Here is a 71,401-nt window from a genome sequence, read left to right on the forward strand (position 1 = left end):
CAATTTCAGAGGGGATGTGAGCTGGACTTAATATATTGTGGTAATAACCCTGTTTTAACAAAGAAAGATGAGATGGAAGATCTTTTTATGCTGTGACCTTTTACTTTTTTGAATATTATTAGTTTCCTGACTGGACTATCAGGAAGTAGGGAGTGACACCTATCCATCTCTGTCTCATTACAACTCCCACTCAAGGGCGCTCAGCACTGTCATCTTGGGAATGACATGAAGCCGAGGTACACCATACCCAGAATGTTTGGTACTCTTAATCATAGGTGGGATGCCCTTCTCTACAGTGGCTGATACAAGTCAGCATCCCAAAATACATGCTGAAAATTATTTCCTTATATTGTGATAAAATGCACAAATTTATCATTTTAGCCATTTTTAAGTATAGAAACCAATGACATGAACTATGCTGACAGTATATACAACCATCACCACTGTCTCCTGGACATTTTCATGATTCCAAACTGAAATCCTGCACTTACCAAATAATAAATTCTATTACATTCACCTTATCTGCCCCCTAATGATTCAATTTCCTTGAATTTGATCATTGTAAGATGCCTCATAGAAGTGGAATCATGTGGGTCTCAGGACGGGGCATCTCATGCCTGGATCCCGGACGGCCGCCATGGGCACATGGTGAGCCGTGTTCGGCCTGCGGGGTTCCAGAGGCTGCTTCCTGCTTCCTTTGGGGTGAGTAGACCCGAGGGGGTAGGCCTCTGGGACTGGGCAGGTCCGGCACCCACCCGCCGCCCTCATTGGGCGGTGAAGGGGATTTGGGAGGGGCGCGACCTTGGGCCGGGGAATTTAAACCTCCAGCAGCCTCCCGGCAGCTGGTGGGTCTCAGGACGGGGCGTCTCATGCCTGGATCCCAGACGGCCGCCATGGGCACATGGTGAGCCGTGTCCGGGCGGCCAGTGCGCCATTGGTGCCAGGCTACACCTGCTGGCCGCCCGGCTGGGGAGCTCTGGGGATTTGGTTTTTTGAGTCGCTGCTTAATTAGCTCCAGGTTGAACCCATTGTGATTCTCGGACCTGAAACAGGCAGTAACTCTTGCTTTGTAAAATTTGTAATCACTGGGCCCGGCGCGGTGGCGCAAGTGGTTAAAGGTCCTCGCCTAGCACGCCCAGGATCCCATATGGGCGCCGGTTCTAATCCCAGTGGCCCCGCTTCCCTTCCAGCTCCCTGCCTGTGGCCTGGGAAAGCAGTCGAGGACAGCCCAAAGCTTTGGGAACCTGCACCCTGTGGGAGACCCCGAAGAGGCTCCTGGCTTCGGATCGGCATAGTATCGGCCCGTTGCACTCACTTGGGGAGTGAATCATCGGATGGAAGATCTTCCTCTCTGTCTCTCCTCTCTGTATATCCGCCTTTCCAATGAAAAAATAATAAAAATAAATCTTTAAAAAAAAAAATTTGTAATCACTAATAATGCTGGGCACCAAATACCAGTCCATGCAGAAGCCTGGGCTTGGGGCTTGTCCTGCAAAAGTAGCTCCAACGGCTGGCTAATGTGTCAACTGGTAGGGAACAGAGTAGATCTGGTACGAATGAGCAAACCTTAGCCCACAAGTAAAACTAGAAACCAGGAGGGAGCAAAGGTCGTGCCAAGCTAGGCTCTTGTACCTAGCCAGGGACACGAAGCCACAGTGTCTAAGGCAGAGGTTGGGACAGGTGAGGAGCTGTGCCAAGCTGAGTCAGAGCAACCACTGGCATGCGAGTGAGCTATGGCTGGGAACAGACCTGGTTGGGGAGCAAAGGGGACAACCCTAGCTGGGCTGAGGTTCCCACAAAGAGGCGCGTGGCCTGGAAGGGGGGCTGCGTTCTGATCTGGATACAGTTGTAGTCTCCCTTGGCACAAGTGTGGACTGGGATTGGATGCACCCAACCAGGCTGGACCCCGACTCCCCCTGGTGTTCTGGAGGACCAGGGCAGATGTGTGATAGACTAGGCAAGGTCTCAAACCCCTACTGAGCCATGTGTGAGCCATACGTAGGTATGGACAAACCATGGCTGGGCTGGAACATCCAACAGCAAGAACCAGATTGGGTGGAAGGCCAGTCAGGAAAAGCCACAGTTCCTGCTATGACAGGAGGTGGACTGAGTAGGGTTGGCTCATGGACCCACTGGTAAGCGTGTAACCTGGCATTGGGAGAGGTTCTGATGGAGGAGCCTGGGCAACTCCTCTGGCAGGACACAGACCCGGCAGGTCAGCGCAAGAAACATGATAAGAAACAGCCCAGAAAAGGCCATGGAAAGCTACCCACTGGCATACACTTGGCAGACGTGGGGGCAAGACCAGGCTGAATCTGTCCACGTCATCCACTGGCAAATCCAGGCACCAGTGTGGGTCGACCCAGGTTTGGTCGCAACAAAGACTAGTGCACAATATGGAATGCCGAGGTGAGGTTGCCTGTACCGGAGGGGACCGCAGCGTCCAACCAGCCTGAGAACAAGAAAGGAAGTAGGCAGAGCCAGCAGGTGAATAAGGGAGGGTTCCTTTGCAGGATAGCTATTTCCGCAGGAGAGCATGGGCTGGGATGGGGGCAGACCAGACTAGGCAGAGCTACCACACCTGTGCGCCTCATGTGGACTAGATCAGGGAAAAGCTGGGCTGGGCGGATTATTCCTACTGGTGCAAACAGAATTAAAGTAGGCGAGGTTTGTTTGGGCAGCATCAACTGGAATCTGGGAGTGGGAGAGGCCTGGGAGGGTAATAGTGGGCTCATCCCTCTTGGGTTACCACTTCCACGGGAGGACATAAAACTAAACAGTGGCTGGGGTGGAATGGGGTGTGGGACAGACTGGATTACTGCTACACTTACTGGCAAACCAGGGTAGGGGCGGTCCTGGTGGGGGTTATTGTGGGTCGCTCCAACTAGGCTGCAGCTCCCACTGGTTTAGGTGAGGGCCAAGTATGTGCGGGGCAGAACCAGGCTGGACTGCAACACCCATTGGTTCCAGTGGAAGTCGGGAGGGAAAACAGAACCAACCCAGCAATTACAACCACCAGCTGATTGGAGCGATGGACGGTGCCAGGCCCTGTACTTGTTAGCACATACAAGAAGTTTCTTTGGAGATCTTCCTAATCTAAATGCTGGACTCAGAACCCTACCGAAGAAAAGAGAGAAGACAGAACGGGTCAACCAACCATCTCAGCTATGATGGACTATGTCAATCAGTGGATTTTTCAAAGACCTCATAGTGCTTGGAGTGGCAAGATTGACAGCGATTCATAACTGTTGCAATATCAAAACCACTTGAGCAAGAACCTCAGAGCATGCCCTACACCCGGGACTTGGGGAGGGTGGGAAATTGGGTGGGCCTTCTCCCTTAATACCCCCCTTTTAAACATGAAGGTAACAATATGGAAAACATACTAGTATTATCCAAAAAAAAAAAAAAAAAAAAAGAAGTGGAATCATATTTTTCCTTTGTGTATCACTTATTTTGGCATATAAAGTTCTTTCATCTTGTACATGGATGTGTAACAGGTGTCAGAATTTTATTCCTTGGGGACAACATTATGGTGCACCAAGCTACCATTTGCAATGACAGCATACCATATAGACGCAGGTTTTATATTTTAAAAAATCTGGCTGTTTAACCCAGTTCCCTGCTAATGTGCTTTAGAAGGCAGAAGATGACTAAAGTACTTGGGCCCTTGCCACCCATGCGGGAGACCCAGCTGGAGCTCTAGGCTACTGATTATTCTGGTTATTGGACAAGTGACCCAGAAGATTAAAAATTTCTTTTTATTTCTTTCAGGGCATGACACTCTGAAAAAGTACATTCCCACAACTTTTTCTAAATGCTGCTGCTCTTTCTGAAATGCTTTGATTTGATATACAATAACATTCCATATTTAATGTTTTTTATCATCTGTGCCATGCTTCTATGCTGTTCTAGATATTTGGCAATCCATTCAGAATGCACTCATGAATGGACCCAAAATTGAATAGAACAACACTGGAGATCAGAGAGTAATATCACTGCACATCTTATCCTATCAGACACATAGTTACTTTAAAAGCAGTGAAAACCTTTGCTGGATTCTTCTGGAATGAAGCTTCTGTTCATTAAATCTGAAATATTTGGAATACAGGACTTCAAAAATATAATTAATGATCATGAAAGGTGACCACCCAAGTGGACTATCAATGCAAATGCCCAGTTTATTGTTAATGTACTTCTCCATAAGTCCAATTTTATTTTCTCCTTTACCACTTTTAAAAATTGGAAATACAAATTTTGCAGACTTTTAGAGTCCTGTTTTATACATTTTTTGACAAATTTGTCAGATTGCTTTCTTATACCAACTTTCTGTGTAAGCACTGCGTACACAAAAATAATCTCAGTAAATATATGTTCTTTTTGTGCATCTGAATTTGAGCAAGAAAAAAAAAATTCTCAAGTTCTCAGCTCATTGAGCAGCTGCATATGCATTGTTTTATTTGTGGAAACAGAGGGCACAAACAGCCCTCTACACAGATACATCCCAAGCTGTATAATTACTTCAGTCAATGTTTGTTTCCCATCATAGCATTTGATCTTACCAAAACACTTAGTTATCACAGTTATGGCTCCTGGTTTTGGATCGGTTCAGCTCTGGCCATTACTGCCACTTGGGGAGTGAATCCGTGGACGAAGATCTTTTTCTCTGTATATCTGACTTTCCAATAAAAATAAATAAATAATTTGAGGTAGCAAACATATTCCCATCCTTGGATCTACTCCCCAAATATACATCAGTGGCTGGCGTGGGGTCAGCTTGGGTTGGAATTCAATCCAGGTCTCCTATGTAGGTGGCAACACCACTACTTGAGCTATCATTGCAGTCTCCCAGGGTCCACATTAGTGTCTTAACCACTAGGCAAAATACTTAATTCCTTTTGCAAGTTTTGAACATATCCAAATTACAAAACCTCCTTCTTACCTGATCAAAGAGGGTAAATACACATAAATTCCAACTCAACAAACATTTGCTGAGTGGTAAGGAGTGATGCGGAGTTGAGCGCTGAAATTTGGTAGAACTAGATTAGAATCCTAACTTTCCCAGATCATTTGACTTTTGGTAACTTCCCTAAATTATCTGTTGTTGGTGTTCTTTAAAACTGGGATTATAACTGACTCACTAAGTTACCTGAGAATTAAATATTCAACTATAGGTAGTCAATAAGTGTTATTATTATCTTGAATACACTGTATGTTGGGCAATATGCTAATGGAGATAAAAGATGTTTGCTAAAACATCTGCCACCAAGGTGCTAACAATCCAGACAGAAAAGTATAAATATCAAAGAATCTTCGTAATGCAACAGAATACTATTTTGGAATTAAACGTAATGCTATGATGTGCTCAGACATGAAAATCTACCAGGTCGTGTGTCTTCTGTGTAGGTAACTGGAAGGAATGAACCCTGGGATTAATATGGCAGCTAAAAGGCTCTATGTAGCAGTGTGGAATGGAGTCTTGTGCCTGGTGCCACAAGCTCCAGAAAGTAGCTTTCTGCCATGGCTTGAGAAAGAATATACCTATATTATCCTTCATTTTTATCTCAGTCATTAAAGAATTGTAAAGAACTCTTTTGACTCTTTAGAATGGTTTTATAAAGGAAACAAGGTCAAAGCAAGGTTGTCATTGCAATTTACAAGAGGCACTACTCATTTTGTGGTAAGATGGCAATCTCTGGAACACAGGAAATATAAATGACTGCTCCTGAACTGCAGACCAAAGCAGATTGGTGGAGAGGTTATACAAACACTATGGTAGTTAGTGGAACTGACCTCCAACTGAAAACCTGTGCTGTCCCCAACCATATCATACCATCTCTTACTGTGATACTTTACAGGTATGTGGCAGACTGTGAACTAAACATTGAATTAAAACAACAAGTAGGGGCCAGTTTATGTCCTGCTGCTCCACTTCTGATCCAGTTCCCTGCTTGTGGCCTGGGAAAGCAGCAGACGACAGCCCAAAGCCTTGGGACCCTGCACCCACATGGGATACCTGGAGAAAGCTCCTGGCTTCTGGCTTCAGATCAGCTCAGCTCTGGCAGTTGCAGCTGTTTGGGGAGTGAACCAGCACAGAGAGGACCTTCTCTTATCTCTTCTGTCTCTGTAAAATCTGCCTTCCAAATAAAAAAATACATATATTAAAAAAATAATAAATCTTACAAAATAACAAACACTTCCCGGTAAGGGGTTTGTTAAAAGAACCTGGTAGGTTTATTAAAATGCATTTGACTCCTATAAGCACTAGCAAACAACAAATAAGGTGCTTGATGCATTTTAAAATTCTACTTAATGGAAAAATAAAGATAAAAAAAATACAAGGGACCAACTGTCTACACTGGGCTTCTCCCCACCACTCAGACTAAACACAAAAATGAAGACCATGAAACAATTTTCTGCAGACATATCTTAAATTATCCCAAAGTAAAACTTTGATTTCGTCAGAAAACTTTTCTATACTTGTAGACTTGGCAAGACAAAACAAAAAGCACTCTTTCTTCCAAACCAAGAAATAACATAATGCTACTAAAACTCAGAGATTTGGCAACTACTTCTTATAAATAAAAAAAAGTTTTTTAAAATTCTTACTTATGTCAATAATATTACAGTTTACACAAGTTTCATGCATTCTCTTACTCTAAGCCTACTCAGAAGGCAGGAATACTTCTTTGGGTTGAGGATTCATGAGGATGTCAATATGCTTTATCCAGGAAAGCGGATGGTAACAAAACTGGTTCACTGTACGATTGAGACCAGCAAGCCTGTGTCATTATGAAATGAAAGGAATACCCACCAGAGAGCCTCTGGATGAGTAGCTACACAATGTAATCCAAAGAGAAAAAGCAACACCACCTACTCTGTTAATTTTATGAATACTGTCAGAAAGACATCTCTGACAGATGACAGAAATCTCTGAGAATTTTCAGAAACTGACTTACAGGATTGCAAAAGCAGAGGAAGCTTCAGATTTAGAGACACCTCTGTTGTGTTTCCTAGGTGACCTCTGGCAAAGCCACATAATGCCAGAGTCTGGAGTCTGGAGTGAACCAAAGGTCTCGACTTCCCAGCCTGTGTTTTTTTTTCCTTCACTATGTTGCCAATCTCTATCCATCTAACTACCTGAAGTGGTCCACTAACCCTCACTGCCCCTGTTTGTCTTCTGACACGAAACAACAGATTTCTGCACTATATGGATTATGTACCTCTATTGATTTATTAATGGAAGAAAAAAATACAAAAGAAGGATATTCTACAGACAATAAGAGAAGCATAAGAGGAAATATTTTCCTCTTGTACTGTGATTTTATTACTATTATTTTATTTTGTCAGGTCCATATATTGTATAAAACACAACAGGAAAAATAACAACTTTATAAGATAAACTGAGGTGTTCAGATGAAGAAACAAGCATCTGTGTTAATATCTACAACATGTTACTGGTCTTGCACTTTAGGTATCACATAAAAATATCTACCTTGAAACAAAGGTTAATATGCTGTAAGGTTAAGCTGTAGTTGGATGGTGGGCCAGGAAATAACAGATTTTCTAAATCTTATCCTTAAATATTAGCTCTAACAAATGCTGAAAGAGTAAAATGCAAGCTTTTATCAGACAGCCAGAGGGAAACTTGGAGTGAATGAATGCAACTTACCCCCAAGTCTTCTGAAAGGAGGTGAAAAATAAATACCATGTTTCATCAGTGCTCCCCCCAAAGCATTATTCAGAGCATGCAGGAGGGTGTCAGGAGCAGCTACAATACCAAGATCCAACTCAGAGGTAGGTTCAAGGCCACAAGCAGGAGGGTGACTCAAGAATTCCTCCTGGGGCCAGTACCATTTCTTAAGAATGCCCATGTGGTGTGTGTGGGGGGAGGAATGAGTCTATGGCCTATTTTCTCCTGATTTCAAGGACATCCCCAACCCCAACTTTACTGAAAAGAGGCATTTTTACACCTGCTGTTAAAAACAGCTAGGATAATAAGGCTGGTATGAAATTACGTAGGAAGCACATGCTACAGATTCCAGTTTGAAAACTACCAAACTGTAAAATCAGGGGGGAAATACAAGTTCAAGATGGAGCTGTTGTTTCTCAAGCTGAGGGAACAAAATCTTACCATAAAGTCATTAGGTACTCCACATTACGTGGAGAACACCCTCTCAAGCTAGATCAAGGATAGGAACAGCACTGCAAAAAAGGCTTACTAAGCCACTTAATGATTAAAGGAGAGGGAAAAGATGTTTAGGAAGAAAGCTAGTGAATGAACTTTTTCTGACTAGGTAAGTATATCTAAGCCAATCATACCAAAAATATGCTACTAGTTACCCTAACATGAAGCTGGTGGCAAAAAAATCTCCAGACATTTTAAACCCAAAGAATAAAAGATGACAGTTAACCAAACAAGTTAAAAACAAAGCTCCCACATCTCTTCAGATTTTAAATTCAAGGTACTTTTCATTAATTCTGTGATTAGGGGGAAAAAATTGGGGAACGAATGCAAAGATTTGTTTTATTTCTACTGCGGGAAGAAGGTGAATAAACAGAACTGTTTTCCAATTTGGTCTCCAATGAATACAAACATACCCACACACATACATTCACATATATAACCAAAAATACCCCAACACCACCAAAAAAATAAACTGGGGAATGGGGGAAAAGGGCAAAAAATCCCCACAAGTCAAAACCCAAAATACCCTCAAACTGTACCAGTACTTCATATTTTGACCAAAATAATAGATCCTGGGAGTGCAAAATGCAAAATCAAATGACCAAACAATGCTGAACAAACAGCATTATTCATATACAAAATATTTATATTACTGAACTAGTAACAAGTGATCTTCTCTGTTGGTAAAACTTTGGAACCACATAGCGATTTGTTAAATCTAGTCCATGCTAGCTTCCAAACTCCAAAAATTAATTCAGTTAGCTTCATTCTTAGATGCTTCATCAAAATTTTCTACAAGATCTGAAAAAGAAAAAAGCAAATTAGTCAGACTTGAAAAAGAGGAAAAACAATTAAATGGAATTCCCAACTTTAAACCTCAATAAAAATAAAACTTGCAATTGGAGTTAGCCTGGAAGCATAAAGTACAATAAGCAGAAATTTCACTAACAATGATTCACTTACCTGCTTAAAACACTAATCCTGAGAAAACTGGCATTTTTTTTGGTCTGCAAATTAAGGTGAATAACATTCTCATATGTCAGTTATAGTTCCTACGGAAATGTTGTAAAACCATGAGAATTTATAATCACTGTGATTGCAATTTAACAAATGCAAATAGCAGAGCTTTGTGTGACAATTTCTGATTCTAAGTTCTAGATGGCATGACATTATTTTTCATTAGATCCTATCTGTATCACTGTGAATAAACTTAAATTCATGAACCAGCTTACAACAAAAACCTGAAAATTATTTGCGCAATAAGTTAAATGAGAAAAATAGAATGCTAAAAATCTTACAGTGATGTCACTTACCTGGAACATCATCATCTTCCTCATCAATGTCTTCTGCTTTTGGTGTTTTGCTATCCAACACTATAAAAAGTTTATTTTAATATTAAACACTCAGAAGATCCTTACACTAAATAGCATATAGTCACTCAGATAAGTCTAAATATTGTCAAATCTTCAATACCATATATTTATTTTTGCTTACATTAAAATTAGTTAAAACTTCACACAGTAAATAAACTTTAAACATAATTGGCAACTTCTCTGCAGCAAAGGCTAAACTTTACATGCAAAATGAAATAACTGAGCTTGAATATGTCACTAAACCTAAAGTAACCTATTTTCCAAATAAAACATTAATATTCAAGTTTTAGTTGTTCTCATTTCCTTTGGTGTAGGACAGTCTATAACTATGGTAGTGTGGACAGTGGAAATAACTAAGGTTGTATGAGTGAGAGGCAATGATGCACATTTGAAACAGGACTATCCCAGAGACTCAGAATTTAAGATTGGCATATATACAGTGCAATCAATATTTACAAAAGTACAGATTTGTGATAAACTGTCTTCACTTACCACAAGAGTATCAAATTAACTGTTTCAAAATGTGGCTTGCAGACCTTGGCAATTTTTTAAAAATATAATTACTATTCAACTTACTGTATCACTACAAAAATGTATGAGTATTTGATACATAAACTTAAAAATTTTATGAACTAAAGAAAAAAGTTAATGAACCGCCAAAAACAAAAACAACAAAACCAAATCAAAACAAAAATACCACTGCATACAAACCCTCCAATTTCAAATGGAATATCTTTTAAATCATGTTTCTTTAACAAGGGTGGGAAGAATAAGGGATGCTCTACTGAAATGCTTACCTTGCCGTGGGAACTGTTCAGCTAATTTCCTAAGGCTTGTTAGGCTGTCGGCACCAAGCTGACTTAATATTCCAGGAAGCATTTCTGTGATTGGCTTGGCTTCTGCATGACCAGTAATTGCAAAGGTGTTAGCTGAGAGGGAAGCTTGGACTTTGGGATTGTTGAAATGAATAACGGTCCCATCATCTTTTATCATGTTCACCTGTAAGATCACAGAAGAAAAGTGTACTTCATATGGAAGGAATGACTGAAACAGCATTTTAGCAATTTCAAAAATGCAATTTAGTCAATTGTTTCTTATTTGTAGGTATGCAATCCCAATATAGCTAAGTAGTGGACATGGGTGGAAAAGACCCTAGCAATAAACAACATGTAGTAGATACCACAAATTACTAGGATGGTCAAGAAATAGTCACCTATTCTTATAATCTAGATATCTAATTCAGACTATTACAGGAAGAAACTTCACATTCCCCTCTGTTTTAAGAAAAAAAAAATTATTGGCCAGAAAAAGTCTTTTCATGAATTTACTGATTTTCTTACTCAATTTACACTATCAAAGCCTTTGTCTGTTTCCTTAATTCCACCTGCCGGGACACCTGAATGTGCTTTATCAATGACTAGGAAACCCTTAAAATCATCCACACATTCTTCCTATGGCTCCCCACAGTCAGATCTGATGTGAAATATATCCTAGGGCCTGGGACTTAGTAACATGGAAGATCGAATGTAGGTTGCTTAAATTGACATTTTTCCTCTCAGTCATGTTCTTTTTGTTTTCATTAGAGTTGAATCTGCATAACTTTAATGTATAAATAATGTGATTCTACTACGTAATTAATTTTTCTAGGTAAGTTACCTTGTTGGTAACATGCTTATTATATAAAAAGTTGGGAGAGTTAATTCTTGGCTACTTTAGAAGCATTTCATGATCCATCCAAAAACTGCCCTTGTCACAACCAAGCGAGATGCTGAGTGTTCTCCATGGTCAGTGGGAAGTGGGCTTTTCTTCTCAGAGGTGATCACCACCACTGACAGCACCAGAAGGGAAGGGGAAGGAAGGGGCTTCTAAATTTCAGGCAAGACCTGGAACACAGAGAAAATAAAGGCAAATCCCTGGAAAATTATCACTAAACCACACAAATAATTGCCCCAGCTTTTTTTTTTTTTTCTGATAAAAGTCCTTATTTAAACTCTGTATTTTTTCCTTCTTAGTACTCTCCTTAAGATTCTATGAGTATATCACACACAGTAAGTATTCATCAGTTCAGGTGTTCTAAACCAAGAGCATTGTGAGATAATTCATATCAGCTTCAAAAATAAACTATATAGTTCTGAACATACTCAGAACTTTGGTAAAAATGTTAAATGTTAAAGTAGCCAAAGATATAGAAGAGGGAGGGACTCAAGAAGGAAGTGAATACAGTGCTACTACATGGAATACTGCTCTGCATCCGAAAAAATCACATCATCTAGTAAGAGAAATAAAAAAAAAAAAACATGGCTAGACTATGTTTTTTTTTTTTTTTCATTTTACTTTATTTTTTGTATAATCTTACTTAGTTGATTAGGGTACAAAGGGTCAAGGGCTACAGGAAAGTGGGTAATACCACTGTTTTCACACTAACATCATCATTTTTTTCCCTGTGTCTGGGGTCAGGGAAGAAATAAAGGGAGAAGACCCACCCAGCCTCCCACCCATCCCAGGTCCCCAATGTGGGGCATGCTCTGAGGGTCTTGCTCAAGCACTTTTGATAGTTCAACAGTTACGAATTGCTGCCAATCTTGTCATTCCACGCAAGATGAAATCTCTTCAGATTCTACTGACTGACACAGTCTCTTCATGGTTGGGGTTCTGAGATCAGCAGTTCAGTTGGACGGATCCCCAAAGAAACTTCATCTGAGATGATCCCAGATCTGATTCTTGTGTGTGCTTGACAGTATAGGATCAGGTACAGTCCACCACCCCAATCAGCTTATGCACATGTTGGTCACTGCAATTGCTGAGTCAGTTCTGTTTCCAGCCCGGTCTTTCACTGGAACCAATGGGTGTTGCAGTCCAGCCTGATCTGCCCACTTCATACTTGGCCCTCACGCAAACCAGTGGGAGCTGCAGCATAGATGGGGTGACTCAACATAACCCTCACCAGGCCTGCCCCTTTTCTGGTTCCCATGCATGCCAGTATGTACCGCAGACTTGTTCAGTCTGTCCCACATCCCATTCAGCTCTTATACATGTCAATGGGCCTTGAAGTCTAGTTCAACCCAGCCAACCCTACTATCCAGCCCACATACATACTGGCAGGTGCCTTTCTGTCTAGCCACCCCTGTCCCTGTCCCTGTCCTGGTTTTCATGCCCTCCAGTGGGAATGGTAACACAAGAGGGAGGTGCCCACTATCTCCCTACTACGCCACTCCCACTCCCGGATCATGCACTCTCCAGGTGGTTCTGCAGTGCAACTTGACAGAGTAAGCCCCCAGTGCCAGCCTTTGCCAACTGATGCTGCAGCAAAGCCCAACCAACCCTCACCCACTCTAATTTTTGCTTGTAGCAGTTGGAACAGTCAGTCCAGCCTGGCTCTGCACTGATCTAGCTCACATGAGATCCACAGGTGTTGTAGCCCTCCCTGCCTAGTCTGGTCTGCCCCTATCTCAACTCACGCTTTCCAATGGGAGTGGCTGTCCAGCAGGGGAACCCACTTTCCCCTTGCTGGATTTACCCCCTCCTTCCTTGGTTCTCACGTGTGCTGTTTGAGCACTGTGCGGCCACATCTGGTATGTCTCACCCCACCTTAGCATTCTGTAATGTGCACTGGTTTATGTTGCGACCAAGCCTGGCCTGACCCACACTCTGTTCTGGTGCTCGGTTTCACCAGTGGGTGATGTGAACGAGTTCAGCCTGGTGTGCCCCCCACCTATGCCAAATGCATGCCAGTGGGTATCTTCCTCTGGCCTGGTCTGGGTTGCTCCCGAATGTGCTTTTTGTGCTCACCTGTAGGTACTATGTCCCAACAGAGGAGTCTCCCAAGCTCCTCCATCAGAACCTCTCCCTATGCCAGATCTTGTACATACTGGTGGTTCCATGGGACAGCCTTCATCGTAGGCCTTAAATCCATTCTAATTCTTGATGTTGGGTGTTTCAGTCCAGCCAAAGCTTGTTCATATGCAAACACTGATCACACATGGCTCAGTAGGGACAGAGACCTAGCCTAGTCTGTCCTACATCTACCCAGAGCACCAGATGGTGCTGGCATCTAGCCCAGCTTGGTGTACCCATCTCCAGTTCACACTTATGCCAAGGGAGATTGCATGGCTACACTGTTACAAATCAATGGTATAATAAAGGAGTTCTATAGACACTTTCAGGCATAATGACTTTCAAATACTGGAATTTTACTCACAAGAGATTAAAATCAATATTGTTCCAAGATATCCAGATTATGTATCTGAACTTATGTAGAGGTTTGCAAATTCACATCAATTTCATTAAAGAAATTAAGGCTAATGGAGGGACTGGTGGCATAACAAGTATAGCTGCTGTCTTCAACATCAGTATCCCATATGGATATGTATTTCATCCTGCTCCACTTCTTCTTTTTTAGAGATTTATTTATTTTCTGTTGAAAAATCATATATATAGAGAGAGGAGGAAAGACAGAGAGGAAGATCTTCCATCTGATGGTTCACTCCCCAAGTGACTGCAACGGCTGGAGCAGTACCAATCCGAAGCCGAGAGCCAGGAGCTTTTCCAGGACTCTCATGTGGGTGCAGGGTCCCAAGGCTTTGGTCCATCCTTCACTGCTTTCCCAGGCCACAAGCAGGTAGCTGAATGGGAAGTGGAGCCACTGTGATTAGAATCATGCCGATATGGGATCCAGGTACATTCAAGGCGAGGACTTTAGCTGCTAGGTTATTATCTCTAGGCCCTCCAATTCTTTTTTTTTTTTTAGACTTATTATTATTGGAAAGTCAGATATACAGAGAGGAGAGGATAAACAGAGAGGAAGATCTTCTGTTCCTTGATTAATTCCCCAAGTAGTGTAACGGCTGGAGCTGAGCTGATCCGCAGCCAGGAGCCAGGTGCAAACTACAATTAAGAGTGGGTGAGGGCCCGGCGCGGTGCCTCAGTGCTTAAGGTCCTCGCCTTGCACGCCCGGGATCCTATATGGGCGCTGGTTCTAATCCCAGTGGCCCCACTTCCCATCCAGCTCCCTGCTTGTGGCCTGGGAAAGCAGTTGAGGACGGCCCAAAGCTTTGGGACCCTGCACCCGCGCAGGAGACCTGGAAGAGGCTCCTGGCTTCGGACCGGCATAGCATCGGCCGTTGTGCTCACTTGGGGAGTGAATCATTGGACGGAAGATCTTCCTCTCTGTCTCTCCTCTCTGTATATCTGCCTTTCCAATAAAAATAAAAATAAAACTTTAAAAAAATATATAAGAGTGGGTGAGGGTTGTTTGGGCTTAGCCACAGCATCAGCTGACAGACGCTGGCCCTGGGGGTTAATTCTGTCAAGTCAAACCATAGAACCACCTGGAGAGTGCATAATCCGGGAGTGGGAGAGACCTGGGAGGGAAACAGTGGGCTCCTCCCTCTTCGGTTATCACTCCCACTGAAGAGCACAAAAACTGGGACACGGGTTGGGGTGGCTAGACAGAAAGGCACCCAACAGGAATGTGTGTTGGCTGGATAGTGGAGCTGGTTAGATGGAACTAAGCTTCAATGCCCATTGACATGTACGAGCGCCAAATGGGATGTGGGACAGACTGGAATAGTAAGCTACACATACTGGCAAACCAGGGTAGGGGGCGGGCCTGGTGGGGGTCATTGCGGGTCGCTCCAACTAGGCTGCAGTTCCCACTGGTTTATGCGAGGGCTGAGTATGTGCTGGGCAGAATCAGGTTGGACTAGAACACCCATTGATTCCAGTGGAAGTCAGGGCTGAAAACAACCAACGCAGCAATTGCAACCAACAGCTGATCGGGGCGATGGTCTGTGCCGAGCCCTGTACTTGCTAGTACATACAAGAATCTGGACTGGGAACACCTCAGACAAAGCTTCTTTTGAGATCTCCCCAATCGAAATGCCAGACTCAGAACCGTAACCAAGAAAAGACAGAACAAGTTAATCAACCACCTCAGCTATATGTTGGTAGCGAAATACTGGGCAAACAGAGACTCTATGATGGACTGTATCAATCAATGAATTCTTCGACAACCTCATCCCACTTGGACTGGAGATTCACAGCGATTCATAACTGGTGAACTATCAAAACCACTTGAGCAAGAATCTCGGAGGATGTCCCACATCCAGGACCTGGGATGGGTGGGAAACTGGGTGGGGCTTCTCCCTCAATATCCCACTTTACCTCAGATACATGAAGGAAACAATATGGAAATAATAATCTTACCCACGTTCCTATAGCCCTTGAACTTTTTTTTTGGCCCTAAAAAATTATGTAAAGTTTGTCAAAAATATAATTTAAAAAAATGAAAAAAATAAGACTTATTCTATTTTTACGATAAAGTCAGATATACAGAGAGGAGAGACAGAGAGGAAGATCTTCCGTCCAATGATTCACTCCCCAAGTGAGTGCAACGGCTGATGCTATGCCGGTCCGAAGCCAGGAGCCAGGAGCCTTTTCAGGTCTCCTGCGCGGGTGCAGGGTCCCAAGGGTTTGGGCCATTCTTTACTGCTTTTCCAGGCTGCAAGCAGGACTCTGGATGGGAAGCAGGACAGCCAGGACAGGACCTGGTGCCTATATGGGATGCTGTGCCTGCAGGTGGAGGATTAGCTAGTTGAGTAATTTCACCAGCCTTTTGTTTGTTTGTTTTGTTTTAGTTTGAAATGAGGATTTTTTTTTCACTTCAGCATGAAAAGCAAGATTAATTACATCTAAGGTGTTGAAATAAAAATAAATTTGTTCATGGGTATTTTAAATATACTGGAATAAAAGATATAGCTTTAGGGGCCGGTGCGGTGGCGCAGTGGTTAAGGTCCTCGCCTTGCACGCCCGGGATCCCATATGGGCGCCGGTTCTAATCCCGGCGGCCCAGATTCCCATCCAGCTCCCTGCCTGTGGCCCAGGAAAGCAGTCGAGGACGGCCCAAGGGTTTGAGACCATGTACCCATGTGGGAGACTTGGAAGAGGCTCCTGGCTTCGGACCAGCATAGCATCAGCCGTTGCACTCACTTGGGGAGTGAATCATTGGACGGAAGATCTTCCTCTCTGTCTCTCCTCTCTGAATGTGTCTTTCCAATAAAAATAAAATAAATCTTAAAAAAAAAAGAAAAGATATAGCTTTACAAACAGAAACGTTCAGAAAGGGCTAAAAAACCTAGTTAATTTTAGTATATGGAGACTGAAATAGTGTAAGTTAAAATGGGCAGACTATTTCTAACACATCTGCCTTCCTGCTAAGCAGATGTCATGGTAAACTGAGACTCTTGGTACAACCTATTAGGAAACTGTTTTACTGAGCAAGATCAATTTGACATTTCTGCTGTCCTTTTAGTCAAAAAGATGGCAATAAATCAGACTCCTATGTATATCATATAGAAATTATTTCCTTCACTGATTTTATGCTTTTGGGTGTGAGCAAGCCATTCAAATATATATACAGTATAACAACAAGGAATAGGCCCGGTGCAATAGCCTAGCAACCAAAGTCCTTGCCTTACACATGCCTGGATCACATGTGGGTGCCGGTCCTAATCCAGGCAGACCCACTTCCCATCCAGCTCCCTGCTTGTGGCCTGGGAAAGCAGTTGAGGACGGCCCAAAGCCTTGGGACCCTGCACCCTCATGGGAGTCCCAGAAGAGGCTCCTGGTTCCCGGCTTCAGATCAACTCAGCTCTGGCCATTTGGGCCACTTGGGGAGTGAATCAATGGAGAGAAGATCTTCCTCTTTGTATATCTGACTTTCCAATAAATAAATAAATAAGTAAATTAAAACAAAAACAAAAAAAGAACGAGAAGCAAATTTTACTATACTCGCAATTGGCTTCCTTTTCCAAATACACATAAGCTCTATGCCAAAATGTTTTTCCCACTTAAAAGTGGCTCAAGGTGAAGGATGTTACTTAAGCTATGCTATGGAGGAGGCATTTTGAGACCTTCATCCAAAACAGGATTCCCTTGCTCTTACTTTTTAACAACACATAACAGTCTGGCTGTTAGCAGAAAATATCTGGATGCCTAGTGCATTTACATTGTAGTTTTCACTATGTAGTCTGAATAATCATTATCTGCCTCTCATGTTGCAAATGTCCATTCGTCCCAAGATTCGTGTTAAATGCTTCTTTTTCTGTTATAACTTACAGTGGTTTATATACACACTGCACTTCACAAATATTAATATTACTTAAAATTATTGGAGTATAACTAAAAATTCTGGCCCTAATAGAATGCAGGCTCCTTGAAATCAGATTATGTCTTATGAGATACAGTACTCTCAAGTGTGCAGCATGCAAGTGTTTACCTAATTTTGCTAAATGTATCACTAACCTTTTGTTTTGCTTTTTTGTTTTTGTGTCTAACTTCTATATTCTATACTCTAAAGTCAGAGATTATCTTCCCTAAATGCTAGATGATATGTTAGGTCATGGCAAGTATAAATGGCACAAGTTAGTGCATCCAATGACAATGCAGAGAATTTCCTGGGCTGCAACTTAGACCTGACTGTTGTGACAGTTCTGACCGTTTGGAATTATCCCAACCTTCCGTACCAAACCTGGGAGAAATTTAAAATTATTCTTGGCAACTGCTGGGCAGCCAATACACCAGTATCAAATACCTTCATTATTTTTTTTTTTAAATTTCATTTTGTGACCCAGTTTCATAGGCTCTGGGATTCCTTCAATCCCTCCTTACGCACTCCCCCCATGTTGGATTCTTCCACATTGTTGCAGCATTACAGTTCATATCCAGTCATGATTCCCTCATTGTGAACATGTACCATGCAGAGTCCAGCATCTTATTGTCCAGATAAGTTCAACAGTTTCATTGGGAGACCATCCCTGGTCCGAAAATAGAGCTAGCAGAATATCATCCCCTCCAATAAAAACTCACAACACAACATCAACAACAATTTACAACATTATAGAGTTAACTAACACGACAATGAGTGACTAATATGTTAGAAAATGCAAGTTCTTGGGCTCGGCAGCGTGGCCTAGTGGCTAAAGTCCTTGCCTTGAACACGCCGGGATCACCAGTTCCAATCCCGGCAGCCCCACTTCCCATCCAGTTCCCTTCTTGTGGCCTGGGAAAGCAGTCAAGGATGGCCCAAAGCCTTGGAAACCTGCAGCCATGTGGGAGACCTGGAAGAAGTTCCTGGATCCTGGCTTCGGATCGGCATAGCATCGGCCGTGGCACTCATTAGGGAGTGAATCATTGGACGGAAGATCTTCTTCTCTGTCTCTCCTCCTCTCTGTATATCTGACTTTCCAATAAATAAATAAATCTTCAAAAAAAAAAATGCAAGTTCTTAAACTCATCCTGTGACTACTTCATTGACATTTCAAGTTTAGTTTATATACAACCGGCTGCTCTACACCTTAAAATGGTTATAGGGGTACTATTCAGCTGTTTCGTGTCTATTTTAATTTTTGTATTTAGCAGCTTATACTATTGAAGCATGATTTTTACTGAACTTGGCGAATTTAGGATAGTCTAAACTGGGTTATAACTCTAACAAGACAAAATTTAACGATTGGGGCGAAGAACAGTTTTAGGAGGGGTGTGCAGAGAAATCTTCAATACCCTAGTGAGGAGTAACTAATATTTGTGTCCTACCTAGTAGGGTATATACAAGTCCAAGCTGAACATTTCCTGTCTGTTCTAAGCTTTTATTATTGGTCTCTGTCTATCTAATCTGATTTTTCTGGGGGGCGGGGGGGGGGCGGGCGGGGGGCGCTCCGGAGCGACCCTGATGGTCATTGCAAGAGAGGGTGGGGATCCAAAGTTGGAACTAAATAAGGACCAGAGAAAACTCCTCTCCCTAGTCCCGAAGGAATTTTACTGTTCTGTTTCTGAGGACCGCTCAGTGCTCCTGGCTGTTGTTCCAATGATATCAGATCCTGTGAGGAAGGATCTGGGCTTCTTCCATCCCATGTGGGAGTTCTGAAAGGGAGTGGATGACCTCAAAGTTCTTGGCCTACAAGGGCATTCCATTTCCCAGTAGTCTCCTTGGCAGTTGGGATGTAGCCCTTGGTGCCCGAGCTGACAGTCCTAGGTGAGGATCCGGGAGTCTCCAGGGTTGGGACACAAGCTTCTCCTTGTCCTCCTGCTCCACTCTGGAGTGCCCCCCGCCCCGTGCACATAACCTCTTGTTAAGCGGTGTCAGGATCGCTCCTGATTCCCACTGTATGTTTTTATAGTTTTGCTAATGTCTAATGCAGATTCGATTCTGCTGTCTATGTTACCTATTCTATTCTTGATAGGTTCTATTGATTGGTTAACCAACCTCTGCCTTTGCTGGCCGGGGTGGAGCACACATATTTAGTCCCAATAAACTTCTATCATTCAAGTGACTCTGTTGCCCCCTTTATTTATGGCTACAGGAGATTCTCAAAATAACACTTTTCTCCAAGGGTCTTGCCTTTTCATTCTTGAGAGACGGTCGGATTCTTTTGGGTGATTGTGTGTGTGTGTGTGTGTGTTTTCATATCCCCATTAGGCCAGCTAGTCCTGAGAATTAACAGTTATGATAAAATCAAGTTTTATTACATGCCCATGTTTACATGGCTGCTCTTTGTTTTTGTATTATGTGCATCTAAATACTTACCAAGAAATTAATGCTCCTGAGTTTTTGTGCATTGTGAATAAGGCAAACAAGCAGGGTTTTACAAGGTTGAGGGATGTCAGTTTTTGAGGATTATGGGCTTTGTACATACTTTAAAAAAAAAAAAGATCTATTTATTTTCTATTGGAAAGGTAGATTTACAAAGAGAAGGAGATACAGAGAAAGATCTCCCATCTGCTGGTTCACTCCCCAAGAGGCTGCAACAGCCAGAGCTGAGCTGATCTGAAGCCACGAGCCAGGAGCTTCTTCCTGGTCTCCCACATGGGTGCAGGGTTCCAAGGCTTTGGGCCATCCTCTGCTACTTTCCCAGACAATAAGCTGGGAACTGGATGGAAAATTGACCAGCCAGGACAGAAACAAGCACCCATATGGAATCCTGGCAATTGCGAGGTGAAGATTTTAGCCACTAGGCTACTGCATCAGGCCCCTGCACATATTCTTGTAAATTGTGTTCTATACAATTACTTCTTTGGGCTCAGCATTGCTTATTTCTAAAGGCAAGAACAAAGCACAGCCTTTTAATGTAGGTATGAACTAAAGCTTTCAGCTGTCATTAAACTATATCATATGGTAGGAACGTATTCTCTTATTTGCTGGTAAGTTTTCTCTGAGAGAGGGATATTCTACAGCAATGCTGTTGGTAGTGGGACTTGGCCTAGCCTCTCTGAAAAGCAGTCTGGCAATAGGGATGATTGACAGAACTTTCAGGAATCTATCTGAAGGAAATCAGAGTGGAAGATATTTACTTCAGTATACAGAGGTTCAGTATGTGGCTCTTTTATTATCAAAACGTTGTCATGTATTTGAATATGCGTAGGCAGGGCCAATATGCTGGTGTAACAGGCTAATCTTCCACCTGTGGCACCAGTATCCCATATGGGCACTGGTTCATGTCCTGGCTGCTCTTCTTCTGATCCAGCTCCTCGCTAATGGTATGAGAAAGCATAGGAGCATGGCCTACAGCCTTGGCACCCTGAACCCATACAGGAGGCTGGGAGGAAGCTCCTGGGTTCCAACTGCAGATCAGCTCAGTTCTATTTACTGCGGCCAATTGGGGAGTGAACCAGTAAAGCCCCCTCTCCGTCCCTTTCTTCTCTGTAAAAATCTGCCTTGAAAAAAAAAAAAGCTGAAAAAAAATTACATGTAGGCACTTTGAATGATTTAGACTTTTAAGGATATAAAACAATTTTTAGAATGCTGTTTGAGAGAAAATGATTCTAAATTATATAGGAATTTGTATTCTTAGGTATATTTACATAAAAAAATTAGAAATATGGGACATGTGCTATGGCACAACAGGTTAATACACTGCCTGAGATGCTGCATTGCACAGGGCTGCTGCCTGCTTTGAGTCCTGGCCACTTATGCTTCCAATCCAGCTAACTAATGTATCCTGGGAAACAGCAGATGTTGGCTGAGGCACAAGCGGCTCTTCCACTCAGGTGGCAGTTCCAGGCTCTCTTTCTGTCTCTTTCTGTAAATCTGCCTTTCCAATAAAAATAAATTAAAAAAGAAGAAATTCAGTTCTGGGTTATGTCTCACAAGTTTGCCTAAGAATTCCTTCCCTTCTAAAAACTATTTACTTGACCTTGCATGAAATAATCTATGACACTCCTCAGCCCCTTAACTTTCTGACAACTTTGGATGTATTTCTCTTCGGTAAAACGTGAAAAGTCTCCACAGGATTTTAATTTATTGTTTCAAATAAACAAACTAATGGATACTAAAAAATAAAAATTTAAAAAAAAAACCAGAGAGAGAGAGAGAGAGAGAGAGAGAAGCTTGTCTTAATCAGTCCTACGGTTTCTAAAGTTTCTGAAGAAGATATCAGTTAACCTTTACCAGTGGGACAGAAATCACTGGCAGACTAAGTGGTAGGCTTAAAACTTCTGCCTGCTAAAAGTGTACTCCGTGAGTTTCTGAAACCAAGTACAGAGCTACTTCCCACTCCCAAGATACAGCACTTTCTACCTGACACTTTGAAGGTCAAAGCAAAGCAAGTACTATAATTAAGTTTTGTCTTACAATAATGGCATTGGTGTTCTCTCATTTCAAGTTTTTACTTGCTTTTGTTAAAAGTATTCCTGAGCTCAGCACTTAGTAACATGCTTAAAATATTCCCAGGTACAATAACAAAATTACAATTAGTGGCTCTTTTGTAAAACATATGTATTTTTCATATTTTAGTAACCTAAAACCAAACATTTAATGCATTTATACATTTAATGCAAGTTTTCCTGCAGCAGCTAGTTTTTCCCTTCAACTTGTTTTTAACGCAAAAGTGTGTGCAGAAACCAGATTATATGCAGTGTATTTAATGTTCTTAAATAAAATACTTCAGATTTATAAAGGATTATGTAAAGTACAAGCATCTTGTTTTTGTTTTATTATAGTAATTTTAGAATGATGGAAATAAAAAAGTAGAAGTCTCCATATTGGGTTCAGATATTCAAGATTTTTGCAGTTAGTACCATGTACTGTTAATTATTACATGTATACCTTCCCTGTTCAACTAGCCCGGTGTGAGCTAGAAGAAAGCATGCAAGGATGAGGGTGGGGAGAGGGGAAGGAAGGTAGCAAGAGTGACATGTGTGTCTATTACGTAACCATTTAATTCCCTGTGTGATGTTGGAACTGCACTGAAGATACAACAAAAAGAGACAACAATGTTGTTTTAAAAGTGCTGACTATAACACACTGTGGAGGTACTTAACCTTTCTTTACAAATTTGTATGGATGCTACCAGAAGCCTTCTGAGAGGAAATAACGCCTACGCCAAGACTTACAAAAAAGGGAAAAAGGAATGCTCTTTGTGATACTGATGGGGACTTCTTTTGTGTATAAGGTGAATTCTGTATGGTGGAAGCTCAGAAAAACAGGATATAAGGTTGGCATGCCTCTTCATTTTCTTTTTGTTTTTTGCATTGGCAAGGTTGGGAGGGGGTGAGGGAGTACAGAGAGAAGGCGAAGAGGAGAGGAAAAGGCCAAGAAGGAGTACAAGTAAATCCAACCAGAAAAAACAAAGGCAGATCAATCAGAGCCACAGGAACTCTGGATTTGACACATCTTCATTCAAACACGCATTTCCAGCAGCATTTAGTTACCCGTAACGATAAACCACCAGGTAAAAGGGATGTCATGATGCTGAAATGCGACAATATCTATTTACATGTCTAATGATCTATTTTCCCCACCAGATTATGAATTACAAACAACAAAGACCACAAACAATCCTTTCTGTACCACTGTCTAGTAAATCTTTATGCGTGACCAACTGGCACACAATAGACATTCCCTGGGTGTTGACTATCATTAAGTACTTTACTACCACAACTTTAATAACAACATCATGACCTCGGCACAGCATTACCAGGATCATTATACTTTGAAGAGATCAGAGATTACTACCTGGTTCCTTACTTTACTGTTATAAACACTTACTTTAATACTCCATCACAATTTGTATTAATCTGAGTCATAACACCTTCCAAATATGAATAAAACTAAACATTTAGAAGAACATGCCCTGTGACATTACGAAGTTAAATGTACACTGAAAAGAAAGTATGACTATAATTTTTGCCCTACTCCTAAAAGAAATTTTTCAAGACAGGATGGTTTCTCCTCCAGGCGACAGCTGACAAAAAACTTCATTTTTGACTGTTATGACTGGGGGATTGGAGTACTACTAGCGTCAAACAGTTGAGACCATGGCTGGATATCTTACAACATACAGGACAGCACCCACAACGAGGAATGCTTTAGTGCAAAATGTCAGTAGTGCTCAGTTTGGAAGTTAGAGGAATTGGAAAATAGAAAGACACATAAAACTGCATAAACATTTATAAGTAGGTTAAATTTAACACAGCCCACGCCTATTTTTGGATCTTATTTTTTATCAACTATTTTTTTTTAAGATATGAATACTGGGACTTAAGCTTTGTGCTTTTTTTAAAATACACAGAAAATGAGTGCTCTGCAAAGTATTTTTATGTTAACGAAAATACACAAACTTCAAATAACTCAGAAAAAATGTACACAACATCCCTAGCTTCAACAATTGCAAAAAAAGTTCTAATGCTCATCAGAATAAGAATGTGTTCTCATCAAGCTGAAAGGGAAGCAGATACATACAGCTTACATTTCTACTGCCTTACTGGGACTCTTATTTTAAACATACAAAAGGCTAATTTAAACGATGTGCTAATTAAAAAAAAAGTGTTGATTTTATTTATTCATATAAACACAGTGACAGGAACATGTGGCACTTTGCTATTTTGCTGCCTTCTTTTTGTTACTTTTTAAAGTATGATCTCTACATCCACATTATTTATTTTTTATAGCATATGTACAATAACAATCTATAAAAAACTGTGAGGTGGTACCACACATAGCAATGACATAATTATGTCTAATATATGGCAGTAAAAATGAAAACATTAATCAGAAGTATTATCTAAATGGAAATAGATCATATTAGAAGCTGATGTTATAATTTTTCTCGTTATCTTTTGAAATAACATCCATTTCTGATCTCACATTTGATTTAAAAAAAAAAAAACTAAATACAATAAACCTTCTTAAAGAATAATTTCTGGCAAACTTCTAAGAAATCCAAACAACTAAAGCTAGCTGCTAAAGCTTTTCGGCTTAAATTATAATTCAAAAAGCTGTGTAGAATAAAAAGTATCCTTAGGGTAAAAAATGTTTACTTTATTTGAAGGAACCTTGAGATTTAGTTTGATACTGCTAGAAAAAAATACTTGATGTTAAAATTCAAAAGCAGTTTCATAATTTTATCCAAAATGCAAATACTATGAATCTGAAAAGTGTGAAGAAAATATTTAACTAAAATCCTAAAATAATTGTTCAGATCATCATTCAATGTCACACAAAAAGCAAATTCAACAGTCAGCCTCCGACACCTGCATGACAATAACAAGGATTCTTTTCAGTTGTTATATTTGGAAGCTCTACAATTATTTGTGCATGTGCTATTTCACAATTTACAAAGTGATCATACCTCTTCAATACCAGCTATATTATTCACAGCCAGTTTTTTGAGAGAACTCTGAAGCTTTTTGTCATCAGCTGTAGCTGTTCTGTGTACTACCTTCTTCTTCCTACGAGCTGTACCCTGAAAAATAACCACGTTAAGAGTTAGCCTGTCTAGCAACCGACAGTTGCAATCAAGCTTGCTGTCCACGACAACAAATCTAAAATTCACATTAAAAACTAATAAAATGATAATAAGTGGGAAGCCTGCTCCAAGTTTTGTCACCTTAACCTACATTTTTGAAGGTCAATTCTGGCCAATACTTCTTATCCAATATCCAATCTTACCATTTCAACACTATATTCCAAAATATTGTTAATAAAACAATCTATAAAGCCAAAATAATTTAGTGTGCTTTACAATAATTTTTAACCATCATTAAGAATGTTTTATTACTGTACGTATTGCTCCCTGCTAATAAAATCTAAAGATATTCTGAGACTTGTGAGAATTACCGACCTGAGAATTCAATGATTATGTGAGTGTGCTAGAGTCAGAATCCAGGAATGACAAAGTTCTTACTTCAAGGAGCATATATGATTTACAGGAGAGAAAAGTGAATAATTATATAAATAACTTAGATTATGTTAACCAAGATAAGAGTTATTAAGAAAAAACAAAACATAAACAGAACACGATGATAAGAGTGAAGCACTGCTTTACCAACGTGTCCAGGGAAAGTACCTACGAGGAAGTTACATAAATGATCGAGAGCCACAATCGGGGAAGAGAGATCCAAGCACAACAAAACAAGATTGAACTTGTCTTTTTGAGAGTAAAAAGGTCAGTATGGCTAGAGCAGAGTGAAAAATGGGAGAAGGAACACAAAATGAGACAAAGACAGGCATTGATCATGTAGTGAGAATTTTATTCTAATTGCAACAGGAAACCACTGCAACGTGTGAGGTATGACAGTGACTTGATCTGGTTATGACTGCGTTTGCTGTGTAGAAAAGGGACCATAATGCGACCAGTCAAGAGGCTCACATGGCAATCCTGGCTTGCGTCTAGGGACATGGCTGTGGAGATGGTAAGGGTTCAGAGTCTCAAGACAATGGGACTTGATGAATTAGAGGAATCTGGTTTGATGCTTAAAGTTTCTAAGCAAATAAGTAGCAAATTACACTATTTACTGAGAAAGGAAAAGTTCATCTCTACATTGAAATTTGAAACTCTAAATGTATCTTTCCAATGAAAAACTTTTTTTAAATGGACTAAACTCCTGGGACAATTTACAAAACTGTAACAAAGTATATCTGAAACGAATTAAAAAGCAGCCTAAGTTTTGGGGATCAAAGAGAGAAGACTGGAGGTTTCCATCTCTGGGTAGCTCCTATAGTAGCCCTCAAGCAGTAACCCTTAGGAAGGGGACGCAGGGCCTTCAGAGCCACCTGCTCTGCTGGGAGAGGAGGGGCTCTCACAGTAGAGTTTGAGACCTCCAGCTGATAAGGACGATTTTTATTTGTGCAGTATACTGAGGGACAGCTGAGCTGTTTGTTTTAAATACTTAAAATCCAACGATCCTCAGGCATCAAACATTAATGTCTGAAAGCTTATCAAACCACCAATTATTCTTCCTAAGTTTTGTGGCCAGTGTTATTACTAGATACCTAGCCCTCAAAACCAGAAGCAGGGGTCATCCTTTCCTTCACTATTTAGTTGAAAGGCAGAGGGAGAGAGAGAACTTCCACCTGCTGGTTCACTCCCCAAATGCCTGAGAACAGCTGGGGCTGGTCCAGGCCAAATCTCTCAGATAGATGGCAAGAACTCAAGTACTTAAGCCATTGTGCTGTCTCTGAAATGTGTTATCAGGCAGCCGAATATGGGATGCAGGTGTCCGAAACAGCCATTTAACCCCCTGCACCACAACACTCACCCCCTTCATTCCTGTTAACCCTTAACACCTAAATTTGTATACTACAGCAAATTTAGCCTTTAGTACAGCAATAGCACCTTGAGGGCTGTCCTCTATGTCAATTTCTATTTTATTTCATATTGCCAGCAGTTACCCTGTAAAATATTTGTAATTTCCTTCTTAAAATACTACAATAAAGAGCAGGGCACTTGGCTTAGCAGTTAAGCCACCTTCACCCCACAGAATGCCTGCCTCCTAGTTCTACCTCCCGACTCCAGCTTTCCACCTGACAGATTCCAGGAGGCAGTGGTCATGGCTCAAGTCACTGAGTCCTTGTCACCCACACACAAAACTGGACTAAGCTCCTCCCAGCTCTGGCCCAGGCCTGGCCACTGCATACAGTTGGGGAGTGAACCAAAAGTTAGGAGACCTCTTTCTGTCAAGAAACAAGCAAAAAACCTTCCAAAAGTTGCCCACTGCCTACAACAGTATAAAATCCCAAATACATGCGTACAGGATGTTGCAACCCTCAACCACACAATCATTTCATTTCCTGCCATTTTTTATCATACATTCAAAAATTCTAGTAGCACCAAATTAAAACAAGTCACATTATTAAGCACCCTGTGAGCCTCCCTGTGACAATGATAGCCCCTTTTCACCCATTTCCCAAGACACTCGCCTATTTATTTAGACAAAATTCTTGTTTATTCTTTAAATCTCATCCTGATCAGTGATGACTTCCATGTTTCTCTTAGGCAAGAGCACTTTGTACTTAAATGTAGCATTCAGTAGTCTCTAAGTGTATTTTTCTCTTCCAAATAAAACTGTTTCAAGAGTAGGAACCACTGGCTTACTTATTTACATATTTTACATATAGTATGTGTGCAATAAACAGCAGCTAGATGAATGAGTGCATCAACTACTGATTTAAAAGATGTACAAGTGATGTGCTACATCAAGCGCTCCCAGGTACACTTTGTGATTCTTTAATTAGCTCTTTTTTGTATTGGTACAAAACATTTAATGCTACAACGTGACTACTGTGCTCACATGACTCGAGTCGTGTAACTGTATCACCAGGAACGCTAACCCTTTCTTCCTTCTCCCTCTCCTGTCCCCAGCCCCAAGAGCTGCAGCTATCAAGGTTTAACACCCCAGCGGGTCTGCTACATAAATTAGTGTCCTACCTATCCCCTCCTCAGTGTGAGGTAAAAATTACCACTCCCCTAAGCTTCGGCAAGAGAAAAGCTGATGGTCACATGCTAAGTTCACACTGACTTAGAACAGGGAGGAAAATGTGACAGCCAACAAAATGTATAACTTGAACATCTCTAATTAAATGCCTTGGAAACTCAGTTCTACTAGTTGGGACATGGTACTAGTTAAGGCAACCCTAATAACTGGTAGGCTCTGTGAGTGAGTCTAATGAAACAGCTATTACTTACTACGATATTATAGTATCTTAATACTGAAGATGCTATGTCAAGATATTTCACAAGTATTATTCTATCACATAGAGGTATCTTCTGTAGGATTATTTCTGTTTTGCAAATCGTAACATGGAAGCTTAACAAGGTTGGGCAACTTGGTTCACGTCACATAACTAGCAGATGTTCAGAGTCAGAACTGGAACAAAGGTGGCTATTTCTGTTGTACCAGAGACAAAACATCTGCGGGCTACCCGTTTTAGAGCTACACAAATTATTTTCAAATTGGAATGTGGTTTGTTCTTGATTAGTGAAAAGACTTTAGAGTTTCAATGACCACAAATCTAAAATAATACTACCTGGTAGTCATACATTCTCCTATCAGTTTTTCTTATGCCACACTCACCTTGCCCCCTATCCGGACCTGAGCCTGAAGTTTGGCTAACTTTTCTTGATTCATGCTGTTGGTAAATCTAGGGAGGGGAAAAATAGATTTGTTAAAGTCACTGTTTTACCAAAATTTACCAAAAAAAATTGTTTATGCAAAACAGTACTTCTGGTTCATTGAGCCTGTAATATGCGTCATCATGATAGTTTGTATTCTTAATAAATATTAATAACTTGTTTTAGCTTTATAGACCAGATCTTTTAAAAATCAAAATTAAAATAAGGGAGTTGAATATACAAACAGAAAATAAAATGGAATTCATAGCCACCTACAAATATTCAAAAATTCCCTCCTTAAAACATGATTCAGTCCCTTGGCAGTCAGTAAAACCTAACAAATTACGAAATCTCTGTAGGTAAGCCAGCTTTTTTTCCCCCAAAGAGCTTTTACTGCAGAGAGCAGTTACCAAATCTTATTAACAAAACCTGCAAATACATTATTTTCCTCCAAAACATATTCTATTATTCTTACAAACCATATACACATTTTTTTAAACGGCTGGACAAAGGAGTTCAACAATAGGTTGTCTAGTTGTCAAGATATGAGGTCGTAGTGTCCTCTAGTCAAGGTCAGATGGTATCTTAATCACATTTGCAGACACTGGCGCTTGTGCAGCACTCGCCAGCATGCACTCACTCCCTATTCCCATCCAGTGTCTGATCTTACAGAGAGCCAGTGCTTTACAGCACCATCTGACAAAAGCATCTCTCTACCGCAAGAGCGAATTTAGGGACGGAGGGAACATACCTGACACACAAGCTGTGTAAAGCCAGTTTTTACTTTGAGATTTCTAAGGACATTATTAAGTAATAAATCCTAGTCTGGAAGTGGCAGATGACATTCCCACTAAAGAGGTGAGGTAAAAAAAAAAAAACACCTTAAGCTTATAAGTGGGTCATAACATTGCATACTATATAAACAAAATTCAATTTAAAAGTCTTGTTTCATGTGTTCTGTGACTCAACAGATTATTATTGATACAAGGGAATAAGCCAGGAGGCTGTTATCAAATCTTTTTCTGGCCAATCCCTAAAGGTTTTCTTTTCGTTAACAAAGGGGGAGAGAGGGAGAATCAAACATAATTACTAATCGTCCTGTTTGAAACTATACTTACACACTAACCTGTATATATCATTGCTTTGAGGCTAAAGTTCAGTTCCCCAAATATTTAGAATGTCTTAGATTCCTCTCTTAGTACTACACCATAATCACAATATTTAGGTAGCTAAAATCACTTTTATAGGAGGAAGTGAGTTCAGAATCTAAAACATGAAGTACCATCCCTATCCTCAAATACTCCTAAAAGGCCAATATTCAGTTTTCCCAAAGGGATATGGCCAGGAGGGTATCGTGAACAAGAAGCCTGTGTAACCTTTTGTAGAAAAGAAGCAAAGTGAAAAATAAGAAAACACAGGGTAAATCGTGAAGGAGCTTTGACAGACGTGATGGAAGTGGGAAAGGCAAAGTATCAAAAGTGAGAACAAATGAACTCTGTCAATGTGTGGATGGAAGAACAGATTCCATTCCAGGTGATCAGCACAACAGAAGTGAGACACATTATTCCCAGAGTATCTCAAGGGGGGGGGGATACCTAAATAGAACAAAAGCATTCTGGGCAGGCTGGAAACTTAGGGCAGCAGGAAAGCATGAAGGGTGACCTTTGTCATCAAGGGAGTCTGTGGACTTCAGGTAGCAAAGAGGATCTGACTCAGCCTGAGAAATAGGTTCAGGATCTGGAGCCCACCTCAAAGATGACCTAGGTTTAATGCCCTAGCCCTTCCAACCGTTTTATTTCATCCACCTCTCTTCCACGAGGCCTTCTCCAACACCTACTTTTTAAGCAGCAAGGCCTCAGTTACAAACAAGTTGTTGGCTTCTGTCTCAATTTAGTACCTCAGTGAAATGAGCCTGGAAGAGGTACGTTCCCTGGGGCTCCACAGGGGCAGGTGACTTCCTTTAAGGCAATGGATTTTCCAGAAGGACTTTCTTCAAGGACTCAAAGGAGGTAAATAATGAGGTTAATCAGTATTTACTGGGTGCCGAAGTGCTCAAGCATAGTGAAAGGCACTTTCACACATACATCGTTGTTTGCACAGAGATAAGAATCATTTCAACCTTTAGTCCCAAATTTTATTATGCGAGGTTTCTTCAAGAATATATGCACGGGTTCTGCAATTGGAAAGCCTAAGATACAGGGTTTTTTTGTTGTTGTTTAGCTTTTCTGAACTTATGTTCTTCTGCATTAGAGAAGGTACTAATACCAGCTACTTCCCAGCTGATTTTGAGGGCTAAAAGGGTCACAGCTCAAGTACAGGGTATGGCTCGCGAGACAGCTCAGGAATTGGCAACTATTGTTACCAGTTCCGAGGGGCCGGCTACAGTCAAAGAACGTGGGAACGGAAGTAGAAACTGCCATTCACCAGCTGTGAACCCTGTGCGCGGTGGGTCCAGGGACCGGGAGATAATCACGACTGGCAATGTTTCAACCGAGGAGGCAGACTTGTAAACAAACACTGCCACGGCCAGGTGACGGGCGCTGCAGAGGAAATCCGGTGCCCAGAGCTGCCAGGCTAGAGATGCCAGCTTGAGTCCTCTCTATGTGCAGTCAGGAGGACCAAGTGCGATGACCAGACAGGCTCGCTATGCTGCTCCGGGCACACAGCACTGTGGTCGTGACTAGTGAACTCCAACGACCAGCTCAGGGGGCGTCCCCTTTCCACCTCCCCCACCCCGCCTCCCGCCTGCGGCGACCGGATCTGGGCGGCCACAGACCGCTCGCTCGCTCCCCCACCCCCACCCCGAGCCCGCACGGGGAGCGAGCGGTGGTGCGGGGTGCCTTCCCTCAGGTGCCGACCCCCAGCTGCGCCGCCGGTAACCGACAGGCCAAGCCAGCCGCCTCCGCCCCCGCTCGCCGCGCCACGGCGGAAGTGGCAGCCCGAGCGGTTGGCGGGTGTCGGAAGAAGAGGGCGGGGGAAGACCGTGCGAAGCGGCCTATGGCCGTGCAGTGGCGGGACGGCCGGGGGTCTCACCTGAAGCAAGGAGGGTCCTCCAACACCAGCACGCGGCCAGAGCAAGATGGCTGCCTCAGCGAAACAGAGAAAGACGACCGCGGCGGCCGCGGCGGCGGGAGCGGGTCCACGTGACTCCGCCGGCCCGCCTCTGCCTCTCCCGAGCAGCCTATCGGTGAGGAGCGCCTGCCCGAACTACGACGCCCAGGATGCTCTGCGCATGCTCGTGCCTCTCATTGGCGGCAGGTGCAGGTAGCCGCGCAGAATCCCGGAGCAGGCGGTCCCCAAAGTGTCCTATTGTGTCTGTTCTTAACACTTTTGCAGGGCATCTAATCAAACGGGAGCTGTGTGTTTTATAGGTGGGTGTGTGCTTCCATCTAGATGTCTTTGACTATGCAATAAGTCCGCACTGTGTAGATTCAGCTAGTACCAGGAGGAAAGGCGGGAAAATCTGGGCTGTTTGCTGCAGAAAGGCGGGGCGGGGGGGGGGCGCGGAAATAGTCCGCTCATAACACAAATAGACTTCACCAGAGAAACGTGACACTTAAAATGCTGGCGGTGACTTATGTCCTGGTTCCCTAAGTCCACCGTGGTCAGTTTTGCAATCCGAAGCGCCAAGTTTCGTTTTCTTGGAGCTTGCATCAGCTGGTTGCACCATCTTCGAGTAGATCATGCAACAAGGGAGGAAGAGGTTCACAGCTGCTTCTGTAGTGGGAAAGGGCATGCCTGCCAGGCAGGAGACACGGAACCCGCCGAACGGATTTGCCAAGTCTTTTTAGAGGCCGGAATAGGAGCCTAGACAACCCGGTTTCCAGTTTTTACGGAGGGGGAAAGAGGCAACCTGCTCATTTCTGGGAACCGCAGCCCTGACCCACCCGTATTCTGCATTTGGAATATTCAGTGCAGCTTTTCTAGGCGGGCGGGGGGAGGGGCTAGCCTGGAGACGCCGCCAGCAACGGTTCTCCTGAACATCTTCCCGCCTGGGGCCTCGTTTTTCGTCACCGGACCCAAGACGTGCAGAACCCAGCGAAAGCTACTCGAGACTGAGAGCTACCCGCGCAACCTTTTGCGTGAACGGTACCTTTAAATTCACTCCTGCCCCTCTGGGGACCCCGAAGGCACCACCCACATCCGTCTAACATCACTTCCGTCGGAGTTTGGGGGAGAAAAAAAAAAACAATCTGGGAAGGCTAAGGGTTGAGTCGAGCGGCAGCCGAGGAGTGGCGGGTGCTGACTCGGGACTCAGCCCCTGCGTCTACTGAGCGCCGTGAGGTCCCGCGCATCTGCGACCATGGAGATGCCGGCTCGTCTAGGGGCCACCTGTTTGCTGGGCTTCAGTTTGCTGCTCCTCGTCACCTCTTCTGACGGCCACATTGGGCTTGGAAAGGGTCAGATCACGTTGTTACCTTGATTGCTCTCGGGCACCTACTCTGTATGGAACCCTCTTCTTTGCCCTAACGTCGTTCCCCTCTCTTGGGCCACTCCGGATCTCTCGTTAGGGTCCCCAAACGCTCCTGGAGTTTGAGGGTTTATTGGAGTAGGAAGTAGTGAGCGGTTCTGGGGAGTACCATGGGAAGTGGTGCTGTGAGGCCTCTCAATTCGTGGGTTGGAGGAAGGAAGAACCCTGAAACTAGGAAAAGCAAAAGAGGTCTGCATGCTTTATTGGCATGTGTCAGGTCCTCGGGAGCGGCCACCTTTCGACCTGTAAATGCGAACTCCCCTCGCTTGAAGTTAAAGCGTTATCACTGAGGAGTTGGGTGACCACCTCGTCCTCGCGCTGGGCACACAGCACTTGCACCACAGTAAGATGTGTCTCGTTGGAGGGTCACCCACACTTGTCTTTGATGTGATTCAGCCAGTGTGTCTTAAGAAACGACATCTGTTTTGAGATTTCAGTGATTTTGAATGGACGTCAGGATTGTGACTTCTCCCTGCCCCATTTCTGCATCTTCATTCCAAGCTAGCATGCTTTTCTCTTCATGAACTCTTCCTTAGTTGAAAATGGTTTGGCTGTGTAAGCTTAGGGTTTCTACTTTTCTAACCAGGTAAATTATAGCATGAATCTCCAATACCCTTCCATTTTCTTTTTGTATTGACTAGTTATATTGAGTAATATGCTATTGTTTTCAATATTTTTTTTCTTATCCTTCCTGTGTGCACACATGTTGGGGAAATGAGGTTGCATGTTTAGTCCGTTTGAATGCTGTCACACCTTCATTCAGTAAATAGTTCTTGGTCTGCCACGTTTCTGAAACTGTCCTGGCACAGGAGACACAGCTGTACAGAGAACAGATGAGGGTGCCGCTTCAGTGGACCCAGGAACAAAGTATTATACCAGACAGCTTCAGGTGGGGATAAGCGCTGGAAAGAGAATGCAGTGGAATAAGAAGTGGGAAAGCTGCAGGGGGAACAGGAATTATCTGAACTAGGAGTGCCAGGGAAGACATTCTTGAGAAAGCTATTTGTGGTATTTTGGTGGTGAAACTGCACCTGCAGGTGCCCTAGGCCAGAGATTTCAGTATTGATGTTCCTGTTTTAGAACAGACATGTATTTTCTAAAAATGTTGTGGACAGAAGACTATATATATGTATATATGATTTGTTTTTATTTGAAAGGCAGATTTACGGAGAGAAGAGAAAGACAGAACTTCTATCTGCTGGTTCACTCCCCAAATGGCTATAATGGGAGGAGCTCCCAGCTCTGAAACTGGCAGTCAGGAACTTCTTTCCTGTCTCCCAGGTTAGTGCAGAGGCCCAAAGACTTGAGCCATCCTCTGTTGCTTTCCTAGGCTAGAGTGGAGCAGACGGGACTAGAACCAGCACCCATATGGGATGCCGGCACTGCAAGGTGGAGGATTAGCCTGTTGGGTCACTGCACGAGCCCTAGAAGAATATAGTATTAAGTGTGTGAGTTTAGATGTGAGTTTGAATTTGTTGTGCCTCATCTGCAGATTGCTATAACTACCCCAAATCTTCAGCACATAATGTGCTCAGTTGCTATGTTAAGTATAAGCAATATCCAAAGGCACATAGTCAGTATCTATTCCTTGTTAGATGTTAGGTTCTGCATAATTATCCTAGTTAGTCTAGTTCCATAAGAAATCACTTAACCATTTAAAGGCAGAAAGAATACACAGGTGTCTCGTGAGTCTGTGGTAGGACTTTGCAGGAGGCACGGTGGGGAAGGCTTACTGTTCTTGGGCATGCTTGAGATCTGAGCTGAGCTGGTGATGTGGTCTTTTCTGCATAGGCACTTGTGGACTTCCTCACAGTGTGGCAACCTGACAGGCGTCAGTGCCACGTTAGAACAAGGTGGATATGTATGCTGTTTTTGTCCTCCAGCCTTCCAAGTTCCAAGGAGAAGGGATATTGACATTCCCATCTCCAGTGGGAGAGATGTTGATGTCACATTGTAAGGAGACTATATGTGGAAACAGGAGATGCTGTTGCAACCAGTTTTGGGAAGAAGTGGTGCCTACTAGAGTGAGTCGGGACCACTTCTGTCATGTTCATGCGCAGGAATATTTTGTCCAGAGAACAAATGAGTGGTAAGTATTATTGTTGTGCTTCCTGTCCTTTTTCAGCTTACCAGGACAAGTAAGATGACAATGATGAGACCACGTGCTAGGTGCTTTGGGCAGGGTCATACCAGATAACTAGGGGAGCAGAAGGAAGGGCAACCTGGCATAGAGGTGATGAAAATTTGATAAAAAACAAAAAAATAGAAAGCATTCAATATTGTGCCACATGCTTGGAAAATCTTTTGTAAGTGTTAAGTGCTATTATTTCTTCTCATAAAATTATATTTAATTATTCCTGAAAGGAATTAGTATTTCAACCTTTAGATACCTCTTTGGTATGGATTTTTGAAATTAATTATTATTAAAAGATTTATTGATTTGAATGATAGAGTTACACGGAGAGAGAGGGAGAGACAGAGAAATCTTTCATCCACTGGTTCACTTCCCAAATAGGTGCGATGGCCAGAGCTGGGCCAGGCTGCACTTAATCTTAGCCAAAAGACCAAAAAATGATTGGGCTAGGCAGATACCAGGAGCCAGGAACTCCATGTGAGTCTCCAACATGCTTCACAGGGACCCTAGCACTTGGGCCATCTTCTGCTGCTTTCCCAGGCGCATTAGTAGGGAGCTGGTTTCAGAAGTGGAGGAGCTGGGATACAAACTGGTGCCTGCTTAATACACTAAGACATGGCTCCAGCCTCAGTATTTTGCATTTGTGAAAATATTAAGTGGCTCTGTTTGGCTACAGGCAGACATTATTTAGTCTGTGTTATTCTACCCCTGTGGTACAATTTTCCCTGTTAGAGGTTTGGCCTTCAGCTCTGAAGTTGACCTTTTGTTATTTAACCAGCTGGGAGGAGGTGGATAATATTTGTCTGATGTTCTTATTTTAGACCGGTTAAAACAGTTGTAGGTTGAAAAACTTGGAAATTCTGATGTAAATATTTAGAACTTACTGCTTTTCTTCTCTAATCAGTGTTTTAGTGAAAGAGCTTCTGATGTAGAATGTTTAATTTATTTTGCAGATAACTGGCATGAATGGGCTCTGCAGGGGCCACTGTGGAAAGCTGGACTGTCTTCAGATGTTCTGTTGGATGGGTGTGATTATGGGTGGTTCCAGGAAGTTGATGGTTTTAATAATGAAGTAAACACTGTAGCCTTTTAAGCCATGTTTGAAAGGGAAAAAAAAGGATTTTACTTTCAATTTAAAAAAAAAAGATTTATTTGTTTTTATTGGAAAGAAAGACCTATAGATAGGATGAGAGTCAGAGAGGAAGATCTTCCATCTGAAGATTCACTCACCAAGTGGCCACAATGGCTGGAGCTGCGCCGATCCAAAACCAGGAGCCCGGATCCTCTTCCGGGTCTCCCACATGGGTGCAGGATCCCAAGCAATCCAATATGGTCTATGGACTTGACCTAACCAACTATGCCACAATGCCAGTGTGCAGATCTATTTGGTACTTGAGCCCTTGCCTGTGGTGACTTGTTTTCTGGTGTTTTGGGTATCCTGTGACTGAATCTCTGGCTCCTCTGGAGGCCTAAAGTAGAGGCTGCTTTGCTCTAGACAGGTTTGGTGTTTGCCTCTTCTGGAGCCTGGGAATACCACTGGCCTGGAATCACTCTGTTCTTTTTGAAGGGTTAGGTTGACATAAGGTTGCGTTTGCTTTCAGGGCCTTCTTGTTGCTCATTGCTCATTGTCTAGTTTTAGTTTACTTTGTGGAGAGATTACTGTGGGTACAGCGAGTCCATCCTAAAAATCTGATTTATCTAGGATGTCATTGTTTTGTGGATGGATAGTTAGTCATCAGGCATCCCCACAAAGCAGAATTCCGTTGTCTGTTTAGGTATTGATGAGTAGAGCGATGGTGCTCATGTGAGGCACCTTTCAGTTCCCCTGGGCATCCTCCTGAGTTCACTCTTCAGGGTTAGACTTTAGGTGCTTGGGGTGTGTCACAGTCCTTTTGCCAGCTCTCCATATTGTTGGGAATTTAAAATGATGCTGATTTGTTTGGATCCTACCTCTGTGTACTGGTTTGGATGGGCTTTTATTTCTCTGTGGTAGCCCTGATGAAACGTTCTTTGCATTTATTTCTGGGAAAGAAAGTTCTATGAGACAAGTGTAGGAACCAAAAAGGCACATAGGATTGGAGTTTCAATCCCAGTTTGGCTATTAAGCAGCTATGTGACCTGGTTATGTGACTTCTCAGAACCTCAAAAGTGTCGACCAAGAATTTGTTACCATTGAAGATTAGTACATCATTTGTTATGTACTAAACATGATGCTAAGTTTTTAACCTATGTTTTTTATAATATTCAGGAATAGTTTTATGAGATAGTTATCATACCCGTCTTAACTGTAGGAAACTGAGGCAACAGGAAGTTAAAGATCAAAGTGAATTTTTTTGTTGTTAATATTTATTTATTTGAAGGGCAGTGATACAAAGACAGGCAGAGAGAGACTTTCTGTCTTCTGATTCGCTCCCCAAATGAATGTGACAGCCAAAGCCAGGACCTAGAAACTCCATTGGGCCATCTTCTGCCTTCCCAGGCACATTCGCAGGAAGCTGGATCATAGACTGAGCAGCTGGAAATTGAATGGGCACTAAGTATGGGATGCCAGGGACACAAGAGGTGGCTTTACTACTGGGCTGCAGTGCTGGCCCCAAGGCCAGGTTTAAGTGAGGAAAAGCTTAAAGCATGCTGTGTACATATAAACAGGCCAGTAAATAGCAGGTAGCTTTATTATGATCACTAATGCTTTTTGGACACAAAGTCTTTTGTGGGATGTGGCCTAAATCAGATCCATCTGTCCAGTAATATTTTACTGAGTAGTTACTAAGGTCATGAGTATTGCTAAATACATAAGGATAATTGGGGCCAGCATTGAAGCTTAGTGAGCAAGCTTGTGCCTACAATGCTAACATCCCATACAGGCCCTGGCTCATGTCCCAGCTGTCCTACTTCCTATCCAGCTCCTGCCAATGCACCAAGCATAGTGGCAGAGGATGGTCCAAGAGCTTGGTCCCTGCCACTCATGTGGGAAACTTGGGTAAAGCTCCTGGCTTCAACCTGACCAGTGCTAGCCATTGCAGACATCTGGGAAATGAACCAGTAGACAAAAGATTCTTTTTTCCCCACCTCAGTCCCACTGTAACTCCTTCAAATAAATAAATTTTGTTTTTATTGGTAAGGCAGAGAAAAGGAGAGACAGAGAAAGATCATCCATCCACTGCTGGTTTGCTCCCCAAATGGCCGCAATGGCCATTTGGGTGAGCTGATCTGAAGCCAGGAGCCAGGAGATTCTTCCAAGTCTCCCATGCAGCTGCAGGGTCCCAAAGGTTTGAACCATCCTCTGTTGCTTTCCTAGGCCATAAGGAGAGAGCTGGATGGGAAGTGAAGCAGCCATATGGGATGCTAATGCTTACAGGTAGAGGATCAACAAATTAAGCCATTGTGCTAGCCCCAAAAAGTCTTTTTTAGAAAAAAAATATTTGGGAAATTTGATGGAGATGACTAATAGGGTCTGCCTTAGGGAATTTTCCTTGGACTAAGAGAGCTGGATCATATCCAGGAACATCTGTAATTCAGCCTGGAAAGTGCAGTAATGGTTTAAGGATTGAGTTTTTAGGGAGTCAGGCAAGATTTACCAAAGGAAATGCCCTCAGGAGGCCTATACATGAGGAGTAAGAATGAGAAAAGGCAGAAATAGTAGCAATTGTGAATGTCTGGAGAGAAGAAAGTATACACTACATGTAAAGAAGTCACAGTACCTTTGCTTGTAGGATCTTGGGAACCACGTGAAAATGAGGTTGTGGGGGGTGGCACCTGCCTCACCATGGCACAGGCTCCACTCTGACTGAACTGTGAGAACAGCAGCAATAGCTTAAAATCTATTATGTCATTTAATCATTTTTTTAAATATTTATTTTATTTTCATTACAAAGTCAGATATACAGAGAGGAGGAGAGACAGAGAAGAAGATCTTCCATCCGATGATTCACTCCCCAAGTGAGCACAATGGCCGGTGCTAAGCTGATCCGAAGCCAGGAGCCAGGAACTTCTTTCCGGGTCTCCCGCATGGGTAGAGTCCCAAGGCTTTGGGCTGTCCTCAACTGCTTTCCCAGGCCACAAGCAGGAAGTTGGATGGGAAGTGGAGCTGCTGGGATTAAAACTGGCACACATATGGGATTCTGGCGTGTTCAAGGTGAAGACTTTAGCCACTAGGCCACGCCGCTAGGCCCATGTGATTTAATCTTTATGCCAAGACTCAGAAGCAAGTTTTATTGTCTTGATTTTACAGAGGACAGCAAGATGAAGAATCAGGACTTCACAGACCCAGCTGTTTCGGTTACCACCTTCCACTGCTTATGATTAGCTACAACTGGATGAATGTTTACTCTTTGGAAAACTCTGATTCTTTCAATATTGTTGGCATACTCTGTGATCGTTTGCAAAGCATCTCATGTCATTGTTTAATCTCCTTAGAAATGATCGATTAGAATGGAGTTCTCTCACTTGACAGGGATGAGGCTTAAGATGCAGGATGTGGCGTCATCCCACACACCCAGAAAGCAGTGGAGCTAGGAGCTGACCAGAGGCCACACGGGAGGGTACCTTTTCCGTGGCTGTCTGTGAACGGGCCACGCTCACTTGTTTCTTGGGTCTGGGCTGTTTGTTCACTCTGTGGATGTTTACAGTGCTCTTTTCCTTCCAGGTTTTGGAGATCACATTCATTGGAGGACACTCGAGGACGGGAAGAGAGAAGCAGCTGCCAGGTACGATGCCGTTTATGCTGATAAAACCCTCCCTAGCTATCAACTTGGTGTTCAGGTAAAAGAGTTAGCCAGGGCAGCTGGCTGAATGGTTGCCTAGCAACAGCAGCAGCACTACTACTCGCTAACTTTGGCCAAGTGCTTCCTTTTTATACGGATTAACTCATTCAGTTCTCACAACAATTGAGTGTTCTTGTCACCTTCGTTTTAGAGTTGAGCGAGCGAAGGCACAGAGCAGGAAAGTAACTGGCCCACGATCACACAGCTTGGTAGGGCCAAGATTCAGTCACAGGCATGTGGACCTTGGAGGCTGCACTGTGAACCAGTGTACTGTACTGCCCACCAGACACTAGTTGAATGGTCTCAAGTCCTGAGGAGGTTTATGTAGCTTACACACAGATGTCTTAGTAGCTAAGGGGGAGAATCGTAATCATCACAGCGGCAGGGAGGGGGAAAGCAAAGTGCTGGTCTAAGTAGTTTGCACAAATTGGTTTAATCTTTCCAGCAACCTGTGACACCCTAACCCTATGACATCACTGTATGTGGGATTTTTATTTATTTTTATTGGAAAGACAGATTTACAGAGAGAAGCACAGACAAAAAGATCTTCTGTCTGCTGATTCACTCCCCAAATGGCTGCAACAGCCAAGTGTTGGTCAGGCTGAACCCAGGAGGCAGAAACTCCATGCTGATGTCCCATATGTGTGGCAGGAATCCCAGCACGTGGGCTATCTGCTGCTGCCTTCTGCCGCATTAGCAGGAAGCTGGATCAGAGAAGCACAGTGCCTGAGACATGAAGCAGACCTCTAACATGAGATATTTGGCCTTGCAAGCAGCAGCTTAGCTTGCTGAGACATAAAACAAGGGCGTTTGTTAGGGTTTGGGTTGGAAGAATGAGTTGAAGTATAGAAAAGTTACATAAACTGCCAGCACTAGTCAGTGGCAAAGCTAACTGAATGCTCTCTTACGCTGTACACTCTCTGTTACGCTGGCGTCCCACAGACGCATACTTGCACAGGTGTATTCACGCCCCTGCTCCTGGCAAGCCGTAGTGCATGTTGTTCCCAGAGCAGATCCTGTGGGTTCTGTGCCTCTGCACGAGCAGATCTCCGAAACTTAGCAAACAAGAATAAAGGATGCCTCCTCAAATTTCTTTGTTTCTTTTTTCATTTGAGAAGTAGAGAAAGAGACAAAGGGCGTTAATAGCCACAATCACATTCTTCAGATGCCTGCAATGGCTAGGGCTGGGCCAGGGTGATGGCAGAAGGGAGGAGCTTGATCCAGGTCTCCCAAGTGGATGACTCAACCATCACTGGCAGCTTTCCATCTTGTCATGTTGTGCAGTAGACGGGAAGCTGGGATCCAGGACAGAGTCAGGGCGCCACCCTCAGGCACTCCAAACACCTGCCCCGTAAGTTGGAATTTTTAGGTAAACAAGTACTTTTAAATATGTCCATGCACTATTTGGGAGATACTGATAGTAAAACAAACAAAACCTTTTTTATTGTTGTTTTTGTTTATCGGAGATAGACTAGGAGAAACGTGCCTTTCATGCTTTCGAGTTGTAAATCAAATGACAATTCCGGAGTCTTCAGTGATGTTTCTGGGCAGCTGGTTCTGCTCTTCTGTTCCTTCGTAGTCTAAGTTACATCTTGCCCATTATAGCATTTATTGCCGACTGTGGGGGACTGATTTTTCCCTCTCAACTCCTGGGTCTGTTGGGGGAAACTGTGTCATGTCCACCTCTGATGAATTTCTTGCTGTGGAGATGCAGAATGATGGAGATGGTAACAAAATAAACATTTTACAGGAGAGTGGGAGAACTCCCCAAATGTTGTTGCGGTATCTAAGGCTCATTACGGTTTTGTTAAATAAATAGATGGGCGTGCTGCTAAGCCGCAGAGAGATCACATTCTCCTGAGACCTGTGACTTGGGGCGTGCCTTTTCAGTGTGTGAGAAAGCTGGCCGGGCGCCTCCTTGGCAGGACGCTCCCGTTGCCGTAGAAACCGCAGGGTGGTCACGGGAGACAGGAAGTGCAGTGTGCACTTCCGGCTGACGTCGGAGCCGCGGGCCACCCGGAAGTTGTGGCCGGGGAGCGGCACATGGCCGCCGGCTGACGGGATGCCGCTGGTGGTGTTGTGCGGGCTTCCCGCCAGCGGCAAGAGCCGGCGTGCGGAGCAGCTGCGCGCGGCGCTGGCGGCCGAGGGCCGCGCGGTGCACGTGGTGGACGACGCCTCGGTGCTGGGGACCGAGGATGCGGCCGCGTACGGGGACTCGGCCCGCGAGAAGGCGCTGCGCGGCGCCCTGCGGGCCTCGGTGGAGCGGCATCTGAATCGCCACGACGTGGTCATCCTGGACTCGCTGAACCACATCAAGGGCTTCCGCTACGAGCTCTATTGCCTGGCGCGGGCGGCGCGCACCCCTCTCTGCCTGGTCTACTGCGTGCAGCCGGGGCGCGGCGGCCGGGCAGCCCCGGAGCCGGGAGCGGGGGTCCAGGGGAGTCGCAGCCGGGGCGTCCCGGGCAGCTGGCGGCCGCGCACCGAGGAGGTGAACGGGGGACCCAAGGCGGCGAGCTCCGGGCTGGACGTGCCGACGGAGCTCGAGGACACGCCGGCCCTCGGGAGCCCGGGGGCCGAGCCGTCCCCAGAGCCTGTGACCGGCGCCCTGGAGGACTTAGCTCTGCGGTTTGAAGCCCCCGACTCCCGGAACCGCTGGGACCGGCCCTTGTTCACCGTGGTGGGCTTGGAGGAGCCGTTGCCCTTGGCGGAGATCCAAGCCGCCCTGTTTGAGAACCGGGCCCCCCCACCCCATCAGTCCACGCAGTCCCAACCCCTCGCCTCCGGCAGCTTTCTGCACCAGCTGGATCAGGCCACCAGCCAGGTGTTGACCGGCCTGATGGAAGCGCAAAAGAGCGCCGTTCCCGGGGACTTGCTTACGCTTCCCGGCACCACGGAGCAGCTGCTGTTTACCCGGCCCTGGACTCTGGCCGAACTGAGTCGCCTCCGTCGCCAGTTTATTTCCTACACCAAAATGCATCCGAACCACGAGAACCTGCCCCAGCTGGCCAACATGTTTCTTCAGTACCTGAGCCGGAGCCTGCGCTAAGTCCAAGGGGACCAAGGGAGAAGCCTGGGTCCGATGGAGCGTGGGCTTTGCTCCGTTGCCAGGGTCTCGAAGCTTCTGACTGCCTGGCCCGGCCCGGCCCAAGGGAGTTGACAGGCACGCTGAGAATGAAGAACTAGCTGAGAGAATCCGCGCTCAGGTGGATAGCGTTGGTTCGAATCGGATTCTTGGGGATGGCTCAGACAGCTGACCTGCTGCACCTGCCATGTGGGAGTGCCGACTGGATCATTGAGATTTTGAACAGAAACTGAAGCACAGACAGATCTGTGTCTACACTGCTGTTTCCTTCATGCAGTTTTTAAATTCTATACTTGCTTTTCACTAGTTTCTATCTTCACACTGGGTTCAAAGTTGAATCCATTGGTTTCTATCCTTAGGAAGCTTTGGTTTTTGTGAACATGGAACTAAATTATTTCTTTTAATAAAAATATTTGAAAGTAGAGCGTTGTAATAACCGTTCCACGTGGTGTTTAACCTAATGTAGTAGTTGGATGGGCTGTAGTGTTATATGCATTTAATGGGAGTCGAATTTGCTTGTTCTTTCTTATAGCTATTATGTTTAGACAACTCCTGTGCCGCATTTCCAAGCACATGTTTGAGTCACTTGGATTCATTGGGCAAATAGTAGGTACCTGTTTTACCAGTGCCTGTGATTTTCAAAGACAAATTAGGTACTGTTTGCCTTTAAGAAATTGTTAAGCGAAAAACAGACCAAGTAAATGGATGATGTGGGATTACAGGGGCAGGTGGTGAAAGGATGCTGACTGGGAGCCCAGTCGGGAGAAGGATCATCTGTCCGGGAGGTGTTTTGGGAGCACCGTACGCAAATAACCAATATGTGAGCAATTGCTTTATAACGATGGTTAGCCGGGTCAAGTAGTAAATATTCAAACTGTACGCAGCATAGCATGTTGGTAGTGTAGAAACAGACAAATGAGAAATGTGTGCTAAAACCATGGACACCGAAATGTGGGCAATATTTAGTAAGTCTAACGTGTCACAAAATATTCTTTAAATTTGCTTTTCAATTATTGAAAAATAAATAAAATACTTTAAGGGCCACCGAATAGGAGACGGGGAACTAGCTGCATTTGGCTTACAAAATCCAGTCCCTGCTCTAGAAGGATGGATGTGACCGGCACAGGAGGAAGGAAGCAGTATGGCATTCTAATGTATGCGTGCTGTTAAGAAGTGGGGCGGATGCCCGTCTTGATCAGTGGTGAGTGCTGATCGGGTGATCTGGACCACCTTATGTTTCCAATAGGCAAGAGAAGATTTATATGTGAAACAGAGGTATGCACAGTCTACCTCAAGAGATTTTTCCAACCTTTATTTTAAGCTGTTTGATGATTGATTGGATTGGGAACAACCTTGGGATTATGAATTGTCCAGGTTTGGGTTTGTTTAAAAATGTATTTATATTGGGAAGGCAGATTTACAGAGAGAATCTTCCATCCACTGGTTCACTCCCCAAGCGGCCACAACAGCCAGAACTGAGCCAGTTTGAAGCCAGGAGCCAGGAACTTCTGGGTCTCCTGTGGGGGTACAGGATCCCAAAGGCTTTGGACCATCCTCTACTGCTTTTCCAGGCCACCAGCAGAGACACAACATGGTGCCCATATGGGATCTTGGCAGAGCAAGTACTTTAGCTGCAAAGCTGCTGTTCCATGCCCTGTTTTTGTTTTCCTGTTTTTGTTTATAAGAGAAAATGCCTGTTGAGCTCTAGGAGAGAATTGACAGGCGGGTCAGGGAAAGGAAGCAGTAGGCACATCTTGTTCTGTCACAGCTTCTGTATCTGCATTTAAAAAAATAATTTATTTGAAAGGCAGAGATAGAGAAGGGGAAAGGCAGAGAAAGAGGGGTCCTCCATCCACTGGTTCACTCCCCAGATGGCCACAATGGCCAGGGCTGGGTTGGGCCTAAGCCAGGAGCCAGGTGCTTCTTTGTGTAGTGGAGAAGGCCAGTGGCTACCAATGTTAGCTTGTTTGCTTTGAGAGCTTGGGACCCTTGAGTGGGTGCAGAGAACCAGGCATTTCTGCCATCTTCTACTTCCTCAGGTGTGTTAGCAGGGATCAGAAATGAAGCAGCAAAGGCTTGAACCGGCACCCATGTAGGATGCTGGTGTCACAGGCAATGGCTTTTCTTGCTGTACCACAATGTCAGCCCTCTGGATTGACATTCTAAATTAAAGTAATGCAATATTGGTATTGGAATTAGACTTTTGAGTTAGCTAGTAAGTGACAGAAGCAAGGTAGCTAAATATTTAATCTTGTGAGGGTCACATACTTCTATTTTGAGATCATTAAATATACCTATTGTAGGGTTCTAAGAATTCAAATGAGATCATACGTATAAGCATATAGCACAATAAATACACTCTGGTATGGTTAGCTAAATCCCACTACCCACTTAAACTTTCCTTGCTTGTTAGGGTTACAAGCTTGTATAGGTACTAGAGGAATCTGTCCATCCCAGATTTCGAAAAGGCCTAAGGTGTGGTAGCTGAGTAACTCAATACTTGTTAGATCACTTGTATATAGAAAAGTGCCCAGCCTGTATTAAATGCTTTGTAAGTATTTGCTATCCATAATAGTCAATGTCTCGGGCAGTGGATATGGAGATAGCTATGAGCTCTTGGGAAGGTCGAAGCCAAGGGAAGGAAGGTGGTTGTAGACAGAAGTGCAGTTGTAGTTTTTGTACAATGTATGGTGATGCAAGAGGGTGTGCGATAGAGAAAGCCAGTGGCTGCCTACATTGACAACTTTGCCTTCAGAGCTTGGGACCTCATCTAGCCAATCCAGGTTATGCTGCTCATTGTTTTAACAACAAAACAAATGTATACTTTTCCTTCCTTGGTTATGAAACTTTAATTGTAGAAAAACTAGAAAATATAAAAGTATAAGGAAAAGCTTATAGTTCCATCATCTACAGATAATATTGAATTGCTTTCTCTCTATAATTAAAACTAGAATAGAGATTTAATTTTACATTTAGGCATTTTATTTAATATAACAATGAAAGATTTTCAAATTCTTTAGTAATGGTCTAAAGTGTTAAACATTTTAAAATAGTGTAATTTGATGTTTTCCTTCTTTTCCACAATATTTTCTTAGTTTTACAGCCATACTTTGCAAACTTTGCGGAATTGTCAGAGTTTACCCATAATTTTGTTGTGATATAATTTGTTACTGAATATTTAGATTTTGTTGTAAACTTCATCCCTGTTGAAGTCATTCTGCATGTCTGTACGTTAATCTTTGTTCCCATGAACTGGTTGTTTATTATTAGAGATTGTTTCAAAAAGAATGACCAGATTATAATGTCTTTGTTGTGCTGTTTTTAAGTGGATTGCCCCTGATGGTGATTATCCATAAGTCATGGTGTGGAGCTTGCAAAGGTAAGTGTGAGTGCTCAGTCTATAATGAAACTTCAGATGTGTTGCCAGTTGTTCATATTTAACAAATATTAGCACCAACTTTTTAGAGCCTAGCCCTTGTGATTGTTTTAAGGAATACCGAAGGAAGAGGGGAGTCATCAAAAAGTCATGCCAAAAAATGCATATTATGAAAAAACTGTATAGATTTAAACTTTTGTGCAACCAAAATAATCTTTTTCTCTGTTCTCTCACTCTGTCCATCTCTGAAAGAGAGTCCCTATTCATTTACCCTCCCAAACCTCCTGTAGTTGGGGCTGGAGCCAAAAGCTGAGGTGGCAATTCAGGTTTCCCAAGCAGTTGAAACGAACCAAATTACTTGAACCATTCTCATGTTGTTAAAAGCTGGAATCAGGAGCTAGAGCTAGGATTCAAACCAGGCATGCTGATGTGTGAGTTTGGAGTATTCTCCACTAGGCTAAGCACCTAACGCTGAATTTACCTCTCAGGTCACATCTGCAGGCCTACATTGACCATGGATGGGCCACACTAAAACCAGGAGACAGGAACCCAATCCACGTTCCTCACCTGGTTAACATCACCTTCCGCCTTCCTTGCAGAGTAAGCATTAGCAAGAAGCTAGAATCAGTAGTTCAGCAGAGAATTTAGTCCAGGGACTTCATAACGGGATAGCATAACAGATCCCAAACAACATCTTAAAACCTAGGCTCATACCCTGAACTTTTAAGTCTGTTTTCTGTGAACTTTTTGAACATTTCACACAACAAAATCTTTTACCTTAATCAAATCAACAGTTAGTTTTGCAGGGAGCTTAGAGAATGGGTTGATTAAGAGTTATATACAGGATGGATTTAAGTAATAAAATAAAGGAAGCTGAAAACCATACAGTGAGAGACTTGACCCATGGTTAAGGAAATCTTCCTGGAGGAAATTGGAAGCAAATGATCCAAGGTGGTTTGTGCTGGTGTAGCTATAACACCTGTGCTTTCCCCAGGCAGATTTTTTTCTTTTCTTTGGTTTGCTACACTTAATAAAAATCCTAGTTGGAAAAGAAGTATAATTAGTGTATATAATTAACGTCATAATATGTATGTAGCAGAATGTTGTTACTCTATTTTCTATTATTGGAAGTTACTAAAATGTAGCTGTAAAAATAAGAAAAATAAAAGGGAGGTGGCCACTTATGGTGATGTTGCAAGGCTAGTCCTATGTCTGTGACTCCACCATCCCCTATAGGCACAGATTCCTGTCCTGGCTGCTCCACTTCTGATCAGACTCTCTTCTCATGGCCTAGGAAAGCAGCAGAGGATGTGTCCAGTGAGCTGTCCTTGACTGCCTTCTCAGGCCACAAGCAGGGAGCTGGATGGGAAGCAGGACTGCCGGAATTAAAACTGGTGCCCCTATGGGATCCCAGGATGTGCAAGGCGAGGACTTTAGCCTCTAAGCTAGTCTACTGTGTTGGCCCAAATAAATAAATCAAAGTAAAACTAATAGTAATGCTTTCATTCATTCATGTGCCATTATCTTTTTAAAATTGTTTTCCACCATATAGTTTTGTAGGTGTGCAAAACTTCACTCTTACCTTCCTCCCTCTTTTCCCCCCACCATTTTTTTTTCTGAACATTATCACAATAGTATAGTTCCTTAGCACAAGTTATATGTTTACTTTCCTATCATGATGTAAGCATAGGGAAAGGTAGAAAACCTAGAAGTGTATTTATAAATTTCACTTGGAGTCCTACTTTCATTTGGAAGTAGGAGACGCATACTGCCTAGTACCATAACTTCCTGGAATACTAATTCCTTGTACAGTTTATCTCATCCTTATTTTATAAATGAGGTAGAAATTTCAGAGGGAGGAAGTCTCACAAAGTCTTACAGATAGCCAAATAAATAAATGGTAGAATTAGGACCAAAATTCAGCTGTCTTTTTTTTTGGGGGGGGGTAGGTTTTGGTTATATAAATCAATTTAGCAAATGTCTGTACTACCAAAAAATAGTGATGCTTAATACTTACTAGGGTTGGATGTAACAGTGATGTTTTCTTCTATCCCAAAATCTTTTTTTTCTCCTCCTAGCTTTAAAGCCCAAATTTGCAGAATCTACAGAAATTTCAGAACTCTCTCATAATTTTGTCATGGTAAATCTTGAGGTAAGACTGAGGGTTTTTCCTCTCTGCTATGATTTTGAGACTTCTATTTTAGAATTTGCATCATTAATAGTAGAAAACACTACTTAGCAGAGCTGGCTCTTCCTATCTGTGTGTTTTCCTCGACCTCTGGTGGTCAGGCTTGCATCAGATGCGTTAGGGAACCATCCAGAATCTACTCTGGGAGGAGATAGGGAAGGAGACATTGAATGAGTTCAGTTTTAGGTCCTTTTCTCCCTTAGTTTATGGTTTGACATGTTTTACGTCTTAGCTGCAGTAAAGCTATAATCATGTGTTCAGGCCACAACTGCGTGCACAATGTGGTTGATCTGAATAGTTACTTTGTGCAGGGTTTATATGTGTAATTATTTCCTTGTGAGGTATGTTTCGAATACTTCTTGAAGACTTTATGAAGTTTAGAATCCCAGGTTATAGAATATCAAATCTCAGAAGGGATTTTTAAAATGGTACTCTTCCCACTTTAAGGGGAAATCATCTTAGGCCCGAAGGAGATAATGTGATTGATCAAATCATAAGAATGTAGTAAGTGATAAAAATAGGTACTGTTAACCAGCTGGGCTTTGTTTGAGGTCATTTTGTTTAAGTGAGGGATTCTCAGATGCTTTATGATAGTTCCAGTCAAAAGTTTCTGTAAGATAATGTTTACCTAAACATAGGACTGGAAATCTCCTGAACATGTTAACAATTAATACTGAGAAACCTAAGGGATTTCTATAGAGCTGATGGTTGGCCTGAACACCAATATAACTCACCAAGGCAAAATTATATCAGTCTGAAGAAATGACTCCCACTTCACCCCTGAAATGGGGTGTCTATTTCCCACGTACGTGAACTGCTAATTACCTCTGTGGTAAATTAGAATCCTTCTCAGAAGATAGAAATAACATTCTCCAACTTCAGAAACTTCTTAAAAATAAAAACTGATTATGTTTATATCTCCAAGGAGGACTGAAACTCTGCAATTACAGCTAAAATGCCAGTTTCATTCGTTTTTGGGTTCAAGAAATACTGTGTGCAGGTTATTAATGTAGGTGCTAGGACTATGGCACTGAACAAAGCAGATACAGTCATTCACTGAAATAACATTCTAGTGAGGAGAGACATAAACAAAAATGATGGTGATAAATGCTAGAAATAAAGGGTGGTGGGGATAGTTTCCCATTTTAAATAGGAGAAAGGGCTGCAGGGGGCAAGGGTCGGTCTGCAGCAGAAAGAGGAGTAAGCGTGTTGATAACAGGGGAGGGATGTCCAGGCTGAGGGTGAGAGCAAACCCAGACACCTTTAGGAGCACGTCTGGCTTGCTGGATGACAGCATTGGCAAACTTGTTTGTTAAAGAAGACTGACCTGCAGGTGCTCCACAGAGTTAGAGAAATGCCCAGGAGGCAGAGCATGTATGGCAACCACAGCCTGAGGTTTTGCTCTGAGAGCCTCTAGAAGGCACCGACAGGTTTTTAGGCACAGAAATGATATGAGCTAACTTAAGACTTGTGTTTGATCTTCATAGGATGAAGAGGAACCCAAAGATGAAGATTTCAGCCCTGATGGGGGTTATATTCCACGAATCTTGTTCCTAGGTAAGGTGCAAGATGTTCAGATGGGGATCCATGATATGGTGAACAAAGAAATGACTGAAGCCCCTTACTCCATGTAGTGAAACTACTGAGATGCCCAAACCAAAACCAGCCAGCCAGTGTGTCGGGAGAGTTGGAGGTTTGGAATGCAAGGTTGAGGAAATCTTCTGCATTAGCCAAGTGCCAGGAATTGGGCCTTGCATATGCTCATTCAGCCACTGTCTGAGCATCTGAGTACTCTAGGGCCAGAGATTAACCATCATTCCCACTCTCAACTCCACAGTGCAGTTGAGGCAGTATAACCAGACAAATGTCTTTCCACAATAGTGTTTTAGTAGTTATTTAATGACAACATAATCTTTGCTTTGCATCCTGCCAGGTTATCTGTAGACGATAAAAATAAACATGTTGATCTGACCGTCATCAAGCAGGGGAACATGCCAGGAAAAGTCAACAGCATGTACCAAACTCTAGGGGTGGGGAAGTATATGCCGTGTTTGGTGAATGGCAAGGAAGTCCTTGTAACTCCAGCCTGAAAGGCAGGGGTTCAGATGGTGGGATGATAGGCTTCAAGGATGGCCAGGTGTGATTTACCAGAGGGCCTAGTAAGCCATGTAGTGTTTGAAGTAGTTCTGCTGTAATTACTGCAACCTCTGTGCTATCTTCTCTCCTATAGATCCCAGTGGCAAGGTGCGTCCCGAGATCATCAATGAAAGCGGAAACCCAAGTTACAAGTATTTCTATGTCAGTGCTGAGCAAGGTACAGTAAAGGAAAAGAGGGCTGGCAGACTATATCATCTGGCCTTTATGGGCTAGTGGATTTGCTTTCTGATACTTATAGAGCCCAGCTCAACCTAGGATGCTAGTGCAGGGCCACCAATCAATTGTTTGCCCACATGCCTGCTCTTCTTGAAATTAAACCCATAAGAGGGATATTCGAAGATAGAAGAGCTCATTTGCAGTGTACCTAAGATCCTTCAACCAGATTTTGCTTGTTTGCCTGAGACCTGGGTGCAGGGATCCAATTAGTTGAGCCATCATCTACTGCCTCCCAAAGTCTGTACACGCAGGATGCTGGAACTGAGAGCCAGAGTTAAGACTTGAACCCAACTACCCTGATGTGGAATGCAGAAATCTCAACCTGCAGCTTAACCACTTGTTCCAAATACCTTCCCTGTCCATGGCCTATTGGAAATATCTTCTTATAATTGATAGTGGTTGTGACTTTCCTGTTCAGAGAAGACCATGAGTTCTTCCAGCATGTATATACACACACACCACAGAAAATGAAATAAAAGCAACATTCATCCAGAACACATAGTAGAGGTGGTATTCACTCCCCTTAGTGTCCCATGAACATCTGCAATCTGTTACGGGCGTGGCAGGCATCTGACTTGGCAGTTAAAGCATCACTTGGGATGGCTGCATCCCATATGGAAGGTCCTGGGTTTGAGACCTGTCCCTACTTCCAACTACAGCTTCTGCTATTTTGCGCACTAGGAGGCTGCAGGTAATGGCTCAGATAGTTGAGCTGTGGGCTTCAATTCTGGCCTGGTCCAGTCTAAGCTGTCGTGAGTATCTGGGGATGAATCAGGAGATGGGCGTGCACCTTGTCTTTAAGCTAAATCAATAACTAATGTCTATGACTGGGGATTTCTTTTCTTTCTTTTTTTTTTTCTTTATTTAACATTCTTTACATAGTTAATTAGGGTAAAAAGGTTCAATGGCTACAGCAAAGTGGGTAAGACTATTATTTCCACATTTGTTTTTCTATATCTGGGGCAAAGGGGGAGGTAAAGGGAGAAGCCCCACCCAGTCTCCCACTCATCATCCCAGGTCCCTGATGCTCCGAGGGTCTTGCTCAAGTTGTTTTGATAGTTCAACAGTTATGAATTTCTGCCAATCCTGCCATTCCAGTCACGATGAGGTCACTAAAGAATCCTCTGATTGACACAGTTCATCTTAGAGTCTATATTTGCCCAGTTTTTCACTGCCTACATATGGCTGGGGCAATTGATTTGTTCTGTCTTCTGTTTTTTCATGGTTAGGGTTCTGAGTCGGCAGTTCGATTGAGGGGATCCCTAAAGAAACTTATGTCTGAGGTGTTCCCAGACCAGGTTCTTGTGTGTACTAGCAAGTACAGGGCCTGGTACAGTCCATTGCACCAATCAGCTTACGCACATGTTGGTCATTGCACTTGCTGGGTTGGTTCTGTTTTCAGCCCTGACTTCCACTGGAACCAATGGGTGTTGCAATCCAGCCTGATTCTGCCCAGCACATACTTGGCTCTCACATAAACCAGTGGGAGCTGCAGCCTAGTGGGAGTGACCCACAATAACCCCCACCAGGCCTGCCCCCTATCCTGGTTCCCTTGCTTGCCAGTATGTGCAACAGACTAGTCCAGTCTGTCCCACATCCCATTTAGCTCTCATACATGTCAATGGGCATTGAAGCCTGGTTCAACCCAACCGGCTCCACTATCCAGCCCACACACATTGCTGTTGGGTGTCTTTCTGTCTAGCCACCCCTGGCCCTGTTCTGGTTTCCGTGCTCTTCAGTGGGAGTGATCACTCAAGAGGGAGGAGCCCATTATCTCCCTACTAGGCCACTCCCACTCCCAGATTGTACACTCTCCGGTGGTTTTGCAGTTTAACTTGACAGAATTAGCCAACAGGGGATTTCTAACCCTGTAGGATCTGCTAACTGTAACTGCTAACCTTGTAAGACTCCCTATAATTTCTTAAACATTTTTATTACCATTCTTCTCTTTCAGTTTTCATAATAATCCTGTGTGAAGGAACTAGCATCTCATTTTATAGATGAGAAAACAAATTCAAAGAGATAAATGACTTGCTAGGATGAAAATCCAGGTCCAAATCTGGTCTTCTCACAATTCTCCCAACATTTGAAAGTACATAGCAAATGTCCAATGTCACATATTAAAGACCTGCATCATACACCTTTTTTCTCTTTGTTTGACAGTTGTTCAGGGGATGAAGGAAGCTCAGGAAAGGCTGACCGGTGATGCTTTCAGAGAGAAACGTCTTGAAGATGAGTTGTAACACGTGTGTATATAAAGCCCTTCTTCCATTGAAGTGAACGTTTTGGAAAGAAGGCAGCAGGGATGGGAGCATTGAAGACTCAACCCAGAACAACGAAACCAACCAGAAAGCCTTGCTCCCAGTATGGAAGGATTCTGCCGATTGAAGCTGGCCTCCACAGCGTGGCCAACTTCCTTCTGCTTCCTCTCACCCAAATGTTGATTTGTTGTTGAATGTAAAAAATGAAACCTTTTGACAGAAACCTTGAGCCACTTGGAAGTTCACTCTTCACACTGCAGTATTTGTGTCCTTTACCATTTCCTCCCACTAGACTCACCTTGAGGGTAAATGGAGATCAGTAATGTCTTTTCTATGATGTAAAAATTGCAGAAACAGGTTCTCAATTTTTGTAAACAAAGTGATAAATATTTAGTGCAGATCATTAATTCTATGTCCTGCTGAGAAGACCAGCCTGATGTTTCCCCCACTACCACCCTTTTTCTCCTGGAATAACCTTGGGCTTTTTCCTGAATCCCTGCATTCCTTTTCCCCTTCTGCCCGGGCTGCCCTGATGCACGCATGTGCGTGTAGGAATGGCTGTGTGCTTGGAGTCAGCCCTAGCTGGAAGCATGCTTTCCCCTGTTACTGTTGGAGAAATGCAAACCTTAAAGCCCTGGGTAGAGCCATTTTTGTCAAGTCATCAACTGTATTTTTGTACTGGACTTAACAACAACAAAAAAATAAAGTATTAATTATTCCATTAAACTTTAATAAAACTTTAAGAGAATCTGTTCTTTTATGGTCGTTTATTATTGGAAGGAGGGATTGACATCACTTCAAGGGGACTCTTCCTGGGCCTTTGGCTCCTGCATTCAAATGAACTCCAGGACTCATCTCCTAATTTTTAAATATTTTCTTATTTATTATTCTTAGAGTCAGAGAGAGAGGCCTTCTGTATGTTGGTTCACTCCCACACTGGCCAGGCTAGGCCAGGCTGAAGTTAGGAGCCTCCAGGAGTCTCATCCGTGTCTGCCACTCAGGGAACTGGATTGGAAGTAGAGCAGCTGGAACAGTAACTGGTGCCTATGTGGAATGCTAGCATGTCAGGCATCAGCCTAATGCACTATGGTACAATGCTGACCACCTCTCAAGTCCCTCCATTTACTCTGTGCTCACTGTCATATTGAACACAAGGCATGCAGTGTCTCTTTCCTGGACTACTGTGACAGTTCCTTAACTTGCCTACATGCATCTAACATTCTCTTCCCCTGTCATCATCATCTCTCACAGTGATCTTCCCAAAACACAAATTGACTATGTTATTGTCACCTTTACAACCTTTCCTGCCATCCTAAGCAGGTAGTGCTAAAGCCAGGAAGTATTTGGATCTCAATGCTTGGTGGACACTTTGCACGTACCTTGTGTGTGCTATCCCATCTAGATGTCCTTGGGTCATCCTAACAGTCCATGGAGAACAGTTACAATTTCCATTTAACACAAGGGAAGTTTGAGAAAGATGAGGAAACACAGGATGCTTATAATGGAGTTAAGAAGATGTCTATTTCTACCTCACTTGTTTCCATGAATGCCTGTTGTTGTACAATTGATTTGCGTTTCCCTGACAAGATGTTTTTTTGCTTTTCTGTTTTTGCTCATCTTGTTTCCTTAGCATAAAATATGGGTGGCTGTGGCCCAAGCACTTATACCATCTGCTGCCATCAGAAGTGGAGAAGCTGGGACTTGAGAACTGACACTTTATTATGGGAGCCTGATATTTCAGTCACTTAAACCACTACCCTACAATGCTTACTCCTAGCATCAATTTCAAAACAAATTCTAAATACAAATCAATAATCCTAACCCCTACCAAGAAGAGTTTGTTATCAGGTGGCCAGATGCAAGGGCCAGAGCTATTCTGTCTTATGTACTAACGCACCCAGAAAGTACACTGTTGATGACTTGTGAAGACCTATGTGAGATTCTTCCTGTCCATTCTCTTTAAATATCAGTAGGATTGGTATTATTGGCCTCAATTTCATGGAAAGGTAAACTTTTAGAGAAGGCAGGGTACTACCCCTCAGGTCTTAGACTAAATAAATACTGTGTTCCAACCATTACTGTCTGACTCCAAACTCCTGCTTTCTCTGCTGTTAATCTACTTTACAATCCAAGGGGTAACTCCTTAGAACAGAAAATTTTTACCTGAAGCATGTAAAGTCATTACAAGAGATAGCTTACATAGGAATAGAAACTATAGTGAATGGATTTCCAGATCTTTATCTTTGTAAATGTGACCTCCCTGGTTTCCTTAAACAAAAAACCCTACAGCTAGAATAAACATATAACCCAATAATTTTACCTCTTTGTAAATAACCCAAAAGGAATTGAATCAGCACTTTGAATAGATACTTGTACAACTGTCTTCATAGTAGCATTTTTCACAATAGCCAAAAGGTGGAAGCAACCCCAGTGTTCACTGAATGAATTGAATAACAAAATGCCTGTATATGCAATGGAATGTCGTTAGCCTTAAGAAGGAATGAGGGGATGGGCAATTGTCATAATGCTAAAGATGCCACTTGGAATATCTGCATCCCATATTGAAGTACCTGGGTAAAATACCATGATTTATTTTCCAGCATTTGAGAAATTACAGCTTTATTGTACTTGAGTTGCTAGTTTGATTTGTGTCTGGATTAAGCAGTCCTATTTCAGAATTCCTTTTTGCCACTGATAATATAGGCTAGCCCTCCTTTTCACGGGTTCTGCATTTTTGTGTTCAACAAAGTTCAGGCAGAAAATGTTTGTGAGTTAAAGAAAAAATAGCATTTGTGCTGAACCACACCGAAATGTTTTTATTGTCATTATTTCCTAAACAATGCAGTGTAGCCAGTAGTTGGTGTATTATATTGGACACTATATGTAATCTTGTGCTGAGGTAAGGTGTTTAGGAGGATGTAGTTGTGTGCAAATACAAGGCCATTTGTATAAAGGGCTGAAGCAGCCATGCGTTTGGGTATCTAGAGGACAAGGGCCCTGGAAGCAATTCTTCATGAATACTGAGAAGTGGCTATGTGTGATTTTTCTTATCTCCTTTGAACCAGCTTGTCATCCTCCTTGTCCTCATTCACCACTTAATCACAACTTTGGCATATACTCAGAAGCAGTTGAGAATTTTAAAAAAACATTTTGATAATCACCTGATATTTAAAAAGTTTAATTCTGAATCCCATTGTATTAAGCAGTAAGAAATTTCATCCTATAGATACATGAATCAAATTTCTGAAAGCCTCATGTTATTACAATACATTGAAATTTTCAAAGAATTTTATTTTTAGGTTTAGTAATGTTTACACTGCTATTTTGATTGATACACGAATGAATGATGACTAATTGAATAAAATAATGTGAAAAAATTTTTAAAAGACTTATGTGAGGGGCAGAGAGACATGTACACACAGTTCCCGTCTGTTTGTTAACTCCACGTGCTTACCATGGCTGATGCTAGGCTAGGGCAAAGCCAGGAACCCGGAATTCAACCTGGATCTCTCACATGAGTGGCAGGAACCCAACCAGTTCCCTGAGCCTCCCAGCAAGAAGCTGGTGTAAGGGGCAGAGTCAGAAATCAAACCCACACACTCTCATAGGGGATGAGGATGCTTCAGGACAAACCAGATTCTGACCCTGGAAGAAAAGTCTCAATGCTCCTATGTTACCTGAGCTTCTCCAGAGAACCAACTGAAAGAAGGACTTCTGGAGAAACATGTATCTTGGGAAAAGATTCTCAGGAACAAAAATTAGGGAGAGTGAAGCTCAGGAATGATAGCTGAAATGGCTTATTTTTAAAGTAATAGATTTATTTTGATTTTACTGATATTTATGTGGTTGGGAGGGATGCCTGTCTATGTGAACCACCAATTAGGGTGGGGAGGGTCGAGGAATGGGGGAAAGTGGATGAGACAGTTGCCGCCAATCTTTTTCCTTCCTGCATCTGAGGATAGTGGAAAGAGGAGAGAGAAGCCCAGCCTCATCAGTACCCAGGAATGGGAGACTGCCACCCAATGTCATCCCAGGGTCCTCAATGTGCAGCATGTTCTGAGGATTCTGCTTAAGTGATTTTGATAGTTTGGAGATGCTATTGATATCATTGCTCCAAAGCTGAGGAAATCCAAGATCCACTGGTTGACATAGTCCACCTTAGAGTCTCCACTCACCCAGATACTCACTGTCAAAGCTTAGCCAGGGGAATTGCCAATTTGTTCTGCCCTCCATGGTACTAGATGTCCTCTGCAGGCCTGAATGAACTGGTTGTCTTGTCCTCCATGAGCACTTGGGCATGGCATACACTGCACAGGCCTCAGCAACCATGGAGATCCAGTTCTGACATAGATCCTGTGATTTTTCACTATGGTTGGAGTTCTGGGTCCAGTGATCCGTTTGGGAGGTTCCCAAAGAAACCTCACCAGAGGTGACCCTCAACTTGAGACTCCTGTGTGTGCCAGCTAACACAGGATCTGGCTCAGTTTATCACTCGCATCAGCCTACCACACACTCACTAGTGGTTGCAGTTACCTGGTCAGTTCTGTCCCTAGCCCCATTTCATGTGTAAACCAACGGATGCTGTGGCCTAGCCTAGCAGGGCCCACCACACACTCGGTCCTTGCACACACCTGCAGGAGCTGTACCATAGTTAGTCGCCAATATCCCTCACCAAGCTTGCCCCCAGCCCCAGTTCCTGTGCATGCTGGTTTGTGTAGCTAACTGGTCCTGTCTGTTCCGCACCCCATTCAGTCTCATACAACTCAGCCCAACTGGCCCCAGTATCCAGCCCATACACATGCCAGCAGGTGCCACAGCCAGTTCAGTTCAGACCCACAAAATCTCTGGTTCTCATGCTCACCAGCGGCAGCTGCAGCCCATCAGAGAGGTACCCACAATTTCCCTGCTAGTACCACTCCCAGTTCTGGATCTTGTACTTTCCAGGTGGTTCTATGGTCTAACCTGACAGTTCTTGCCCCGGATCTGAGCATCTTCAATCCTCAGAACTTGGAGATTTCAGCACCATGACCACAGGCCAGCCAGAGGGCAATTCCCACTTCAGACACACGAGGGAGCATGGAGACTGAACCTTTACAAAGTGCCACAAGGCAGTTTCCTGAGCCAGCCTTGGCAAGCCTCGTGGAAGGTATTCTTCTAACATCAGAAAGGTGCCCCATTTTATACATTCCAAGCAGCTAGTAACTATTCCTCGGACCCGTGGGAACATATTTTAACAAGAGATCATTGGTAGGCAATGCAGGCTTAGCTTTAAGAGCTGTCATATTCTTTAAAGAAGCTGATATTATTGAAAACTTTATTACACACCACCTCTTATGCATCTATTGTGAAAAAAACAAGTGTTGAGAAAGGTTAATTAACTCTCTCAAAGAGATGATAAGAAGTGGGCATTTAACCAAGCAATTAAGATATCCATCCCAATAAATTTAAAAGGAAAGAAAAAAAAAAAAGGAAGGAAGGAAAGAATGGAGTAAAGGAGAAAGGGAGGGCCCAGCGCAGTGGCCTAGCAACTAAAGTTCTCGCCTTGAACACACCAGGATCCCATATGGGCGCCGGTACTAATCCCACCAGCCACACTTTCCATCCAGTTCCCTGCTTGTGATGTAGGAAAGCAGTTGAGGACAGCCCAAAGCCTCAGGACCCTACACCGGTATGGGAGAGCTGGAGGAGGTTCCTGGCTCCTGGCTTCGGATCGGCGCAGCACTGGGCTTTGCAGTCACTTGGGGAGTGAATCATTGGACAGAAGAGCTTCCACTCTGTCTCTCCTCTTCTCTGTATATCTGACTTTGCAGTAAAAATAAATAAATCTTTTTTAAAAAATGAGGTAGGGAATGAGGAAAGAAAGAACAATGTAAAGGAGGGTGGTATGGAGGGAGGGAGGGAGTGAGTTTAGCACTGCAGTTTAGCAGGTAAAGCCACTGCCTGCATTGTCAACATCTTGCATGGGCATGGGTTCGAGTCCTATCTGCTTCACTTCCAATCCAGCTCCCTGCTAGGGAAAGCAGGGGAGGCTTGTCCAAGTGCTTGGGCTCCTGCACTCACATAGGAGCCTTGAGAAGCTCCTGGCTCCCGACTTCAGATCAATGCAGCTGCAGCCATTGCAGCCATTTGGGGTAGTAAACCAACAGATGGAAGATCTCTTTGACTTCATCCCTGCACCTTGTAATCTGAGTTTTCAGTAAATAAAGAACCTTTAGAAAAAGGAAAAAAAGATGCCCACCCCAAATCAGATTGCCTGTGTTTGCATCTCAGTTCTTCTCCGTATTCCGGCTTTCTGCTCACGTGCACCTGAGAGGCAGCAAGTGGTGCACAGATAATCGGGTCCCTGCCGTTCAGGTGGCAGAGCTGGGTTGATTCCTCAGCTATTAAGGGTTTTGGGAGAATGAACTGATGAACAGAAAATTTTCTTTGTTTCTCTCCCTTTTTCTGTGTCTCTCTGCCTCTCAAATAAGTAAACACATATTTTTAAAGAGCAAAAGAAAAGATTCAATGGAATGATTTCATCCTCATTTTACAAAGGTATTTCCTGACATCTGAGAAATTCAGTCAAACCCTAGGAGATATGGAAGTCAGATTTGAACCCAAACATGCCTGGCTTCAATATTTAATTCTATTTTATCTTATTGCCTTTTAAAAAAATGCTCTTTAACCATTTTTTTTCTTTTTCTTCATTTTCTTCTTATTATTATTTTATGACACAGTTCCATAGACCCTGGGATTTTCCCTTCTCCCTCCCCAAATCCCCATCCCAATGAGTTTCCTCATATCACTACAACAGCATAGTTCCTCATAGTCACATAATCCATCATTGTGGCCATGGACAATGCCAGAGAGTCCAGCATCCCATTGTCAAGACACATCCAGCAGTTTCACTGGGAATCCATCCTCACATCTGGACATGTCAGCCTCTACTGCACAGTCACTATAAATCCCCCTAAGTGAAAAGCCACAAAACAAAACCAACAACAGGAAGAACACAGAAATTTACAATGCCTTGAAGCTAAATAACAGGCCACTGGATCTCATAGTCTCCATTACAGTTACTATACAGCGTCTTAAATGAAAAGCCACAAAGCAAAATCAACAAAATGAGGAGAAAAAAAAATTTACGATGCCATGAAGTCAAAGAACATGGTACTAAAGTGTTGCTGAAAAAGAAAATCAAGAACTTTCTTGAAGAAAATGATGCTACTGTATGATCTATGTGTCAATGAAGAACTTAATAAGAAAAAAGTGTTTTGAAGAAATGAAATTAAAAACAAAAATATCAAAATTCGTGAGATACAGTTTCCACTGATCTTTGTTGGTGAGATGTGTCTCCTCTAGTATTGCCTTTTTTGTGCTTATTTTCCTAGGGGCTATGAAGTTCCATTAAAATTGTCTGAGAATTTTTAAGTTGTACTATTTTATATTTTTATTATAATATTTTACACTAAAATTATTAAGTTTCACTATTCAGATGGGACTGATGATTTGCAGCAAGTAAAATAATGGTGCTGATGTAGACTTAATTATGCATCTATTTTAACTCAATATCTTTATTACAGAAGTGATTCAGAAAGGGGTCAGTGGTGGGTGCCAACTTAAGAGAACATGAGAGACCTTGCACCTAGGTGGGTTAATGGGGACTAAGGACCCTGACTGGATTTTAGATGTGCTCAGCTACCTGTGTTTAAAGACTTCAAAAAGCATGTAGAAAATGGTATGAGTAAATAACTCCATTTTGATGTGAAAAATTTCAAAATCTATGCATATAAAGTACATAAAAATGCATATTATGTACAAATGATCCATGGATTCTAATTTTTTAAGTCAACTAGCATAGTTAAAATTTTTTTTTTTTATTGTTATCTCACAAGCTGAGGTTGCGATGGGCTGAGCTAGGTGTGACCATGGAACCTGCCATCAGTTACGGGTAAAGGAACCCATAGCAGTCTGGGCAGGTCAAGGCAGCAGCACACGAAAGTGCATCCTAAAATAGGATGTGGGGTGGGCTGAGCTGCAACTGAAAAGGAGCGGACTGGACATGGCCAAGCAAACCTCAATTCACAAGGAAGAACAGAAATCAGGATGGAACACAGCTCATGCAGAGTGAGGCTTTTATACCAATTGGTCTGCATGAGCCAGGGATAGGCCACAGCATCAAAGACAAAGGCTAAGACAGGTGAGGGGCTAAGGCTCAGACAGGTGAGGGGCTAAGGCTCAGACAGGTAAGGGGCTAGGCCAACTGGATCAGAGCAACCATAGGCACATGTGTAATGTAGGGCTGGGAATTGACCTGGTTGGGGAGTTGTGAAAGTATACCCTTGCTGGTTTGGGGTTCCCCCTGGTGAGTATGGGGGCTGTGTTCTGGTCTGGATATGGCTGCAATCTTCCTTGGCACAAGTTTGAACTGTGGCTGGGCACACCTAACTGGGCTAGATTCCTGCGCCATCTGGTGCTCTGGAGAACCAGGGTAGATGTAGGACAGACTAGGCTAGGTCTCTGCCCCTACTGAGCCATGTGTGACCTGTATGTAGGTATGGACAAGCCTTGGCTGGGCTGAAATATCCAACAGAACTGGAATGGATTGAAGGCCTGCAAGGAAGGGCCACTGTTCCTGCCAGGACAGGAGATGAACTAAGTAGGGCTGGCCCATGGACCCTCCAGTATGCACAAGATCTGGCATAAGGAGAGGTTCTGATGGAGGAGCCTGGGCAACTCCTCTGTCGGGACACAGTCCCTACAGGTGAGTGCAAGAACCATGATAGGGACCAACCCAGACCAGGCCAGAAAAAGACATGCACTGGCATATATTTGGCATAGGCCAGGGGCAGACCAGGATGAACCCATTCAGATCACCTGCTGGCGAATACAAGCACCAGAACCAGTGTGGGCTGGACCGGGTTTGGTTGTGACACAAACCAGTGCAAATTATGGAAAGCCAAGGAGAGGTGAGTTATACCAGATGTGGTCACAGAGCCCAAACCAGCACACGTGAAAACCAGGGAGGGAGGAAGCAAAACCGGCAGGGGGAATGTTGGGCTCTCCTGCTGGACAACCACTCCCACTGGAGAGCGGGAGTAGGGATCGGGACAAACCAAACCAGGCAGGGCTATAACACCTGTGGATCTCAGGTGAGCTAGATCAGGGAAAAAAGGGCCAGGTAAAATGACTATTCCTACTGGTGCAAGCATAAATTAGAATGGGTAAGTGTTGGTTGGGCTTTGCGGCAGCATCAATTGGCAGATGCTGGCACTGGGGGCTTAATCTGTCAAGTTAATCTGCAGAACCACCTGGAGAGTGCATGATCCGGGAGTGGGAGTCGTGTAGTAGAGTTGGCTGGGTTGAACTAGGCTTCAATGCCCATTGACATGTATGAGAGCTAAATGGGATGTGGAACAGACTGAACAAGTCTGCAGTACATAGTGACATGCATGGGAACCAGGGTAGGGGGCAGGCCTGGTGGGGGTTATGTTGACTCGCCCCCAACTAGGCTGCAGCTCCCATGGGTTTGCATGTGGACCGAGTATGAAGTGGGCAGGATCGGGATGGATTGCAACACCCATCAGTTTGCGTGGAAGACAGGGCTGGAAGCAGAATTGACCCAGCAATTGCAATGACCAGAATGTGCATAAGCTGATTGGGGTGATAGACTGTGCTTGGGCCCTGTACTTGCAAGCACACACAAGAATCAGGTCTGGGATCACCTCAGATGAAGTTTCTTTGGGAATCCCTCCAACTGAACTGCTGATCTTAGAACCCTATCTATGAAGAGACTGTGTCAGCCAGTAGATTCTGAAGAGATTTCATCTTGCATGGAGTGGTGAGATTGGCAATAATTCATAACTGTTAAACTATCAAAAGTGCTTGAGCAGGACCCTTGGAGTGTGCCCCAAATTGGGGACCTGGGATGGGTGGGAGGCTAGGTGGGTTTTCTCCCTTTGTTTCTCCTCTGACTCCAGATACAGGAGGAAAAATGATTATATTAGTGTGGAAACTATGGTCTTACCCACTTTCCTGTAGCCCTTGACCCTTTGTAACCTAAGTAACTAAGATTATTTTTTAAAAAAATCGATGAAATAAAGAGCTGGTTCCTGGAAAAGATAAATAAAATCAATAAGAACTTAACTAAACTAGAAAAAAAGACATTTTAAATAGCTAGTATTAGAGATGAAAATGAAGATATTACCACTGACACCACACACATGAAAATAACTTATTGAATAAGAATGGGATAATTGTCTTGTTATAGATCTGAGTGGAAATTCTTTTAGCTATTTCCCATATAGTATGATATTGACTATTTGTTTTCACACACAGCCTTTAATTTTGAGGCAAGTTCCTTCTGTACCAAATTGATAGAGGACTTTAATCATGCAGCAGTTTTGAATTTTATCAACTGCTTCTTTCACATGTTAGTTTTTGTCATCTGTTGATGAAATTTATGTTGTTTATTGACTTGTAAATGTTGAACCACCCTTGCAACTCTGGGATAAATCCCACTTGAGTTGTCTTGTGCTGAGTTTATATTTGTGTTGAGCATACGTGTTGTCAGCATATACATTTATGGTGAATCAATCTTTTTGTCAAAATTAATGCCCTTCTACATCTGTTCTTAGGGTTTCTGATTAAATGTTTTATCTAATATAGAGATAACCATTCCTGTTCAAAAATTTTTTTTATTACAAAGTCAGATATACAGAGAGGAGGAGTAACAGAGAGGAAGATCTTCTGTCCAATGATTCACTCCCCAAGTGACTGCAACGGCCAGTTCTGTGCTGATCCGAAACCAGGAGCCAGGAATATCCTCCAGGTCTCCCACGCAGGTACAGGATCCCAAGGCTTTGGGCTGTCTTCAACTGCTTTCCCAGGCCACAAGCAGGGAACTGGATGGAAACTGTGGCTGGTGGGTTTAGAACCGGTGCCCATATGTGATCTTGGCACATTCAAAGCAAGGACTTCAGCTGCTAGGCCAATGAACTGGGCACAACCAGTATAATTTTTTAAGAATGGTTTATCTATATTAAACAGTAACAGAGAGGAGAAAGACACACACAGAGAGAGTGATTGTCCATCTTTCATATCCTGCTTCATTCCCCAAATGGCCACCATGGCCAGGGCTGAGCCAGGCTGAAGCCAGTGTCCAGGAGTCTCATCCTTGTCTCCCATGTGGGTGCAGAGGCCTAAGCACTTGGGCCATCCTCTGCTGCTTTCCCAGGTCATCACCCGAGAGCTGCATCGGAAGTGGTGTAACCAGACTCAAATGGGAACCTATACAGGATGCCAGCATCACAGGTGGTGGCTTCATGTGCTATGCTGCAATGCCAACTCCTATGTCTCCTGCTGGAATTTTCTCTTAAATGTGGTTATTGATACCTGAAACTATTGTATGTGTCTTACATGCTTGTTGATTTTCTTCCCTCCTATGATCCATAACTTCGGAGAGTGCAGAATTTCTGTCTCTTCTGTTTACACTTGTGTGCCTATGCCTAGAGCACTGTGGTTACCAAATCTTTGTGGAATCAGTGAACGGATGTGATAATGATGAAGACTCAGGGCCAGAGGGAGCTATAAACATGTGGACTGTAACCAAGAGGAGTTCTCTGACGAGAGAGACCCAAAGATGCAGCAGGCCGCCTGAGAGGGAACTGGCTCCCCATCCTCGGAAGTGAGCATAGCAAAGCAGAAGACTCTCGTCTTAGCTGTGGGGGGAGGACTAGTTTGAGATTCCTTGAGCTCTTCTGTCAAATCTTAAGTTTTGAACTAAAGCCCTAATAATAGGGTACTACTTATTCATCGTCTAAGCTGAATAACAGAATGTGTAATCTCTGCTTATCGACTAGAGAGAGAGCCATAGTAGGTCAGGGGAAACAGACAAGGAGACTGGTGGTGCTAGATTCTCCCTCTTTTAAAGAAGATTTATTTATTTATTTATTTGGAAGTCAGAGTTACAGAGAGGGAAAAAGGGAGGGAGGGAGAGAGGGGGTGGATCTCAGGCTGCTGGCTGACTTCTCAAGTGGCTGCAATAGCCAGTGTTGAGCCAGGACAAATCCAGGAGCCAGGAGCTTCTCCTTGGTCTCCCATGTAGGGGCAGGGGTCCAAGCCCTTGAATCATCTTCCACTGCTTTCCCAGGAAGCTGGATCAGAAGTAGAGCAGCCGAGACATGAACTGGTACCCAGATGAGATACTGGTGGCTTTACCTGCTACACCACAGTGTCAGCCCCTGCTAGTAGGGAGAAAGCCATTTAGATTGATCCAATCTTAATGTCAGGTATGATTTCTCTGGTGCTTTCATTCTTTTTTTTTAATTTTTTCTTTTTTTGTTATATTATTTTTTATTGATTACATTGCATTATGTGACACTGTCTCTTAGGCTCTGGGATTCCCGCAACCCTTCCCTATACCCTCTGCCCATGGTGGATTCCTCCACCTTGTTGCAGTATTACAGTTCAAGTTCAGTTAAGAGTCTTTCATTGCAAGCATAGAGTCCAGCATCTTATTATCCAGATAAATTCAACGGTTTCTTGGGGAGGCCATCTCTGGTCTAAAAGCCGAGCTGGCAGAATAACATCCTGATCAATTAAAAAGCCACAACATAACATCAACATCAATTTACAACATTATAGAATTATTTGACATGGTATTGAGTAACAAATATGTTAAAAAATGCAAGTTCTTAACCACATCCTCTGACTACTTCATTGACATTTCAATTTTGGTTTATACACAGAACCAGCTGCTATACACCTTAAAATGGCTATAGGGTACTATTCAACTGTCTCATGACTATTTCCTTTTTAGCATTCAGCAGTTTATAGTGTTGAAGCTTAATTTTGCTGAACTTGGCAGATTTGGGGATAGTCTAAACTGGGTTATAACTCTAACAAGGCATATGTCAACAGTTGAAGAGCAGAACAGTTTTAGGAGGGGTGAGCAGAGAAATCTTCAATACCTCAGTGAGGAGTAACTGATCTTTGTGTCCTACCTAGCAAGGCATGTGTGAGTCCATGCTGACCGTTTCCTGTCTGGTTCCAAGCTTTCCTTGTTGTTCTCTATCTATTTCAATGTGTGTGTGTATGTGTGTGTGTGTGCGTATGTGTGTTTTGGGGTGGGGGCCCTTTTTTCTAAAGGCAATTGGTTGGAACTTGAATTTCCACAGTTCTTAGCTCCTGTAAGGTCAAAATTTTCCCCCAAGATTTCTGCTAATTCCACAGGGCCTGTGCCCTCATGATGTCCTCTGCCTTGATCTCTGAGACCCATTGTGCACTGCTTAGCCTCCCTGCTCACTTTATCTGACTTCCTCTTTGGACAAGCGTTCCTGAAGTCAGAAGTGTCACAGAAGGTGTTCCCATCCCGTGTAGGACCAATAACTGACCCATTTTAGCCATCTGCTACTTTCACTCCTTTTGCCCACCTTCCATGGGAGGATTTCTTCTGAATCTTGCCCATGTAAGCACCTGTTCTTATTCTGACCCTCTTATTCATCTTTTCCCTCTCCCTCTCCCATTTTTATTACCTCTCTCTCCCGCCTGCATCAAATGAATTACTACATCTGTCCCCTCTTACACAGAGCATTTGCATACACTCTCCTGCTCCCTTCCATTAGTTAGTTCATTGCATCGAGCTCTGTCCTCTTGTTTTTTTGTTTGGTTTTCTTTTCTTTTTTTTTTTCAATTTTAATTTGTATTGCAAAGTCAGATATACAGAGAGGAGGAGAAACAGAGAGGAAGATCTTCCATCCAATGATTCACCCCTCAAGTGATCACAACGACTCGAGATGCACTGATCTGAAACCAGGAACCCATAGCCTCTACTGGGTCTTCCACAAAGGTACAGGGCCCCAAGGCTTTGGCAGTCCTTGACTGCTTTCCCAAGCCACAAGCATGGAACTGGATGGGAAGTTTTGCTGCCAGGATTAGAACCGGCGCCCGTATGGGATCCCAGTGGCTGCTAGGCTACTGCCCCGGGCCCAGCTCTGTCCTCTTGAAAAGCACTTGTGGTTAAAACAGTGTAAATCCTGCTATAAAAGTCACAGTGCTTCCTAAGGATTAAATGTTTACTGTGCACCTAGCATTCTATCAAGTGCCTTATGGTAGCTCACTTTTTCATTACATTTTCCTAATAACTCAAAGAGATAGTTGTCATTATTTCACTAGATTCTAGAAATGAGAAAGAGATGTGTGTGCCAAGAAAATGAAGGAAATGACTTCCGATCACTCAGCAGGCAAGTGATGGAACAAGGATGGAAACGTGAGTTTGTCCAGTCCCAGATCTGTTCTTTCTACTTTACTGCATGCTTTTCAAGGTAGGGAGGAGAAGAGCATACGATGGCCTGAAGCCACAGAAAAGCAATACCGTCTGTTCTCATATTGTTTCACAGTTTTGCAAGGAAGGCTTCAGATGTGATTTCATTATCCCTGTGGAGAATGAACAATCATTATCTCACCCATTTTGAAATGAGAAGACAAGGGCCTTAGAGGGAAAGAGGGTGAGGGAGCAGTTCAGTGTAAAAGGGTTGATTGTAAGATTTTGAAGCAATGGATAATTAAGAGATTAATGTGTGGCCAGAGAGCTAGTGGTCGTGGTGATGTGAAGAGGAGGCCAAGGACTGAGGAACCAGCAAACCCCATGGCCACTGAGGTTATTGGGAGGATGGCAGGCCAGAGGTTAGTGAGGGTGACCATTGTCCAGGGACTACAATGTTCACTCCATAAGAAGCAATGAGAGGGTTCAGTTGTGAAGAGGGATGGAGTGATATGGCTAGAGAGCAGAAGAGAAGGAATTCTTGGGTAAGGCTGTAAGTGGCAATGCAGACCTCACCTTCTGGCGGGGAGTGAAAAATGAGAAACCTTTTTGGTGCCAGTATCCCGTATGGGCACTACTAGTTCATGTCCTGGCTGTTCTACTTCCCATCCAGTTCCTTGTTTATGACCTAGGAAATCAGCAGAGGATAACCCAGGTCCTTGGGATCATGCACCCATGTGGGAGATCCAACGAAGCTCCAGGCTTCTGGCTTCAGATCAGCTCAGCTCTGGTTGTTGTGGCCATTTGGGGAGTGAACCAGTGGTTGGAAGACCTTCTCTCACTGTCCCTTCTTCTTTCTGTAAATCTGCCTCTGAAGTAAAAATAAATGTTTAAAAATATTTATTTATTTATTTATTTGAAGAGCAGGGTGAGAGAGAGAGAAGGAAGAGAGGAGGAGGGAGGGAAGAAAGAGAGAAAGAAAGAGAGAGAGAGATCTTCCATCTGCTGGTTCACTTCCCAAAATGACTGCAGTGAGGCTGGGCCGATTCAAAGCCAGGAGCCCTGAGCTTCATCCAGGTCTCCCAGGTGAGTGTAGAGGCCCAATCACTCAGGCCATCTTCCACTGCATTCACAGTTACATTAACAGCTAGCTGGATCAGAAGTGGAGCAGCAGGTACTTGACCTGGGGATGCTGTCACAGCAGATGGTGGCCCAACATGCTAACCCATAGTGCTGATCTCCCCATTTTTTAAATTTAAGATTTATTCATTTTTAGTGCAAAGTCAGATATATAGAGAGGAGAAGAGACAGAGAGGAAGATCTTCTGTCCAATGATTCACTCTCCAGGTGACTGCAACGCCCAGTGCTGCACTGATCTGAAGGCAGGAGCCAGGAACCTCCTCCAGCTCTCCCATACCGGTGTAGGGTCCTGAGGCTTTGGGCTGTCCTCAACTGCTTTCCTACATCACAAGCAGGGAGCTGGATGGGAAGTGTGGCTGGTGGGATTAGAACCAACGCCCAAATGGGATCCTCGCATTCAAGGCGAGGACTTTAGAAGCTAGGCCACTGCGCTGGGCCTCATTTTTTTTTTTTTAATAAAGTTGAAAGTAACATGGTGCCATTTTCAATAGTTACTACAATGACTGCTTTAGGAAATGGATTGGGGATCTGTTGTATTAGTGCTGGAGAGAACCAGCAAGGCCTGGATCAGGGCACGGACAGCGGAGGAAGAAGAGCAAGAGCGTGTTCAAGCTGATGGCCTGGGGATGAAGGAACGCACAGGGTACAAGACAACATCAAGGGCTTTCCACTGGGGTCCTGCATGTTCTGCCTCCCTCCCTCCCTCCCTCCCTCCCTAGGCTGTTTGGAGAAGAGCGAGACAAAGCGGACAGGAGGAAATCTGGAAATGCGGAAGTTCAGTTCCCAAGATCACCAACTGGCTCTGAGCACACCAGTTCAGTTCGGTTTCCGAACCACCACGTGGACATTCAGATAAACCCAGAAAGTCTGCAGAATGAGGATAACCGGGAGCTCTCAAGACACCTTGGTTCCCTGCACCTGTCAAAAGCCAGGGGCGGGGCGAGCAGGGACTCCGCCCCGTGGGCGGGCCGGGCCGCTGTCAGAGGGAGCTGAAGCCTCAGCCCTCAGCCGGCGCGGTGGGGACCAGACCTTACCCACCCTGCGCCCTAGTCAGGAGCCGGAACCCGCCGAGCCCTCCTGCAGCCCGCAGCCCCGTCCGGCTGCGCGTCGCGGAGCGAGCCTTCGCCCCGCACTCGGAGACCGAGGTGAGGGGCGCGCTCCCCGCACCCGGCCGCTGAGGGGTAGGGGGTTGCTCGCGGCGCGGTGCGCTGGGCAGAGGAGGGAGCGGGAGGCCGCTTGGGAGGGAGCTTCGGGGGGCAGCCCGGGGACGGGAGGGAGCTGGGGAGAAGGCGCGGGACCGGGTAGAGGGGACAGGATGGGCGGCCCCTCGAGGGTGGTGGGCAGCGCCGGGCACCCCAGCGTGGCGGGCACAGGAGCTGGAATGGCAGTGCGGGGCCTCGGGGAGCGGGAGCCGCAGGGGCGTGAGGGAGGGTCGCTGGCCGGGGGAGAGTAGGAGGTGGGTGGGGACCGGCTGCGGCGGGAAGGGTGCACGGCCGGAGCACCACCGAGTGGAGGGTGGGGCCGGGCAGGAATAAGAAGGGGTGTGTGTGTGTGTGTGTGAGTGTGTGTGTGTGTGTGTGTGTGTCGGGGGGGACTCGGGGCAGGCAGGGTCCACCCGGAATGCGGAGCAAGCAGGCGGGGAAGTGGGGGACGTGGAGGAGAGGGTCGGGGTGCGAGCAGCGGCCGCCAAGGCTCTGCCCTACCGTGAGGAGAAGGCGCGGGTACGTTCGTCTCCGGCAGGGTAGGACCCTGAGGGAACTTGGAGAGTTCAGGGGCGTGGGGCGCTGGTCAGGCTGGGTTCGCGAGCAGGCGTGAGAGGAAGGAGATAAGTGTCCCGGAGCCACCTGTGTGTTGGCTTCCTTCAGAGACGGACCGGGGCGGGGGTGGGGTGGGCGTAGGTACTGGCCTCCAGCTGCGTTGCCTCCTGGGGTCACCGGCCAGGAGAGAATCCGGGCCAGAAAATTTCATCTGAGCGGTGGGAGCGGTCTGAGGAGGGCAGGGCAGCGGCCTCAAGAAACCAACAGAGGTGTGGAGTGGCTTGGGAGCCAGACTCTCATCTCGGCTTCCTACCTGCACCCCCTCCCCATCCCCACCCGTAGTCCTGGTGGAAAGAAAGAACAAAGCCGAAAGAGAGAGAGAGAGAGAGAGAGAGAGAGAGAGAGAGAGAGAGAGAGAGAGAATATGAGAGAGCAGGTGCACCTGTCCCGTGCTTATAAGCAGAGGAAGACAAAGGAGGCCAGAGGGCCCCGTGTGTGTCCACGTGTAGCAGTGGTAAGTGCTGGTGCTGTGTGTGTGTGTGGGTGGGGTGGTGAGGGGTGTCAGGGAAGCCTCCCTGATCGCAAAGGATTGAATTAGCAGTAGAGGAAGGAGTGCCTGTCAACATGGAAAAAGAAGGAGATGGAACTGGTACTGAGAGAAGCAC

At 43.8% G+C, this 71,401-nt stretch overlaps 2 protein-coding genes across 4 annotated transcripts; one reads left to right on the plus strand and one right to left on the minus strand.

Moving 5' to 3' along the window:
• Nucleotides 1–7,319: 7,319 nt before the first annotated feature.
• BTF3L4 (basic transcription factor 3 like 4) lies at nucleotides 7,320–32,078 on the minus strand. Of its 3 annotated transcripts, none has more exons than XM_040978543.1 (6): nucleotides 31,980–32,078; nucleotides 28,909–28,975; nucleotides 25,185–25,298; nucleotides 10,359–10,560; nucleotides 9,502–9,561; nucleotides 7,320–8,989 (listed from the first exon to the last, which is right to left on the minus strand). In XM_040978543.1, exons 2-6 carry the CDS (start codon nucleotides 28,960–28,962, stop codon nucleotides 8,943–8,945), a joined length of 477 nt encoding a protein of 158 aa, XP_040834477.1. In that variant the 5' UTR covers nucleotides 28,963–28,975; nucleotides 31,980–32,078; the 3' UTR covers nucleotides 7,320–8,942. The 3 variants fall into 3 exon arrangements, with proteins under 3 accessions (XP_040834477.1, XP_040834478.1, XP_040834479.1); XM_040978544.1 differs by lacking the exon at nucleotides 31,980–32,078 and adding an exon at nucleotides 30,844–31,665; XM_040978545.1 differs by lacking the exon at nucleotides 28,909–28,975 and having other exon boundaries at nucleotides 31,980–32,077.
• A 1,018-nt stretch (nucleotides 32,079–33,096) lies between these two features.
• Nucleotides 33,097–54,342, plus strand: TXNDC12 (thioredoxin domain containing 12). Its single transcript, XM_040978546.1, has 7 exons — nucleotides 33,097–33,346; nucleotides 40,197–40,257; nucleotides 46,723–46,775; nucleotides 48,851–48,924; nucleotides 50,448–50,517; nucleotides 51,191–51,274; nucleotides 53,497–54,342. Exons 1-7 carry the CDS (start codon nucleotides 33,250–33,252, stop codon nucleotides 53,574–53,576), a joined length of 519 nt encoding a protein of 172 aa, XP_040834480.1. The 5' UTR covers nucleotides 33,097–33,249; the 3' UTR covers nucleotides 53,577–54,342.
• The last annotated feature ends 17,059 nt before the right edge of the window (nucleotides 54,343–71,401 follow it).

Source organism: Ochotona curzoniae, unplaced genomic scaffold (genome assembly GCF_017591425.1).
Source record: "Ochotona curzoniae isolate NIBS_2020 unplaced genomic scaffold, NIBS_Ocur_1.0 contig_291, whole genome shotgun sequence".
NCBI classification, from domain to species: domain Eukaryota; kingdom Metazoa; phylum Chordata; class Mammalia; order Lagomorpha; family Ochotonidae; genus Ochotona; species Ochotona curzoniae.

What these genes read in the sequence shown, in the direction of transcription:
- TXNDC12 (XM_040978546.1), top strand. Translation starts at nt 33,250, where the DNA reads ATGGAGATGCCGGCTCGTCTAGGGGCCACCTGTTTGCTGGGCTTCAGT. An exon ending in TTGTCATGGTAAATCTTGAG is followed by an intron (nt 48,925 to 50,447) that starts GTAAGACTGAGG and finishes TGATCTTCATAG; the next exon opens with GATGAAGAGGAACCCAAAGA. An exon ending in TCCACGAATCTTGTTCCTAG is followed by an intron (nt 50,518 to 51,190) that starts GTAAGGTGCAAG and finishes TCTCTCCTATAG; the next exon opens with ATCCCAGTGGCAAGGTGCGT.
- BTF3L4 (XM_040978543.1), bottom strand. Translation starts at nt 28,962, where the DNA reads ATGAATCAAGAAAAGTTAGCCAAACTTCAGGCTCAGGTCCGGATAGGG. An exon ending in AGGTCCGGATAGGGGGCAAG is followed by an intron (nt 25,299 to 28,908) that starts GTGAGTGTGGCA and finishes GTTATTTTTCAG; the next exon opens with GGTACAGCTCGTAGGAAGAA. An exon ending in ATATAGCTGGTATTGAAGAG is followed by an intron (nt 10,561 to 25,184) that starts GTATGATCACTT and finishes GTGATCTTACAG; the next exon opens with GTGAACATGATAAAAGATGA.